Source organism: Lathyrus oleraceus, chromosome 1 (assembly GCF_024323335.1).
Source record: "Lathyrus oleraceus cultivar Zhongwan6 chromosome 1, CAAS_Psat_ZW6_1.0, whole genome shotgun sequence".
In the NCBI taxonomy this organism is placed as follows: domain Eukaryota; kingdom Viridiplantae; phylum Streptophyta; class Magnoliopsida; order Fabales; family Fabaceae; genus Lathyrus; species Lathyrus oleraceus.
Window position 1 is genome coordinate 288,576,041 of NC_066579.1, and position 72,089 is coordinate 288,648,129.

Below are 72,089 nucleotides of genomic sequence, written 5' to 3' on the forward strand. Positions count from 1 at the left end.
AAAGTAGATAATATATAATGTACATGTTATAAACATGAAAAAATAAAAAGTAGATAAATATATAATGTACATGTTATAAACATGAATATATAAAAGATTCTGTAATAACTTTTGAATGAATTTTATCTTTTCTTGGAGTTTAAACACAAATGCTTGTTTGGAATTAATGAATCATTTCATTACATTTAGCAAAATGTAGATACTAAGGGTCTGTTTGGATCTCTTCTCAATTTTAGTTTTTAAAATCTATTTTACAAATCTATTTTGTAAATTTGTTTTTGAGAAAATAAAATAAAAAGAATTCATTTGGTTATTCAATTTTTGAAAACTGATTTAAAAATTAAAAAGTGAAAAAATATGTTTGATAGTATAATTTGTAAAAACTGTTTTTTTAAAATAGGACAATATAGCTTGTTTGATAATCTATATTTTAAAAATCTATTTTACTAAATAAAAATAATTGTGATATATTTTTTGAAAATATTAAAATTCAGCTAATATACATTTAAGTTTATTAAAATATTTTTAATAATTAATGATAAAATATACAATTCACTTAATGTATAAAAATTATATTTTAGTGTTGGTTTGAATATATATACATAATTCATTTAATGTATAAAAATATACTATTCATGAGGATTAATTAAAGAGAGAATAATTGAGACTGAGAATTTTAATTTTCATTAATAATATATGAGGATTAACAATAGATTGAGAGTGAAATATTACAATTAAAAAATCTTGCAAGTAATTACTATAATCCGATTAATGAAACCGTATTTTTTTTTCCAGCTTACCTCAATTGAAAATTAAAAAGTAAAAGTGAAAATTGAAAATCAAAACATATTTTGATAGTTTCAGTTTTTTAGATTTTAAAACATTTGATTCAATTTCAACTTTTTGTTTTTAAAAACTGTTTTATAAATTAGTTTTAAGAATTGTTTTTAGGATGAAAACAAAATAAAATTTATTTGAAAGCTTTGTTTTGTAAAACTATTTTTGAGTTAATAAAAGAAAAAACTTGTTTGGTTGATTTGTTTTTAAAAACTAATTTAAATATTGTTTGATTTTTACTTTTAGAAATAGTGTGATTATAAGTAAATGATAAAATATTATATATATTAAAGAGTTATTAAAAAAGTATAAAATTATTTCAGTAATTAATTAAACTAATTTATTTTTTTAATTTAAAATTTTAAACAATTATTTTACAATTGAGAAAATGGATGATATTGATAGTGTAAATTAATTTTACACTTTCGATCAATAACGATTATATCCCACTAAATCATATTAATTTTTTTAAAAATTATTTATATGATATAGCAAAATGATATATTTTTATTGAATGATCGTGTAAATTGTTTTTACTAGGTTAGTACATCTCCAAAAATCTCTTTATAATTTATTTTAATTTATTGTAAAATACTATTTGCAAATTAATTTTATTCCAATCATATCATTTTCTTAAAAGAGATAAAATTTACAAATTATTATCTTACAATTTTACAAATTTTCATTTGTTTTCTATAAGTTAAATATTTTTTAATATAATTTTACGGAATGTTCATGTAAAAATATAAACAATCACATAATGAATACATAAAAGAATGATAACTGATCTCACCTGATCAGGAGGGCCTTCCAAGGTCTTGGTGAATGGGCCGGAGAATGAAGTGAAAAGGGGGGTGTACCTGCAAAGTGCTCCAATGTTTAAGTCAGAAAAGGTACAGAATGAGGTTATCAGAGTGTGAGTTAGAATACCTGCCCCTTTGCCATGAAAGGGGTATTTATAGTGAGCCCCCAGCGCTGGGCCAAGGCTCCTAATGGGCTGGATTAGCTAGGCCCAAGGAGGAGCTGCCAGGGGACGCGTAAGAAGCGTTAAGACCTAGACCAAAGTCTGCCCCCTGGTCCAACTGCCCCTATCCCTAAGGCGACAATATAGGGGAGTTGGGTGACGTGGTGAGTGGGATGCCGTTAAGGCCCTGCCCGACACAACTGAGGTGCCCGCAACGTGGGTTGACGGTGAGTGGATGGAGATCGTACGAGGAGGACCCGCTCACTGTCCGACACGTGTTTAAGGGCCCGGGGAGACGTTCGTCGGGCGGACTGTCGTCCACCTGACGCGTCCTCGTGGTCGTGTGGACATGGCCGTTTGGACGTGGGCTTGGCGAGTATTGGGCCGTGCCGTGCCTAGGGTCATGGCCCAGTCCGGAACAGGAGCCCCCCAAGTCGAGTCTCTGAGCCAGAGGGATGACTTATGTTTCGACTAAGGGTTCCCCGCGACGATGGGGAAGCTTGACCGTTAGACAGGCGAGGTCGTGCCAGACCTATTCATGACCGACCCTTTCTTCGGGAATGTCGGGGATGGAGGTGGTCGGTTGATCTGCGCCTTCCTTGTAGTAAACGTGGGTATGACGCGGGAGGTGGCGTCTTGGTGAGTCGAGGAGATGGATAGGTGCTCGGGTCGCTTCAGCTCCTCATCTTTGACAGACGTGTCTCAGAATTAGTGGGGTCGCTTCGTTTCGCGCGCAAAGACGGCGTAGGCAGGCTAGGTAATGATGACCTAGCGTGTTGGTCTACGTGCCAAGCCCTATAAAAAGGGTTGAGTAACTTCATTTCCACTTTTTCTTTTTGCTCACGCGTTCACCGGAGTTCTCCACATTCTCTCTCGTTTGCTCTCTCAACCGTCTGGACCGCCGTCTCCGCCCGTCCTCCTATCTGAACCACCGTTTTCTGCTCGGACACCACCGTACCTTTTCAACTTAACTATGTCAGGTACGGTTTTCCACTGTGACCCATTCTTTTTCCTTGTTGTTTTCTGTCAAACGCATGCTATTTTCGTAGAAATGTGGTTAGGTTTAACTTAGGGACAGTGTAGTGGACTGTAGGTGTATATTAGATGGTAGAAAATAGGGTTGGGATCCTACTGTACCGGGCATAAACTTCATATGCCGGGCAACACTTGCATAGGTTGTATGAAGTTTATGCCCGGTCTCCATAGAATGCGCGGGCCACCGAGTTGAGCACGGTTAGTGTCCGTCGCCGCTACGCCCTTTCACTTGACCTGCGGTGGAAGGGTGGATTTGATACGACGTCGAATTCACTCTTTCTGTCTGCGTTTCAGGTGTTACCGGGCGCTTACGACCGAGGAAGGAAGATTCTGGGTCCTCCACCGACGACGCGACAATCGCTCGTCTTCCTGTCGGGGATGGGAGTGTCCGAGATGGTACCGAACACGCCTCCTCTTCCGGGCAGGTCGACTTCTCCTGGGTTGCGGACGAGCCCTTGGAGGAGGAATCAGACTTCTGTGACGAAGCCATCACTGCTCACGCTATGGTCGAGGCCATAAACCGGGAGGATCCGCCGAACTGGTATTGCTGCGCCCCCAAGGAAGAAGACCGCATTTGTCATCATTTCCCGGGGAAGCAGTTCACCATGTATGAATTTGCTTTTCGTGAGGCGGGGATGAGACTGCCCTTCAGCTCCTTCCAGATGTCGGTCTTCAAGTGGCTCCGGCTGGCGCCGTCCCAACTACATCCTAATGCCCTCGCATTTATGCGGGCATTCGAGTTAGTTTGCCAGTTCCTCGGCATTGGTTGCACCCGGGCTCTCTTCTTCCACGTGTTCCATCTCCAGAGGTCCGGTTCCCGTGGCCGCCACAGTTGGGTTTCTTTCAAGCAGCCCGTGCGTCTGTTCAAGACGTACGAGGATTCTGTTCGCCATTTCAAAAGCCGGTGGTACGTGGTGATGCCGATTACCCGGGCTGCCCTTCACTCTCTCTACTACTATCAACGGGAACCCAACGGGGAGGAGACGCTGATGTCGAAGATACCGCTGAGGTGGCAGCGTGATCATTTCGATCTCTCCACAGCGCATTACCGGGTCAAGTACGCGATGCTCGGCGAGGAGGATAGGCTCGCGTACAAGAAGCTGGTCGATTACGTGCAGAGCTTCAGCTTGGCGTTCTGGGCGAATCGACAGGGCGTGCCCTACCTGGATGAGGCCGGGGAGCTAATCACCGAGACGCGTTATATCAATACGAAGGCTCTGCTCGAGTGTGATACCGAGGAGGAAGCTCTGGCGTTATTGAGTAGGCAGACTTTGTTTAGCTTTTTATTTCTGTTTATGACTTCGGTCGCTAACGTTTGTGTGTAATTTATTTGCAGGTGCCATGCCCAATGCTCGTGATCGGGTGCTGAAGCTGGCGAATCAGGTCGGCGCTCCTGACCGGGTGCCCAAGAAGAAGAAGAAAACTGCGGCCCGTGTCTCGGAGATTGCTGGCGATGCCGGGGTCGGTCCCTCGCAGGCGGCGAGCGTGATTCCTTCCTCTCCTCCTCGGCTTAACCCGATCACCATTCCTGACAGCAGTCCGTCGCCAGCGGCTTCTCCCCTCCATAAACGGAAGCGTCCGGCTGGGGCCCTTACCAGGTCGTCTCCAGGAGGTTCGCATGGACCGGGCAGCTATCTTCTGCCTCCCTGCTATGTGGAACGGTCGTTCTTCAAGGCCGAGGAGTCGATTGCTGTGCCTGCGCCTGAGGCCAAGGCTATTCTGGACCAGGATGTTGCTGCCCGGAGGAAAGATCTGGCCAGGGATATTGCTGCCGTCATCCGGGTGATGGAGACGGCCATGGTTCTGACCGACACTGCGGTCTCCACCGCCTCGCTGGAGGAAGCCCTTTTGCAGGTTCGGACAGAGAAGGAAAGACTATCTCAAGATCTGTCGGACTACAAAGAAGAGCATCAGCTGCAGGAAGGGCTGCGCCAGAAGCTGGAGGAGGTGGAAAGGGAGAGGGACCAGTTGAAGGCTGCTAAGGCGAGCCTGGAAGAGCAGGTGGTCGACCATCAGAAGCTGACCGAGGACAACGCCTACCTACGGGCTCAGGTTGAGTCTCTCGAGGGAAAGGTCCGTCCTCTGGCAGATGAGACCGAGGAGGAACGCGCCTTTGGCTCGCGCGGTGAGCTGCTAGGGCATATCCTGACTCTCAACCAAGATCTTGTGGCCTGCTTCAAAGAGGGTTTCGACAATGCTGTCGAGCAGCTCGGGCTTCTGAACCCTGAGTTGGTGACGGAAGGGTCGGCCTATAACTGCTGCGTCCGGGATGGTGAGATCATCTGCCCGTTTGAAGTGGAGGAGGAGCTGGGGGGAGAAGAAGAAGAAGAGGATGAAGAGGAGCTCCGAGCGGAGTCTTAGTTTATATGTTTTTCTTATCATGGCCTGCGTGCCTCATGTATTTTGGCCTTCGGGCGTTGTAATATGGCCTTCGGGCGTACTTGGCTTCGGCCGCCTTTGTCGTTTCTAATGTATGAATATTTTTGTTACCGTTATTGTGCTCGTTTGTGTTTGATATTTGTTTGCATGAATTCGTACTCTGCTCGACTTTGTTAATCTCCTCGGTTTAGGGAACCGACGAAGTGTCGGGCTTTGTGCCCGTGGGTATCGAAGCCCGGGTCCGTTGTTCGAACCCTGGTCCCGAGGCTTGGGTCCTCCCATCGCGAGCTGGGTGCCCTGCCAGTCTTGGTACTTCGACGTTGGGTCTTGGTCAAGATCCCAACCGTCGGGGAGGGTTGTGTTTGTTGTGTGACCCCGGATCGTTCCCGGGTCTCGTGGTTCCTCCCTGGGGTTTTGGGGACGAAGAGCGTGGCCGTACCTGCCACGTCTCCCCGTGGCGTACTTAGCTGTAATATTGTCTAAGTTTTTCTGCGTTCCATGGTCGAGCGAGTTGTTCTCCTTGTAGGTTTTCTAGGTAATAGGCCCCGTTGCTCGTTTTGTCGCGGACGCGGTAAGGGCCTTCCCAGTTGGCCGCCAGTTTGCCCTCTCTCGGGTTTTTCTGGTTTCTTCTGAGGACCAGGGTGCCGACCTGGAACTCTCTTTTTATGACTTTCGCGTCATGACGTAGTGCTATCTTTTGTTTGAGGGTTGTTTCCCGGAGAGCTGCTTCGGAACGTATCTCCTCGACTAGGTCGAGCTCGGCTCTAAGGGTTTCATCGTTCATTTCCTCGTCTAGGGGCTCCTCTGTCCTCCTCGTTGGCGTCCGTATCTCCACCGGGATGACTGCCTCGGTGCCGTAAGTTAGTCGGAACGGGGTTTCCCCGGTGGTAGAATGCGGTGTCGTGCGGTAGGCCCATAGGACGCTATGTAGCTCCTCGACCCATGCCCTCTTTGCCTCGCCGAGTCTGCGTTTGAGGCCACGTAAGATTACCCTGTTGGCCGCCTCTGCTTGCCCGTTCGTCTGCGGATGCTCGACAGACGTGAAATGCTGTGTGGTGCCCAGGCTGGCGATGAAGTCCTGGAATCCTCCGTCCGTGAATTGTGTCCCGTTGTCTGTGACAAGTGTCTGGGGTATACCGAACCGAGCGAGGATGTTGCGTTTGAAGAACCGGAGAATGTTCTGCGCGGTTATTTTAGCCAGTGCCTCCGCCTCGATCCATTTGGTGAAGTAATCCACCCCGACGATGAGGTATTTATTCTGATATGATCCGGTGACGAAGGGTCCGAGGATGTCCATGCCCCACCACGCGAAGGGCCATGGGGAAGACAACGATCTGAGGTCGTTCGGGGGTGCGAGGTGCATGTCGGCATGTCGTTGGCATTTGTCACATCTTTTGACGTGCTCTTTCGAATCGTTTTGCATGGTCGGCCAGTAGTAGCCTGCTCGAAGGGCTTTTCGTGCGAGCGATCGTCCGCCGAGGTGTTGAGCGTTAATTCCCCGATGTATCTCTCCAAGTATGTCGGGGACTTTCTCTTCCTCGACGCATTTGAGTAGTGGGATGGAGAATCCTCTCCGGTAGAGTTTGCCTTCGAGGAGTACGTACGAGCATGCGCGTCGTTTGACAATGGCCGCCTCTTTCGGGTCAGCCGGGAGTTCGTCTCGTGTGAGGTAATTGTAGATGGGTGTCATCCAACAGTGGGCATCTCCAATAGCGTTGACCTCGAGTGGAGGCGGTAGTTTGTCGATGCTGGGCCGCGGGAGAATTTCTTGGATTACTGATTTATTCCCACCCTTTTTCCTCGTGCTGGCTAGTTTCGAGAGAACGTCTGCCCGTGTGTTGTGCTCGCGGGGTATGTGTTGAACTTCCCATTTTTCAAATCTATCAAGTTTTTCTTTGACGAGGGACAAGTACCCGAGGAGGTTGTCGTTCTTGGTTTGGTATTCTCCTCGCACTTGTGAGGCCACGAGCTGGGAGTCGGTGGATATTTTTACCTCTTTTGCTCCCAGGTCGTCGGCTAACCTCAGGCCTGCGAGGAAGGCTTCGTATTCGGCTTGGTTGTTTGATGTTGGGAATGCTAGCGCTAACGATACCTCTATCAGGATCCCTTCTTCATTTTCGAGGATGATCCCGGCCCCGCTGCCTGATGTGCTAGAGGCGCCATCGACGAAGATCGTCCATTTGTGGGCGCTTTCTGCTGGAGTCGGGCAGTGGGTCATCTCCGCGACGAAGTCGGCCAGCGCCTGAGCTTTCAAGGCTTTCCTACTTTCGTATTGTATGTCGAATTCGGAGAGTTCTAATGACCACTTGAGCATCCTCCCGGCCATATCCGGGCGCCCGAGCAGCTGTTTGATTGGCTGGTCGGTCCTCACCTTTATCGTGTGTGCGAGGAAGTAATATCGTAGTCTCCTCGCTGTGTTGATGAGGGCCAGGGCGACCTTTTCGATTTGCTGATATCGGAGCTCGGGACCTTGGAGTGCTTTACTCGTAAAATAGATGGGCTTTTGTCCTTCGTCGGTTTCTCTTATTAGAACGGCGCTGACGGCCTCGGTTGCCACGGATAGGTATAAGTATAGGGTTTCCTTTTCTGATGGCCGTGATAAGACCGGGGGTTGGGACAGAACCTTCTTTAGATGGAGTAGCGCTTGTTCGCATTCATCGGTCCAGTCAAAGGTAGCCTCTTTGCGAAGGAGTCTGAAGAATGGCAATGCGTGCTGGGCGGACTTGGCGATGAAACGGGAGAGTGAGGCGAGCACTCCATTGAGTGACTGGATCGATTTTTTGGTTTTTGGGGTCGGAAACTCCGAGAATGCCCGGCATTTGTCGGGGTTGGCCTCGATCCCTCTTTCGGTGAGATAGAAACCGAGGAACTTGCCTGCCCGGACTCCGAACGTGCATTTCTCGGGGTTGAACCTCATTTTACACTGTCTCGCCTGCTCGAATACCTTCGTAAGGTGTCGAGCATGGGTTACCTCCTCGTGTGATTTGACGATCATGTCGTCCATGTACACTTCGAGCATGTCCCCTATTTCGTCCTTGAAGACTTTGTTCATCATGCGTTGGTATGTAGCGCCAGCGTTCTTGAGCCCGAACGGCATCACGTTGTAGTAGTAATTGCCCGTTGGGGTCATGAACGCTGTGTGTTTCTTGTCTGCGGGCGACATAGGGATCTGGTTGTATCCACTATATGCGTCCATGAAGGACAAGAGTTTAAAACCTGCAGAGTTGTCAACGAGCGAGTCTATATTAGGGAGGGGGAAAGCATCTTTCGGGCAAGCCCTATTAAGATCAGTATAATCAACACACATACGCCATTTTCCATTATTTTTCTTAACGAGGACTACATTAGAGAGCCAGGTTGTGTACTGGGCTTCAGAAATAAAATTTGCCTCTAAGAGGTCTTTTACAGCTCGCTCGGCAGCCTCTGCCTTTTCGGGCGATTGCTTGCGTCTACGCTGTGCTATGGGCTTGGCTGCCCGGTCTACAGCTAGCTTATGACACGCGATCTCGGGGTCCAGCCCGGGCATTTCTGCGGCATTCCACGCGAAGAGGTCGGAGTTCTCTTTGAGGCATGCTACTAGCTCTTCTCTTGTTTCCTCGGGTAGTCCCTTACCTATTTTCACCGTCCTTTCCGGATCGTCCCCAAGAGGAATGAGTTCGAACTCCCCGTCGGGGATTGGTCGGACCGGGTGTTCGAGAGAGCGTTCCTTGGGGAACCTCCCCTCTCCGGTCTCGTCCAGCCCGATGCGACAGTCGAGGTCGATGGCGTTGACTCCTCGGGCAGGATCCTCGGTCTTGAGTTTTTTGTTGTTGCAGTTGCTCTTCGTGCTGACTACGGCCTGTCCTTTTACTGCGGCGTCGTAGCATCGCCGGGCTGCTTCGATGTCACCATGAATGGTGACCACACGTCCCAATTTGGTGTAGTATTTCATCTTCAGGTGGACGGTGGATGGGACCGCAGTGAGTTCGGCCAGCGTCGGGCGTCCAAAGATGCAATTGTAGAGAGACGGACAGTCTACGACCAGGAATTGGATTTTGACTTCCCTGGCCGTTTCTTGTTCGCCGAAAGTGACGAGGAGCTCAACATATCCCCACGGTCTGGTTGTTGCTCCGTTGAATCCTTGGAGATCTGATCCGACGTAGGGGGCTAAGTTGGTCTTGTCTAGCTTCAGAGTCTTGAAGAGGTGGACGTACATGATATCCACTGAGCTGCCTTCGTCGACCAGGATGCGTCGTACGTCGAATCTGGCCATCTTTGCTCTAATCAATAGTGGGATGGCCGAGTTCGGGGATCCGCCCGGGAGTTCCTCCAGGAAGAAGGATATTGGGTTGGATTTTCCCCGGTATTTTGTCAATGTCGCTTTCTGCTCGGGGGCAGCCAGTAGGAGTTCGTCGAACTTGCGTTTGACGGAGAGGGCCGCGGATTCCCCGTTAGTTCCTCCTCCTGATATCACCAGTGTGGTAGGGAAGTCTTCCCAGGGGCTGAGTGCAGTGATCTTGCCCTCGGGCAATGGTTCGGGGGGGAAGAAATCTTCCGGTCGTGACACGCAGAGGGCCACTTGATAGGGAGAGTTGTCGGGGGGTGTGTTTTCCCGGGGTCTCTTCTTCTCTGGCTCGTCGTGTCTGGGAGCTTCGTTCTTCCTCGTGTACTGCTTCAGGTGCCCTTCTTGGATTAAAATTTCAATCGCATCTTTCAGGTGGACGCAGTCTTCGGTCACGTGTCCGTGACTTCTGTGGAACCGGCAGTACTTTGATTTGTCGGTGTGGGGCTTTGGTGCAGACGGTTTTGGGAACCTGACCCTGCCCTGCTTAAATTCAGAGTTGATACATTCTGCGAGGATACGCTCTCGAGGAGCCGTCAGTAAGGTGTACTCGCTATATCTGCCCGCGGGGCCTCTTCCTTCCCGGAGCTCGCGAGGTCTTTCTTCTCTTCGTCTGTCTCCGTTGCGACGGGAAATGCTCGTGTCCTCGCGTTTTGAGTGCTCGGTCTCCCCAGCGTTACGTCCGCTGCGGGCATTGTGTGCCACCTGCTTTTCCTCGTATCTGATGTAGGCCTGGGCTTTATGCAGGAGCTCGTTTAAGGTGCGGGGAGGCTCGATCCCTACGGCTCTGCTAAGTTCACTGCCGGGTAAGAGACCTCTCTCGAGGAGATACTTCTTCATGTGCTCGGTGGTATCTACCTCGACAGCTTCCTGGTTGAATCGCTCGATGTATGAGCGCAGCGTTTCATTCTTCTTCTGCACTATGGCTTCAAGGGTCGCCTCAGTCTTGGGGTGACGACGGGAAGCTGTAAAGTGCCGGGTGAACATGGACCTCATGACTCTCCATGACGTAATGGACTCAGGGGCCAAGCTTTTGTACCAGGCCATGGCCCCTTTCCTGAGGGTCGTTGAGAACAGTCGGCATTTGAGGTGCCCGGTTATATCATTGCGGTAGTCGAGCATCGCGTTGACGTTGTCGACGTGATCGTCGGGATCTGTAGTCCCGTCGTACACAGCTAGGTTTGGCGGTTTCTCCATGCCTTTGGGGAGCGGGGCTTCCATTATTGCCCGAGATAGGGGGCAATGCAAATCTTCCTCGTCGCTCCTTAAGGGAGACAGTTCGTTGTTGTCGGGGCTGTGCCCGCGCCTTGGTGATGTTCTCGCTCGACCACCGTCACGATGGGCGCGTGCCCTGCTGGCGTGGGGTTCGGGAGAGCGACGTCCTCGCTTCTTCGTTGGCTCCGGACGTTGTTGTATCCTACTCACCGGCTGGGGCCGGGCCTCTTGTCGTTCGGCTTCGAGGGCCATGATTCGTTCGTGCTGCTGGTGGAGCATAGAACCGGCCTGATTGAGGGCATTCACCATGGCAATCATTACGGCGTCTCCTTCAACGGGAACGGGAATGGGATGAAATGTCTCTGCCCCTAAATTGTGGGCGTGAGGGACATCTCCGTTGTTTTGGGGCTCTGGAGACGGGGTGGATGGATGACCGTCCCGAACGTCCGCCTCATGGGATGGCGGGCCGTCGTCCATGTTGTAGTTGACGAGGGGACGGCTGTGATCGCTATGTTGTTCTCCGGCCATGTTGGAAGGACAGAAATGAATGAGCTTTTGATCCTCGTTTGATGAAGATGGGGATAGCTAGTTCCCACAGACGGCGCCACTGATCTCACCTGATCAGGAGGGCCTTCCAAGGTCTTGGTGAATGGGCCGGAGAATGAAGTGAAAAGGGGGGTGTACCTGCAAAGTGCTCCAATGTTTAAGTCAGAAAAGGTACAGAATGAGGTTATCAGAGTGTGAGTTAGAATACCTGCCCCTTTGCCATGAAAGGGGTATTTATAGTGAGCCCCCAGCGCTGGGCCAAGGCTCCTAATGGGCTGGATTAGCTAGGCCCAAGGAGGAGCTGCCAGGGGACGCGTAAGAAGCGTTAAGACCTAGACCAAAGTCTGCCCCCTGGTCCAACTGCCCCTATCCCTAAGGCGACAATATAGGGGAGTTGGGTGACGTGGTGAGTGGGATGCCGTTAAGGCCCTGCCCGACACAACTGAGGTGCCCGCAACGTGGGTTGACGGTGAGTGGATGGAGATCGTACGAGGAGGACCCGCTCACTGTCCGACACGTGTTTAAGGGCCCGGGGAGACGTTCGTCGGGCGGACTGTCGTCCACCTGACGCGTCCTCGTGGTCGTGTGGACATGGCCGTTTGGACGTGGGCTTGGCGAGTATTGGGCCGTGCCGTGCCTAGGGTCATGGCCCAGTCCGGAACAATAACTAAATTTTATTAAAAAATAAAAAGTAGATAAATATATAATGTACATGTTATAAACATGAAAATATCCGACCAATTAAAATGTATTCTCTTGTGCAAACGTAATATTTTTTTATTTGTTGAGTTTTTCCGATGCAAATAATTATCTTATAACAAAAACATATTTTCTATTGCAAATTCATATTTAAGAAATCAACGTAATTACTATTAATAATAAAAATTTATAAATTTTTCATGTGTTTTCAATTTTTGTGTTTTAAAAATTCAAAAGTAAAACAACTTTTAGTAGTTTTGGTTTTTTAGTTTTTAAAACTAAAAAATAAAAACAGTTTTCAAAACCACTTTTTTAAAAATTATTTATCAAATGAGTTTTTAATTTTTAAATTTTTAAAAACTAAAAAACTGTTTTTAAAAAGGGAATCAAACAGGCCCTTAATGTACTTCCAAATATGCATATTCGAAAATAACTAAAGGTAAAATTATGTTTTGGGATGGAAACGAAATTTCCCAAATTTAATTGGAAAGGGGCGGAACAATTTCTCCAAAACAAACATTTAAGTGATGGCCCAAGCCCAACCCACTTCCCCGAGCCCCATAATCACTACCGCCTTGCCCTTGTTGTATCAGAACAACTTGCTGAAGCACCCAACTCAACTTTCTGCAAAAACCAAAACCTCGCCGGAAACGCCGCCGAAATTAGACGGCGCCCACCAGAAACTGTGTGAAGAAATTTCATCTTTTCCTCTTTCCATTTTATTTTAAATGATCTTAGTTCTTTGCAATCTTCATTGTAGCGAGCGCGAAACCGCGATTTCAGCGAGTCGCGCCGTGTTGTTCTCGTGAAATGCACGAGGCAGCCGCAAGCGCCGCATCTGTCATCTCTGCAGCGGCAGCGCCGCCGCCACGATTAACTACGAACTACGTCTACTGTTTAAAAAACTCTGATATTGCTACTCTCTTTTAATTAAATTACGATATAGATGCTTTTTCAGTGTTTCAATAATGGGTAATTAGGTTTACAATTTCACTTTTCACTCTTTTAATTTGGAATCAACCATTGGTTTCTTTCACGTTTGAAAATTTGTGATGTAATAATGTGTTGGTTGCTTCTGCAGTGTGATGATCCTTGTTGCGTGAAACTTCGAATTCATTCACAACAAACCGCTTTGAAAGAGGGTTTTTTTGCTTGTAAGCATAAACATGTCTGCTTCTTTGTCCCAAAGAGAAGAACAAATAGAGAATGTTTCGAATAGAACCATTCCCAAAGTGCTAATCCAATGTGAAGAATGCAAATCTAACCCCTCAAAGTACAAGTGTCCAGGTTGCTCGATACAATCGTGCAGTCTTCCTTGTGTAAAAGCTCACAAAGTTCGGACTGGGTGTAATGGCAAGAGGAACCAGACTCAGTTTGTTCCTATTACACAGTTTGATGACAATATCTTGTTATCTGGTACTTACTCTTTAAACTGTGTTATGTTATGCCTTTGATCTTGAGAACATTTATGTAACACAGACACTTCGGATTGAAGGAATGTCAAATGTTTGACACAAAATTGACACATGTTTTTACCTTTAATAACTCATTTTTTAAAAATTGTTACTGCTGTCTACATATTAGTGTCGGTGTGGTAACGTATAAGTGTCGGTGTGGTATCCGGTATCCTTGTAGTATGTATCAGTGCTTTATAGGCTTTTTTTTAGTTGGAGTGAATGAACTTATTCTTCTTGTTTGTGTTATCCTTGGAGATAAGGTAAAGGACCATTCATTTTGGGTTCCTTTGGATATTTTTACATTAGTACTTCTTATCTTAAATTCAATGTTCTTTTTTGGATTATTTTATTTAGCACATTTGAATTTTACTTTTTTTAATTTTCCATGCTTCTTGTTATTGTCCTTTCCTCCATGTAGATTATAATTTGCTGGAGGAAGTGAAGAGAGTGGCTGAAGTTGCTTCGAGAACAAGAACAAAGTTAGGCATGTCTACATATCTTAAGTTGCCTCATCCCCTCAAAAGCCTGCAATATGCTGCTAGAAGCCGGAGCACAAAACTATTGTTTCTGCCTAATGGAATGTCAAAAAGAGAGAATAATCAATCTCGATTTGACGATAGGTATTATCATCTTTCATGACAAACATTTGTTGTTTTAGGAGGGTGGTACATACATTAGAGAAATTTGAACATACCGCTATTTTTTGCGATCTGCTCCATATTTAGATTATTGAGGTGAAAGCTTTTGTTTCAAATAAAGTACAAATATGTTTATGCTTTACTTTCAGGAAGAAGTCTATACATTGGACAATAGAATGGCGTTTTCACCTGACAAATATTGTCTTACACGACCACGGGTAAGCCATTTATATGATGTGCCTTATCTTGTTACATGCTTAAGAATTTAGAGAATACAATTTTGAAAGAATGCTACACTCATTTCTTCCAGAGTTCATGAAGATACAAGCTTTTGCACCATTCTAGAGAAGCACCTCAAACCAGGTCCTTGGAATCATCAACTAAAGGAATTTTGTGATGACCAGGATCATCTCAAGCTCTTCATTCGTAAATATCCAAAGGTGTTTTTCTATACTTTTTATGTGGTAGAAATGCAGTATAAAAGCTAGTAGAATTTTAGGGTATGTTTGGATAGAGGATTTTTCAGGGGAAAGGATACTTATATGATCATCTCAACCATGTTATTCGTTCAATATAGATTTAGTCCTCCAAACTTTCCATCCAAACATATACCCTTAGTAATTGATTGACTACATCAAAGTTGACTTTATTTTACTTATAAATTTCATCTTGTTTATGTTAATATAGGGTCCCAAGTCACCCTTCAAAGAATTGGATATAAAAGCACCAATCAGACAACAATTGAAAAATGTAGTCATTTTGGAGTATCCCGTTGTTTTTGTTTTCTTGCCGTCTCACACTATCAATTTCGAAGTTATTAAGAATGTCATTCCTAGTATGCCTAAATCACCGCAGAAAGATAGTGAAGTTAACCTAATACCAGAAGGTGTATCGTTCAGGGAAGAGGAGATTGAAGATGACAACAGCTTTGATGATCCTAAGGTTTTTGATCTTATAAAGCATTCAGAATCAAGTCCATCACATCAAGTGCTTACTGAAAATATTCTTTCCGAAAAAGCACCAAATGATTCATTAGATATACCAGTGTTTGAAGGAGACGTTGAGAGAAATCTTTCGCCCTCATCTTTCATAGACACGGATTTACAACAATTGTCTGAATCTGGGATGTTTGACTTTGAACAAGATCTTATGTATGATGATAATTCCTATGATCTTATGTATCAATTCAATCCCACAGTCTTCCCAGATTTTGGTTGTGAATTTGCAAAGAAAGATGAAAACGAAATAGATGTGTTTGACGCCATTAACAAGCTCCCTTTGGTAAGCCAGCCTGAGCAATTGGAGGAAGGGGAAATTCCCGATTGATTGCTAGCTAAAGCCACTTCTGCTGAAGAATTGGGAAGTAAACGAGACCAGATTATCGTATCTTTTGTTGTAAAGATGAAGTTGCCGCTTTTTGTACAAGGTTTCGGGCAGAGTACAAAAGCTGATGGCACTGGCCGCCTTCTCATCACTTCAGATCAAATTTTGGTATTGAATTATTTTATTCTTGTTTGGTAACATCCTTTTCGAGAGAAATTGTTTAAAACATATTATTAATTTAGTTCAGCTTCAGTTACATCTTTCAATCATTAATTGAATTTACATTTCTGCATCTTAATTTGATTGAGTTTTAAACATGTCACTGTGAAGATTGTGCACTTCACAATGACAATTCTACTATAGGTTGTTTGTCCGTAATATACGTGAATGCTATTTTAAAAATTTATGTATGCGCGATCTGAAAATTTTGCAGTCCTGCCTGTTTTTTTTTGGGTTCGGATCCGCGTCCATGTAACAAATGTCCTCTTCTGCCCTTGGTACATTATGGTATAGTTTAGATTAGCTGCTAGCTTTTAAGGGCTTCTTAAAGTAAGCTCATAGGTGTGTTTTCAGAAAAGCTAACTAGAGATCTTTTATGAAAATTGAGAAGTTTATCTGAATTGGCTCACTTGGTCTAAAGTGAGACGTGCCACTATAAATTCAATAAAAACTACAATTTCAAGCTTCAATAATCAGGGCAACAGTGATTTTGTCAAATCATGGTTAATTTAAATATCCATTAAGTGTTGCTTAGTAAAGTTTGAGAAAGTCAAAGTCCAATGTGAGATGATTTTATTCTGAGATGGTTGTATAAATTTGTCATGTTTCTTCTTAACGATTGTCACCCTTTGCAGCTCTTTATCAATGAAGCACGTACATGATAGAGTGTAGATTTTTTTTTTAAAATAACCATATTTTTCAAAAAAAATACGAAAATAACCAATTTTTTTCACAATAACCATGTTTGGGGGAGGAGGCGCCAATGCAGCTGGCGCTGCATGGCCCTCAAGGGGGGGCGCCTGTATGGCGTGGTGTTTTTCTTTTGAAATAAAATTTATTTTTGCAACCAACAAGAATCAAACACACAACCTTTACATCAATAGTGAAAGACGTTACCATTACACCACATACTCTTCATGTTAATTTGTTTCATCATATATTTAATGAGCCATTGTTCAATTGTATTTTTTAAATTGTATTAAAATAATGTTTATCATACTATCTACTATTTATACTATTTATGTTATTCTACTATTTATACTATTTATTATAATGTTTTATTTTTAAAGAATATATTGTTCTTTTTTTATTTTATTAAATTTTATCTCTATTTTTTAATTTTTAAAAATATTATATATTAATATATTCAAATTAATATTCAATTATTTTATATTTTATTTTATAATGCATTTATATTTTATTAATTTTTTTATATATAAATATTTAAGTATTATTTTATATAACTTAGACATGTATTAATATATTATATTATTTATAAAAAGTAATATAATATTTAAAAATATATTATATTTAAAATAATATAATTTTTCAATTGTATTTTTCAATTATATTTAAAAATATTATGAAGTTTTTATATTAATTTTTACACAAAAATTTAAATAAACTTCATAATATTTATTATAAATACAATTGAAATATTAATACATGTTAATATATAATATAAAACACAAAATATATGATGAAACAATTGAACAATGGCTCATTAAATATAAAATAATATATTAATATATAATATTTTTAAAAATTAAAGAATAGAGATAAAATTTAATAAAATGAAAAAAGAACAATATATTTTTTATATTAATACAAAATAATTGTTGGCTGCAGGCGCCAAAATATGTTACTCTTATTTTATAATGTATTCAAAATACATTATTAATAATTAATGTATTTTGTGTTTTATTAATAAAATTATTTTGTGTTTTATTTTAATACAATTTAAAAAATACAATTGAACAATGGCTCATTAAATATATGATGAAACAAATTAACATGAAGGTTTGTGGTGCAATAGTAATGTCTTCCACTATGGATCCAAAGGTTGTGTGTTTGATTTTTGTTGGTTGCAAAAATAAATTTTATTTTCAAAAGAAACACACACGCCATGCAAGCGGGCACCATCTGTATTGGCACCTCCTCCCTCAAACATGATTATTTTGGATTTTTTTTTTGAAAAATTGATTATTTTCGTATTTTTTTTAAAAAAGATGATTATTTTTAAAAAAAAATCATAGAGTGTATCACAGATTGTATCAGATATGGCGATAGGTCATTAATTGAAAATATGCATATAAAAATTTATAATTAAATATTTAACTAAATCATAGCTGAAAAGTATATTAAATGTAAGATATTGGAATAATATCCTTCTTAGCCATCTTAGGTTAAATTTGTTTCATCTAGAAGAAGAAAGGAATTTTGCCAAAAAAAAGAGAGTCTCAAGCAAAGTATCATCATTCTAACTCAAACTTTCCATTACAAATAATCTTAATAATATGTAAAATGAGATAATAATTAATATGAATTAAATTTTAGATATTAGTATTGATAAGAAATTATGGAAAATAAAACTAATTTTAAAAAATAGTAACAATGCGCAATTAATTAATTAGGATATTAAACAGAATGACTAGAAGGGTCATTAAAAGGGGAATGAAGGGTTAATAAAAAGAAGAATCTAATAAAAAGAAAGTAAAGAGTCATGGTTGGAAACGTGTTGCCACCCTATCAGAATTTTTTATCCACGTTGTATCAAAAATATATCGGAAACAGTTCAGCATATTGATTGTTACTAGATTATTAAAATTGTAACTTCGACGTGTTTATTAATTTTAGTATAATAGATATAATTTTATTGATTTGTACCTTTTTCTATAAACAAAATATTTGATATAAAAGAGTATAAGGGGCTATTCAACCCATATACAAAGGATGGAAAAACAGAAGAAATTATAAAAAAAATTGCAAGAATACAAGCAATAAGATCCACTAGAAAATTCTGCCAAGTACATCTCCATTTCCAAGATAGCTTTTTTTTTCCCGCAAAAATCAAAGATAGTTATCTATGAAACCCCTTTGAGACCATTCTTGAAAAGAATATCATTTCTAACAATCTAAAGAGACAAACCAACCGCATGCCAAAAAAGGAGATAAAAGAACTACCAACTTTTGGTCTAAGCAACGAAAGATACTCAGTCAAATTATCCCCCAATAAAACATCATAAGAAAAAGGATAAAGACCAATCCACCAAAATAACAGAAGCCAAACCTTTGAAGTTATTGGACACAAGAAAAATAAGTGGAGGAGATTTTCCTCCGAGTCTAAATACATTGGGCAAACATGATTATAATGGCCACTCAAGATCCCCATCTTTCCTAATTGATCACGCGTTTGCAATCAGTTAAGCAAAAGTTTCCAAGAAAAACTTTGCTATTGCTTGGAACAAGGGACTTCCACAACAACATGCAAAAAAGCTCGATGTGAGTTAACGATCGGGAAACAGTAGAAGACAACGAAGAAATCCTCACCGAAGCTAACCTGACATGATATTTACTGGCATTTCGCCACCAAATACACGAGTCAACCACATTCGCCATGAGATTGATATGAAACAAGCAATTTTACAACTCAAGCAATTCTGTCACAGCAGCAGTAGGCAATAAAGCTTTATCCAAGTTAAGATTCCAAAGCCACACACCATTTGACCAAGCACCTGTATCGCTAACTGTACAACGATTGGCCTGCACACAACCAAAAAGAATAGGAAATTGCATATACAATGGAGCAGGGCCAAGCCACATACGACGTCAAAAATCCATAAACGATTTGTCACCCAACTTACACATAATAGAATTTCTGAACCGACTGCTGTCATCTTCACAAGAACCAAGAGCGAGGCGTAAGTCTCTCCACCATAAAGAAGATTTCGAGTCATTCGCCTTTCAAGAAGAGTCCAAGATCACCATCTTAGGATCTCAGTATTTGAATATATTTAAAGATCTCCATTCTGAATATTCCTCTGATAAAATACGCCAACCCCATCTACTCAAGAGGGCTCTATTGAATGACTTAACTTCCATAACTCATAACCCACCTTTAGATTTCGGCTTACAAACCGTGTCCCACGCAACCTAATTGATTTTCCTCCAATTTTCTTCACCAATCCACAAAAGGATCTCTGAATATTAGTGATTGCATGTGACACAATCTTAGATGACATGTAAAAAAAAGATAAATAGAGGCGCATATAGGATAACACACAATTAATTAAAGTGACATGTGTAGTTGCATGTCCCTAGTACATTCAGGGGGAGTATCTCCAATACAGTGATTCTGTTGCTTATCTTATCGCTTTCATTCTCATTTACTTTTGATTATTGAGTCTCCTTCATAATTTCACATCCTCTGTGAATCAAGTTTTGAAACGATTTGTTTTTAGCATGCATTACATTTGAGTTTTGAACATGATTATTTAAGTCAATTGCCTAAGTTAGTGAAAGAAGAATCATATGTGATATCAATTCAAGTCACGTGGGAAGTGAAATCTCAAACTATTTTAAAAATTTTAAAAATTGAGATTTCGTGTGTGTGTGTGTGATTCAAATCACTCGCAATTCATGATTTGAATTAATCAAAATAGAGGCAAAACAATAAATTTTGGATGTCTGTTATTCGAATCATAGGTTACACCTGCTTCGAATCACAATTTGTTCATGACTCGAATCATAAACTTCCTATTTTCCACTGCCATGTCTGATTCGAATCAGGCTTAACACATGATTCAAATCATGAACCTGTGTGACTCGAATCACAATTAAATCACAAGATTTCTTTATGAGACATTATTTCACACTACTTGCTCACTTGACTAAAATCATAAAATGCACTTGACTCGAATCTAACTAACTTTTTCCATCTATTTTTGTGCTTAATCTCAAGCACATATAAATTTATTTTTTCATCATTTTTCATGTGTGAATCTCATAACCAACATTGTGATTTTTGGTGAAACCAACTCCCTCTCACTTTTGTAAGTTTAAAAACTCATGCAATCGATTTTCTTTTAACTTCAACTTCTTTTTTATTTCAAATCTTTATCATGAGAGATTTGTAATTTGATTGAAGGAGACGTTGTCTTGAAACTAATTGTTCTTGAAGATTGGGTAGATATTTTTAGGTAGCTTGCAAGACCGAGGTTGTTGTCATTGGTGCTGACAAATTCTAGTGAAAAGAAGGAGGTTCTTCTCTCTAGATTGCCTTGGTAGTGACTGTATGGAAGGTTATAGACAAGGCAAACTTCTCCTCAAATCTTTAGACAATTCATCGCTCAAGGAATCGATATGATCAAGGGGTTGATTGCTACACACGAAGGCTTGAAGCAGAATTATGACATTGGAAGATTAAAGAAGCGTTAATCGAGTAAAGATTATGCAGAAGAGTTTGGTATTACACTATATGCAAGTCAAGATCCAGATATGAGATTATTTTTCTCAACATTATTGTGGATTGATGATTGTTTGAACTCTTGTAGATATTTGTCAAATGAAAAGGAAAAATACAGATTTCGATGGAAAATCATTGAAGAATGCACATAGGCAAAGCGAAGACGAACGCCGAAACACTATAATCTCGGTGTCATCTATCTCCCTTACTCTTGAATTTAACTTTTGTAGGATTTTCATGCTTAGGTATTTCAATTCTAGCATAGTTTATCGTTTATTCAATTGGCAGCTATTTATTACGTAAGTTTAGGTTTTGTTTGAATTGGTGTCTAATCGAGCTGAATTGGTGATTAAAATTCAGAGAAGCAATTGATGTTAGAATTCATTGATATTGAATCGTTGTATAAACACATCTCATGGAATATACAATTGAATAATTAAATATCTTTGGGTATCATCATAATACCGTAAATTGGTTTTTGTAGATTGATTAAGCGTTAACGTGATCAAGTTTCAACAAGTATAATTTTCATATTTTTGATACAAACCTTCTACGCACACTTTTGAAAAATATATGATAATCAGTTTTTGAAAAAATGGTTGAATTTTTTACAAAGGTCTAGTCACTCCACTCTAGACCTTTTTTTACTTTCATATTTACAACCAACAACACGACCAACAATTGAGATACACTTTCCTTTCCACACTACAAACCTGCTTTGGAACTTAACCAAGATTGCATCCCAAGACGAAGCTCTACAAGGATTAATCCCATAATTGATCCCAAGGAAAATGAACGAAAGAGAGCTAACCCGACAAGATAGGAAATTAGAAGCAACTTCCAAAAAAGAATGATCAACATTGCAACCTAAAATCTTACCTTTGTGAAAATTTACAATAATGAAAGTTTGAATTCAAGTTTTGAAAAACTCGGTAAAAAAAGTTTGAATTCACCTTCTGCCATACGAAGATTCTTCTATTTTATCGATTCAAAAAATTTAATTATAAAAAATAATGACATGACAGAAGATTTTTTCAAAAATCTCCAATTTTATCGAAAAAAATAAGTATAAATTCTTAAAAACTACATGACATTCAACATGTTATTGATGAGTAAATTGTTTGAGGGGATAAAACAGGATAATCTTCATGTAATATAGCAAATTTAATTTTTTTTTAATGAGATTTTCAAAACTCATCTAAATATCATAGGACAAAATACCTATTAACCCTTTATTCTATAATAGATAGTTTCATTGCATAAGTCAAATTAGTGTGTAATATAATAGGTACTTTCATTGCATAAGTCAAATTAGTGTGGAAAAAAAAAGCTAAAATAGTATAGACATATGCAAAATTTGTTATATAAGTCATAATGTCAATTTAGGAAAAGATTACCTTCATACCAAACAACAAAGAAAGGTTAAAAAATAAACTCGTATCGTATACTCAATTTGAAACTTGTCTCTTTAGGTAGTGCAAGATAGAACAACTATAATCAATTTTAATATTCTGTATCTGTTTGAGTAGTGCAAGATAAAACAATTATAATTTACTTCACAGAAAATAAATAAATCTTACACTTTAGAAAGAAGTATTAATGGGTCAAATTCAATTTTACATTCATATCAGCCCTTCAGAATTTAATTTTAAATTAAGTTACATATTCTTAATTTATAAATTATAAGAAACGTTTTAATCATTTGCTCCAAGAATGTAACACAAAGAGCAGTTATCTTCTTGAATTTTTAAAGAAAACAAAAAGAACAAAACAATATATTGCACCAGCCGGGAATCGAACCCGGGTCTGTACCGTGGCAGGGTACTATTCTACCACTAGACCACTGGTGCTCGTTGAGACGTTAACAAGTTTACATTCTTTTGTTAATTTAATGTAACCAACTATTATTCTATGTTGTTTTTTGTTTACATGAACTACTTCTATCTTATTAAAAAAAATCAACGGCTACCTTAATATTTTGTAATCCACACACATTTAATATATATTTTTTTATAATTAGTACTAAATAATATAATTAAAAATTAATTAACGTTCTCTTTTAGATAATAACCTTATAAAAATTAATTGTGAATGGTTTTTCTGGAATGAGATTCGATCAAGAAAGAAAGAGAAGTACATAGTTACATTATAAAGAATGGTATTAGATTGTTTGATGAAGTGCAAAGTAACGGTGTTAGGCCTGATATCTATATTGTCACAAGCATTGTTCATGATTGTGCTTATAGCACCAATTTGGATAACGGAAAGGAGGTATACAGTTACATTATAAAGAATGCAAATGCTCTCATGAACATGTATGAACAAAACTGCAAAACTGAACAATAAGTACTCAACCCAAGTTCATCTCTTTGTGACGTTGTGAGCAGTTCCATGGTAGTTTTATGGCGGAAAATGGCTTGAAGCATCTGCTTAATAGCTTATGTTGTTACCCGGTTGCTCCATATCTATGCTTCATGTAAAGAAATATAAATATATATCTAATTTGTAAACTAAATCATCAAAGATAAAGCAACCTAGTCGTTAACATGCTTGTCCTATCACCAAGGTGTCTTTGGTTCAAATCTTGAATGAAGGCGAGAGAAAAACAATATCGGGATCCTAATGCAGTCCAAAAATGTTGATCTAGAAATGAAAATATTATATCTAACTCTGAATAAGAACGTCTCTGAAAGAACTATATACAAGTTCTATTATTAAATATCACATCTAAAGACTCTGAAGACTGTACATCAGAAGACCTCTATGAAGATCAACCAAGTTAACACCGAAGACTACTCATCAAAACAACTATTTGAAGAATACAAGCTTTGAACTCCGCTCACTCTGATTCACGCCCAACAGATCATCTAACTCATCAACTATGGGCTCCAATATCTATAAAAAGGCCTCACCATCATCATACAAACACACGAAGAAACTACACAAGAATTCTACAATACACCTTAAACCATATTCTAAATACTTGCCATTGTAAAATTCAGTAATCACAAGGCCTCACCATCATCATACAAATACACGAAGAAACTACACAAGAATTCTACAATACACCTTAAACCATATTCCAAATACACGCAAGAGTTGTTGCTCATAGTGTGATCATTGATTTGTGAAGCACCAAACACACCCTTGTAATTCTCAATAGTTGTTGTGATTCCTCAAGTGACTTGTGAAGTCTGTAGACTTGAGAGGGCTAAGAGATTATTGAACTCTTAGACGATTGTTGTAATCTTTCAAGATTATTGGATTAAGTTCTTATGAAGGCGAAATCACCTTGGTCGGGTGGACTGGAGTAGCTTTGGCTTTCAAGCGAACCAGGATAAACTTCTATGTTATTTGCTTTTACCTTTGTGTGTGTGCTGTTGCAAAAGTTTACAGTGAAAACAATTCAAACCCCTCTTTCTTGTCTTTCTCTACCTTAAGTTTACAATCCTCCTAATTTTTTTTGGACTTATAATAGAAGAGTCGAAAGATTTGTCAGCATTGACAAAAGAGGAGCTTCAAGGGACACTTGAATCTCATGAAGAAAGAATAGATGAAAGAGCTGCAAGTAAGTCGAAGAATGGTGTGGATTTGCAGGCGCAATCAACAAGAGAAAAGAAAGGTAAAGGGAAGTGGTTTGAGAACAAAGGTAGAAGAGGCTACAACAATTTGACTGGTCAAAATCAGCAGGAATGAGGTTGGTCGAATCAGAGAAAGTCCACATACCAATGCAACCAAAGAGGTAGTGCTACATGTAAAGGAAGAGGTGGTGGTCGAAAACCTGACAAAAGTCACATTCAGTGTTTCAATTGTCAGAAGTATGGTCACTACTCTAGTGATTGTCCTAAAAAATAAACGAATCAATAAAATGATGCAAAGTTTGTCAAGCATGAAGAAGAAGAGATATTGTTGATGGTCACAACAAGAGATGAGGAAAGATTCCAGGACCAATGGTACTTGGACTCAGGATGCTCATCCCACATGACTGGTAGGAAGGATTGATTTGTCAACATGAAACCCTCAATGAAGAACATGGTAAAATTTCCAAATGATAATACTCTAGCAGCTGAAGGTATTGGTGATGTTCTGATTATGAGGAAAGATGGCAAGAGGTCAGTAAATTCTAATGTACTATACATACCATGCATGAAAAGAAATTTGCTCAGCAAGGAAGTTGGTCAAAAGAACTACAAAGAGTCAATCGAAGACAAGATGGTGACAGTTCTCGACTCAGGTGGAAGGTTAATCTTGAAGGCTCTAATGTCTCAGAATAGAACCTTCTGGATTGAACTTAATATGATGGAGCACAAGTGCCTTGTAAATGATGATACCAGGGATGAATGGATATGACACTATATACTTGGTCATCTCAATTTCAAAGACATCAGAGATATAAAAAGAATAAATATGGTTTCAGGGTTACAAAAAATCAATATATTCCAAATAAAGTGTGTGAGGAATGTGTGCAGACGAAGCAACGCAAGAATAACTTTTGCAAGGATGGAGGAAGCAACTCGAAGGCAATTTTTGAAATCATATACTCGAATGTATGTGGTCCTATCTAGGTGGATTAGATTGGAGGTAACAGATACTTTATCACATTCATAGATGATTTCAGTAGAAAAATTGAACTTACCTGATCAAGAAGAAAAGTGCAGTGATTGAGGTATTTGCCAAGTTTAAATCTATGGTCGAAAGACAAAGTGGTAGAAAGCTCAAGATTCTGAGGACTGATGGTGGTGGAGAATATGTGTCGAAAGACTTCGACATGTTATGTGAGAAATAAGGGATTGTGCATGAGGTGGTGTCATCCTACACTCCACAACAGAATGGAATTGCAGAAGGAATAATAGAACCATTATGAATATGGTGAGAAGTATGTTAAAAGGCAAGCATCTACCCAAATAATTATGGCGAAAAATTGTGTCGACAACAACATATATTTTGAACATATGTCCGACGAAGAAGTTATATGGAATCACGCCAAAAGAATGTTGGTCTGGTGTCAAGCCTAGCTTTAGTCATCTGAAAGTATTTGGATTTATATCACATAGACATGTGTCTGATCAGTTGAGAACAAAACTTGATGACAAGTCGAATCAGATGATCCTAATAGAATATCATTCAACTGGAGGTTTTAAGTTGTTTGATCTAGTGGACAAGCAAGTAGTGATCAGTAGGGGCGCAATCATAGATGAGCTTAAGGAATGGGATTAGACTGAAAATGTCAAGAAAGTGAAGTCGAAAGATAAGTTCGACAAGAAGAAGTCAAAGGTCAAGCAAGCACAGACGTACCTCAAAGGACAAAATGCATGCCTGCAAGGTTGTAAGAATGTGTGATTACATCAAATGATGTGGTCGATGATAAAGGTGAGCTGGTACACTATGCTTTCTATGCAAATGTCGAACCAGTCAATGCAGCTGAAACATTAAAGAATTCAAAATGGGTGGAAGAAATGAATGAGGAACTGGAGTCCATCGAAGTCAACAACATTTGGTCACTTGTCGAATTGCCTCAAGGCAAGAGGGAAATTGATGTGAAGTGGGTATACAAGGTGAATTTGAATCCCAAAGGATAAGTAACTCGACATAAGGCAAGACTTGTGGCAAAAGGATTTTGTTAGGTTGTGTGTTTTGTGATTGGCATCATTTTTTAAAAACAAGTGAAATAGAAAGATGTTGGGCAAGATGTCTTGACATGCTTGTACGAAATTATGGCGTCTTGTGGTTTTACATTCTTAGAAGATCTATTTTTTAGCGTGAGATTAGTGAAGATTCATTGTTGATTTGGTTCATGCATTATGCAGTTCAAAGTGCATTTTCAGAAGCTCAAAGATTGGTTCCAACTGTGCAATGTTTCCTAAGAATGGTTGTCAAAACATTTAAGGAGACATTAGATTTGATCAGATATGATTTGATTATTTTAGCCGAAAGACGATGTTGTTCTGGGGCTATTTAAAGAACGATTATAAACCTAAGAATGCATTGAAGTTGCGCATGAGACAATCTTTGTTAGGGTTTAGTGTGTTCATTATTTTCGTGAGCCTTTCTTGTATCACTTAGATACTTGAATTTGACTGAGTTTTTGAGTTGTAATTGTGAATTACTCATAAGATTTTAAGCAAGAGTGGATTATGTTTCATTGGAAATGTGTCTTCTGTTTATTGTTAGAAATTGATATCACTGTTGTGTGATTGAAGGGAAGTGAGAAGGGTCTCATATCTAGAAGATTCTTAGATAGAAATTCCAAGGGTCATGATTGAAGGAGAAGAGTGATCCAAAACGCAGCGGAATTTAAAATTTCTCCTTTAGTGATCCTTACGAATGGGCATGATCAGTGATAGAATCGTTACCTCTTGTGGCGATTATAACCTTTGATGCAGATCTACGGAGCGATCACGAACGTTGAACGATGACAACGTCTCTACTCAGTCCACACGAACGGATTCCTTCAATCTCAGTGCTAGCTGCTACGAATGAAGGCTTTGAATGAGAGAGAGGGAGAAACGAAATTGCAACTGCACAAATGCTTCTACATAAGGGTTCTATTTATAGAACCACTTGTGTGGGCTGCAAGCTAAAAAGCCCACTCAAGTGTATATGGCCCATATCTTATAATATGCCAAAATCACTTAAGCGCGTGGTACCTTACCATATTTCGTATTCTACTTAAGTACACCGTACCTTATGATGTTATACAATTCACTTAAGTGCACCGTACATTACGATATTCCTTAGTTACTCTATCTCTCATCAATCCGTCCTTTTGTGTGTGACCCTGTAGGTTTTCACAGCATTGACAATTATATTAAATCATGTATTTAACATAATAAATAGTGAGCGGTATCTAGCAACACATCACTGCTACCCAAGACACGAAAATGTCATGTGATCTGACAAATCCTTTTATGATAATACTTATGTATAAAATTACCCTTTTGCCCTTATGTCTATGTTGAACACAAGACATAGACTATGTCATCCTTGTCCAGTTCAATATTGGGCCCATTGATCGCTCGACTGGGTGAGTCGAGAATGGGATACAAACTGCAAGTGCACAGTTCTATCGCGTAGTTTTAAAAGATATCGATCCCACAGGGACTTATGAATCGATATACCGTTATCTAAAGTTACTACGTAAATCTAAGGTGAAGATGTTTGATTGTTTGGGGAAAAACTAAGAGCTAAACTAATGTCTAGATTAAATATTAATAAAACGGATATCGGTATGTAATTCGTCAAAACTAGGGAATCAAGTCTTTGTCGGTTTCTTGGTTTTAAAATGAATCGTTTCGGTTAACTTTATTGGTTAAAGGTTCTATCTCAAACTCTCGCTCTGTTGAATAAACCATGATTTTATATTAATGCTGCTGTCACTTATAATTAAGTCAAAAACCATATTTTGAAAACAATAAAGTTGCAGAAACTCTTTTTAAGAAAATACTGACCGTTTTAAACACCCTTATCTCAAACTCTCGCTCTGTTGACTTAGGTTATATAATTAAATCCAAATGCTTAACTCTCGTCCTCACATTCAATCTTTAAAAATACTTTTTGGAAAAGGTCAGAATTTAATTAACTCTAAAACTTGCTCTCGCCCTGATCTAGAATTAATGCCTAACTTACACTGTCCAGTTAAAATCTCAAACTCTCGCTCTATTGATTTTAACTTCTTTATGTCTTTTACTTTTGTAAAAAATCTTGTTATTAAACCTGTAAGTTGAGACCATAAAAGATTGATTTTGATTTTAAGTTTAGATAGACCGACTCAGTCTCGATCCCTTATTCTGCTTACTTTACATACCGATACCTAGGCAAATTAGCCAGACATGCTAAATAAACAAGAATTTATATCATGCATAAACAGACTCATTCCAGGCAGGCAATATGAATAAACAATAGAATAAAACATTAAAAAATTAAATAACAATTAAAGAACCTGAATGCGTAATACAATGGTCTTGAACACTCCACCACAAGCCGGTAGGATTTGTTCTTCGATTCTTCAATTAAGCAGTAAAATAAATCAAGGAAATAAAACTCGAATATAACGTAAGGTTAAATCCGGTATAAAGTTGCACAGTAGTTTCCGGTGTAGAAACTATTACGCGAAAAAATATCTAAAAGCTAAAAACGGGAAAGATAAATTGCAAGGGAAAAGAGAAAGTAAAGCTTGCAAAAGAAATAAATAAAATGAACAATGCTGGAAAGGAAGAGAAATAAGCAAAGGCGTGAAAGGAAAATTTGGCAGAGCTTCCGCAAAACTGAGCGTGCAAAAACTCCCCTTTCGGCAAAGAGAGGAGATGGCTATTTATAATAGCCTTGGTAACTGCATTCCGTTCCCTACGAGTCTTCAGCATGGCTAAATACACGGCTTGGGAATAGGACACGAAGTCCTCAACGTTACTTCCATTCTTCTGAGAGCGTAACTTGCGCCAAAAAGCTAGTGGACTGGTGTGACGCTCGTCACACCATGTGTGACGTCCGTCACAAGGCTACTTCGCGTGACGCTCGTCACAACCCTTGTGACGCCCGTCACAGGGGCAACGTGCGCTTTCTTTTGGGCTGGGCTTGGTCTTGGTTATTTTTTCCTTTTTATTGCTTTTTACACCTCCTTTTCTTCCCTTTTTCACTTTTGCTTCAAAATGGGTACCTGATGTAAATAGAAAAGAAATACTGCATAATATCTGATAAAATGGGATAAATTAAAGTAAATGATAATATAATCTAATTAAATTAAGTCTTAAAATGTGATATAATTTCATGTTATCAAACTCCCCCATACTTAAATCTTTGCTTGTCCTCAAGCAAAATTCAGTATAGAACTTGTTAAAAGTTTTAGCCAGATGAAATTTCAAAGCACACATCAATTCGTACTAGGTTGCGAATTGATTTTTGTTTAGGAGGACTTGAGTTTAATCTTGACATCAACAACCACCGTTACAACTTAGATAACCCTACCTTATGCAAATCAGTTCAAGTACCCTATGATAGCTATCCTGGTTCCTTTAGTCTTATTTTACCCGTTTTCATTCTAGCGAAATCACATTAAGCCCTTTATCTTTTCGCGCACATAGTGGAGTAACCGGTTAGTGATTATGATCCGCTTTTAGCTAGAAGTTCTGGTACATAAGTCGGATAACTTCATTGTTCAGTCCATTGCAAATTGCGGGGGATCGAACCGTAGTCCGCCCTACCAAGTTCAGTACCAGATTCCTACTGAACCAACTCATAATGGATCTTTCATATTGTGTTTTTGCATGATCTGCAACCTTTAGATTAAATGATCTGGTAAGGATCACCTAATTTAATTAGTGCATTTCTTGATATATTTATATATTTTAGGTTACTTTGGGGATCATTCACTTATATTCATCGGCTCTCCACGTAGTTTGCTATTAAGATGGTGCTGACTTCTGTATAAACTACTTGGGGTTGCCATAGAACTAAAAGTTCAAGGAATTGGTATAATAGGTACTTATCCTGATCTAACATGTTGAGGTTCTCAGAGCGTTGTTACGGTAATGGTTTTGTTTTGATCTCACTCAAGTTTTATAAAGTAAGCAACCTTTATACTTATTGGGTGTGTTAAAATTTTTGTTATGGCTCAGGAAATTGAGGGGAATAGATAATAGAAAATTTTCACACTTAGGAACTTAACTTAAAATAATTTTTTTTTTTTTTTTATTGGGGAAAGAAAAGGGAAATAACGATGAAAGGGAAAAGGGAAATAACGATGAAAGGGAGAGTACATACTTGAAAAATGAGAATGGAAAGAATATTGTTTCCCCCCATACTTAAACTAAACATTGTCCTCAATGTTTTAAGGAAATGAAATACAAGATGGAAAGGAAAAAGAAAAATAACAACTAAGGCTGCCTTCCGCCTCTGGTTCTTGGACCTGGTGATCTTTGACGTATGTCTAAGTTGTCGAACCTGCTAAACAACTCAGTAAATCGCTGGTCGGTTATGGCATTCCGAGCATCCTGTTGCTGTTGCATTTGACGCATCATCTGCATCATCTCTGTATTCTGTGCCTGCATTCCATCGATAGCATCCATAATGTCATCGTTGGTCGCAGGCCTTCGTCGTCGACGACGTTGGGAGGATGGGCCGGCTGCATTACTGGAAGGGTTTAGCGGGACTGATTGTTGTGTTGGCGGATGATCACCTTGTTCCATTTCTTCAAACTCATCTGTTTGCTGGTTTGTTTGTGAAGGCTCGGTGGTTGCAGGAGCGCTAAGATCGTAGAGGTGGCGGTCGGGGTTTGTGACATCAGTTAGGGTGGTATTGGGTAGCACAACACTCGGGACTGCTTGGTTGTTCACCATAAGATAATAGCCTCCGCCTACTCTGTTTTTAATCAGGCGGCTGGAGCGGCAATAGCTGATATCCATAGACAGGGGAGGTAGGGATTCTAAAGTTTGGAGTTTATCCCCTAGGTTCAGGCCAAGTGCTATGGAGGTTATTAATCCACCAATTATAAAGGGTTGCCGGCCTCTAGCACATAAGGTGCGGATATGATGAAAGAGAAAAGAGGCGGCGTTTACCTGAGCATCCGATTCGAAAACGCACTGGAGGAAAAATAACTCCTTTGAGTTGACCTTACTGTTGTTTGGTCTTCCAAAAAGTGTGTTTTGCAGGATACGGAGAAAATAACGGATGGTGGGGTTATGGATGTGGGAGAGAAGGAGTTCTTCCCAGTTGTAGGTATTTATACCGGAAATTTTCTTAAAAAGATCGAAAACTAGAACTGTGTTCCAGTTTGAGGTTGGAGGGATTCTGGCATGCAGCAGACCTTCTGTGGGAATTGTAGCATGGCACTCAATTGGCGTTGGGTTAGAGAGTACTCGGTGTTAAACATACGGAAGGTTGCGGTACCGGTCAGAAATTCACCTTCACCGGCGGGAGTGGTGTAGTCGTAAGAACTTAGGAATTCTAAGGTTAGGGAAGGGTAGGTGGGTTGGTTATGGGTGCAAAGGAAGGTTAAATCGGCTTTACGGAGCATCCACTCGATACCTTGGAGTAAGCCCAATTGTTGTAAACAAGTTAAATCGGGGTACCTGGTGGAAGCGACGCCTCGCTGTTGGAAGCGCTCGAATTGCTCTTGCTGATAGTTGTCATCTCCGGATCGGAAGATGATATTTCCGAAATTTTGATTTCCCGCCATTGTGATGAATTTTTTGAAGGGATGATTTGGAAAGGAAAAGAAGTGTATTTGATATGAGAGAATTGTTTTGTGGTGAATGAAGGAAGTTTTGGTAGGTATTTATAGGAGAAGGATTGGAAGGTAGAAAGAAAAAGTGGTTGAAAAGTAATTAAGTGTGGTAAATGAAAAATGAATGGGGAATGTAAAAATTAAAGTGTAACGTTCGTCTCCAACGGCTCCTTAACGTTCACTTGTCTGAAGGGTGTTACGCTCGTCACAGGGGTGTGACGTTCGTAACAGGCGTTTTGCGTGCCGTTCGTCATGGAGTGTGTGACGCTCGTCACACCTCCTTTTTGGCAAGGCTTCAGTGGCGCTTCACAGAATTACTTTGTAGCGTATTTTAATGTTTCATTTTGCTTATGATCATTTTTAGTATGCAATTTTAATGCATTGTGCACGCTTACTTGCTTTGTATAATAATAATAATAGGTAACAACAGTAGAGCATAATAGTCATTGCATAATAAAATTAATTAAACAGCTTCAATAAAAATGATCATAATGTATTACAGGGAAGGAAAATAATGAAATGAAATAGAAATAAACATGAATTCAAACAACATTAATGAAAAAATCTAGCCTAAAACTAAATAACTTAAGAAAGAAATATAACTAAATTCCATCTATCTTCGGATCTCTGGCCGGAGGAGCAAAAGAGTTAACATGATGCCGTAACATACGTAACTGACTTGCCGTGCTGCTCATGTATTCTAGGATTTCAAGTCTCAAGTTATGGAAATCTTCCCTGAGGGCGTCTTGCTCTGACATCAAGGCTTCAATGACTGTTTTAATATCTGTTCCTGGCATATGATGTCGGAGATCAGGCATGACTGATTCTTCGGTCAGGACAGGCTGAGGAGGAGGATCAATATCATAGTAGCCGGAAGGTGTCTGAGGGTCAGATTCAGCAAGAGAGATATGGTCAACATAGTGCTCATAGTCGTCACAAATCTCATAATCCTGGATGGATTCAGTGGATCCAGCCGGAGTTGGGGTTTCATTCAGGTTATAGAGCCAGTTCCTTTGATTATGAACACTAGTTCTAGGATCGGGCATGGTGAATAGGCAGAGAACCTGGTTATCAATAATAAGCTCGAACTCATCAGACCCTATGTTTGCTATAAACATAGTGTTGAAGAGGAAGGGTATACTCATAGTAGTAATGCCACAAAAAGGGTTAAGGTCAAGCATAGGCTGACGTAGTCCAATAGCATTACCTATCATAGTGATCAAACCGCCTATTCTAATGGGTGCTCGCTCATCCTGGATAAGGTGGTCCAAATTAGCTAACATAAAAGTAGCACCGTTTACTGGACGGTTCTGGGAAGCACAAAATATGATGAAGAGTTCATCACGTGAAACTGAAGTACTATTTGGCTTCTTCCCAAATAAAGTGTGGGTCAGGATCTTATGGAAATAGCGAAAAGCCGGGTTATGTATGTTTCCAGAGAGAAACTCATGTTCTTCAGGCTCATCATTTCCAGTCAGCTTACCCCAAAAGTGTTCAAGCTCTCTATATTCAAAAAGTTCTTCCTGGCTTACAGTGAATGTATCAAAGGAGGTAGGAAAACCCAAAAGGTTGGTGAAGTCTCTAATATTAAATTGGTATTCCATATTGAACATTCTGAACTGGATAAAACCTCTGCTAATTCCTTTTCCATGGCTAGGTAGATAGATTAATGAACTAAGGAATTCTAATGTGAGTCTCCGGTAGGTGGTGAAATGTCTCAGGATAGGGGAGGTCTCCCATCCTATCTGATTCAGCAAAAACAGGACACTCTGTCTCAGTCCAAGGGCAGTCATAGCCCAATCATCAGCATATAAACTAGGTAGCATCTCTCTAGCGGCTAGTTCTTCAAACTTTTGTTTCTGAGCCATTCCTCTGAACTTGATACCCATATGATCAAAATGTCCCATCTGGTTAGTGTTAACTAGAGAAAAGAAACATGAGTTTAAGTCAGGATTTGGCCAAATGCCGAAAGAAGAAAAGAATTATTATTATTATATATATATTTTTTTTTTCTTTTTGAATAAATCAATAATGAATACTAAATAGAAATTAAAAGAATAATTAAGAGAAAAATAGGGAAATGATAATAATAATAAAATAATAAAATAACAAATTAGTTTTGTGGGTTGTCTCCCACTAAGCGCTTTGTTTAAATGTCGCAAGCTCGACAAAGAAACTGTTAAATATAGTCTATGAGTCCTGGGGCGTTTCGTCTAAGTGTAGAATTTGCGAATCCTCGTTGGTTTCCGCATAGTGATAATGTTTCAGACGTTGCCCGTTTACGGTGAACGGTTCTGTAGATTGTCCTTTTATTTCTACCGCTCCACTGGGAAAGATTTTAGTGATATGAAAAGGTCCTGACCATCTGGATCGTAGTTTTCCCGGAATAACTTTAGTCTAGAGTTAAATAAAAGTACTGCGTCGCCTTGCTTGAAGACTTTCCTTGATATACGCTTGTCATGCCATTGTTTTGTTCTTTCTTTATAGATTTTGGCATTTTCATAGGCGTCTCTTCTGAGTTCCTCTAATTCGTTTATGTCAAGGATTCTCTTTTCACCGGCGGCTTTATAATTCAAATTTAAATTTCTAATAGCCCAATAGGCTTTATGTTCTAATTCTACCGGGAGGTGACAGGATTTTCCATAAATGAGCTTAAATGGGGTCGTCCCTATGGGAGTTTTATAAGCAGTTCGGTATGCCCATAAAGCTTCCGGTAATTTCAATGACCAATCTTTCCTTGAAGTGGCGACCGTTTTTTCTAGTATTTGCTTGATTTCTCTGTTAGATACTTCCACTTGTCCACTGGTTTGAGGGTGGTAAGGTGTTGCTATCCTATGTCTCACTCCATATTTAAGTAGTAGTTTTTCGAGTACCTTGGATATAAAGTGTGATCCACCATCACTGACTACTATTCTTGGGATGCCAAATCTCGGAAATATTATATTTTTAAAGAGTCTAGTTACTACTCGGGTGTCATTTGTTGGAGAAGCTATAGCTTCGATCCATTTTGATACGTAGTCAACTGCCACGAGTATGTATTTGTTACCGAAAGAGGATGGAAAGGGTCCCATGAAGTCTATCCCCCACACGTCAAAAATCTCTACTTCCAAAATACCTTTTTGTGGCATCTCGTCACGTCTAGATATGTTTCCCGTGCGTTGACATCTGTCACACTCCTTAATAGCCGCATGTACGTCCTTCCATATAGTTGGCCAATAAAAGCCAGCTTGTAGGATTTTAGAGCAGGTCTTGGATGTACTTGTGTGACCACCATAAGGCGCAGAGTGACAGTGTTGGATTATATTTTCTACCTCTTCTTCGGGTATACATCGACGGAAAATACCATCGGGGCCTCTTTTGAAAAGTAAGGGATCATCCCAGTAATAGTGTTTTATGTCGTGGAAGAATCGTTTCTTCTGCTGGTAAGATAAAGTAGGTGGAACTATTCCGGCAGCTAAATAATTGACTAGATCAGCGTACCATGGTATGACAGATATAGCTAAGGTGGTTTCTACTTGCATGTCGGAGTTGTTCTCTTCCAAAGTAGCTATGAGTTTATCATACGAGAAATCATCATTAATGGATGTTCTTTCTGGTTCAAGGTTCTCAAGTCTAGAGAGGTGGTCTGCTACTACGTTTTCAGTTCCTTTCTTGTCCTTGATTTCTAAGTCGAATTCTTGTAGTAACAGGATCCATCTTAGGAGTCTAGGTTTAGCATCCTTTTTTGTTAAAAGGTACCTGATAGCAGCGTGATCAGTGTAAACTATTATTTTGGCTCCTACCAAGTAAGAACGAAATTTATCTAGCGCAAATACCACTGCTAGGAGTTCTTTCTCGGTTGTGGCATAATTCATCTGCGCTTCATCCAGGGTTCTGCTAGCGTAATATATAACGTGAAGCTTTTTATCCTTTCTTTGTCCTAAAACAGCACCTACAGCATAATCACTGGCATCGCACATTATTTCGAATGGTTCATTCCAGTCTGGTGTCTGCATAATGGGTGCGGAGATCAATGCTTGTTTAAGAGTTTGAAATGCTTTTAAACAGTTATCGTCGAATATGAATTCAGCATCTTTCATCAACAGTCCGGTTAAGGGTTTAGTTATCTTAGAGAAGTCTTTGATGAATCGTCGGTAAAAACCGGCGTGTCCTAAAAAGCTTCGTACTTCTCTCACGGTTCTTGGGGGTTGAAGATTTTCGATTACCTCTATTTTGGCTTTGTCTACTTCAATTCCTCTGTTCGAGATGATGTGTCCTAAAACAATTCCTTCTTGTACCATAAAGTGGCACTTTTCCCAATTAAGTACTAAGTTTACTTTTACACATCGCTCCAGAACTCTTTCCAGGTTTTCAAGGCATTCTTCGAAACTTTGTCCGTATACAGAAAAGTCATCCATGAATACTTCCATGATGTTTTCGAGAAAGTCGGCGAATATTGCCATCATGCATCTTTGAAAAGTTGCAGGGGCATTACACAGACCAAAACGACATTCGTCTATACGCGAAGGTACCAAAAGGGCATGTGAATGTTGTCTTTTCTTGGTCATCAGGGTGAATTGGTATTTGAAAGAAGCCTGAATAACCGTCTAAATAACAGAAATGTGAATGTTTAGCTAATCGTTCTAACATTTGGTCAATGAATGGTAAAGGGAAATGATCTTTTCGGGTTGCTTTGTTTAGTTTCCTATAATCAATGCACATTCTCCATCCCGATTCGATTCGTTTAGTTATAGTTTCTCCTTTTTCGTTTTCAATAACGGTTATGCCTCCTTTCTTGGGTACAACGTGTACAGGACTAACCCATTTGCTATCAGATATAGGATATATAATACCTGCTTCTAATAACTTGGTTATTTCTTTCTTTACTACCTCACTTAGGATCGGATTTAGTCTTCTCTGGTGTTCCCTAGAGGTTTTACAGTCTTCTTCTAACATGATGCGGTGCATACAAATAGAAGGGCTTATTCCTTTAAGATCGGTGATGTGGTATCCTAGTGCAGTTGGATATTTTCTTAAGATATGTAGGAGTTTTTCTGTTTCGAGTCTTCCTAGTTCTGCATTAACTATCACAGGTCGTTCAAGTTCTAAGTCTAGGAATTCATATCTCAGATTTTTGGGAAGTGTTTTCAAATCAGGGGTTGGTTTGTTAAGACACTGCGTAGGGTCCGGTGTTATTGCTAGGCATTGTTTAGATTTGTCCTCTAAAAGATAGTCTGATGGTTTGTCTTCTCCTGACTCTGCTTCTTTTATGCATTCATCGATGATATCCATGAAGTAACATGTATCTTCTATTGCAGGTGCTTTCAAGAATTGGGAAAGAATGAATTCAATTTTTTCTTCACCTACTTCGAAGGTGAGTCGTCCTCGTTTTATGTCTATGATTGCACCGGCAGTTGCTAAGAATGGTCTTCCTAGTATAATAGGTGTCGTATCATCTTCTCTAATGTCCATAATTGTGAAGTCAGTGGGAATGTAAAACTGACCTATGCGTACGGGAACGTTTTCAAGGATTCCTACAGGATATTTGATGGAACGATCTGCTAATTGCACAGACATTTTGGTCGGTCTTAATTCTCCCATCTCCAGTTTCTTACATATGGATAAGGGCATAACGCTAATTCCGGCTCCTAAATCGCATAGGGCTTTGTCGATGACAAATTTTCCTATGTGACAGGGTATAGAGAAGCTACCCGGATCCTTGAGTTTAGGGGGCATGTTTTGGATTATAGCGCTACATTCGGCAGGGAGTGTAACGGTTTCGCTATCCTCAAGTTTCCTCTTATTAGAAAGAATTTCTTTTAAGAATTTAGCATATGAGGGCATCTGCGTAATAGCTTCGGTAAACGGAATTGTAACGTTTAATTGTTCAAGGAGATCAACAAATTTTCTAAATTGGCCTACATCTTTGGTTTTAACAAGCCTTTGAGGGTAAGGTATAGGTGGTTTGTAAGGTGGTGGAGGTACATAAGGTTCCTTCTTTTCTAGGGTTTCCTTATTACTCTCTTCCTTTTCCTTAGGTTCACTTTCCTCAGTGGATTTCTCAGGGTTTTGGTTTTCTATCCTTGGGTCAGACGGTCCTTCCACTTCCGTTCCACTTCTCAATATAATTGCATGAGCTTGGCTTCTCGGATTGGGTTGGGGCTGTCCAGGGAATGTACCAGTTGGTGCAGCGGTAGGTGCTTGTTGTTGAGCTACTTGAGATATTTGCGTTTCCAGCATTTTGTTATGGGTAGCCAAGGCATCTACTTTGCTTGCTAGTTGTTTAAGTTGTTCGCCAGTGTGTATGTTCTGGTTTAAGAAATCTTTATTGGTTTGTTGTTGGGAAGCTATAAAGTTTTCCATCATGATTTCCAAGTTGGATTTTCTAGGGGTATTATTGTTAGGATTCGGTTTCTGATATCCTGGAGGTATAGATGGGGCTTGATTTGGAGACTGTCCAGGTGCGTATAAAGCATTATTACTCTTATATGAGAAGTTTGGATGGTTCTTCCAATTTGGATTATAGGTATTCGAATAGGGGCTTCCTTGAGCATAGTTTACTTGCTCTGTTTGGATTCCAGTCAAGAGTTGACATTCCGCAGGAGTGTGGCCTTGGATTCCACAGACCTCGCAATTCTGAGTTATAGCAACCACGGCTGCTGGAGGTGATACGTTTAAACTTTCAATCTTCTGGACCAAAGCATCCACTTTTGCATTGACGTGATCAAGGTTACTTATCTCGTACATGCCAGTTTTCGGTTGAGGTTTTTCCACTGTTGTTCGTTCGGTTCCCCACTGATAGTGGTTTTGGGCCATGCTCTCGATAAGCTGGTAAGCATCAGCGTAAGGTTTGTTCATTAGTGCACCACCTGCAGCGGCGTCTATTGTTAACCTTGTGTTGTATAAGAGACCATTATAAAATGTGTGAATTACTAACCAGTCTTCCAAACCATGGTGTGGGCAAAGTCTCATCATGTCTTTGTATCTTTCCCATGCTTCGAAAAGAGACTCGTTGTCTTTCTGTTTAAATCCGTTTATCTGGGCTCTTAACATAGCTGTTTTGCTTGGTGGAAAATATCGGGCAAGAAAAACTTTCTTCAACTCGTTCCATGTGGTGACTGAGTTGGAAGGAAGAGATTGAAGCCATCTTCTAGCGCTATCTCTTAATGAGAAAGGAAAAAGACGAAGTCGAATTGCCTCTGAAGTGACACCATTAGCTTTAACAGTATCAGCGTATTGGACAAATACGGACAAATGAAGGTTTGGATCTTCGGTAAGATTTCCAGAGAATTGGTTCTGTTGCACAGCCTGCAACAACGAAGGTTTATGTTCAAAGTTGTTTGCTTCGATTGCGGGCGGAGCAATACTTGAATGCGGTTCATCTTGCGATGGAGCGGCGTAATCTCTAAGAGCACGAGTTGGTTCTGCCATCTCGGTTAAAGAAGGAAAATCTTTGAGATCAGGAAGGTCTATAGGAGGGAGATTGTTTTCAGCACGATATTCCCGAATTCGTCGTAAGACTCGGAGATATAGTTCGATGTCGTTGATTCGTAAATAGAGCGGTTCGCCTTGAGAGCGAGTGTGTGGCATACAAATCAACGAAAGAAAGAAAATAGAAGAAAAAGAAACCTTAGTCTCTACAGCGTAATGGAAGAGTTACGATATCGATCGAATGAAAGTCCCCGGCAACGGCGCCAAAAACTTGATCGCTCGACTGGGTGAGTCGAGAATGGGATACAAACTGCAAGTGCAAGCAGTTCTATCGCGTAGTTTAAAAGATATCGATCCCACAGGGACTTATGAATCGATATACCGTTATCTAAAGTTACTACGTAAATCTAAGGTGAAGATGTTTGATTGTTTGGGGAAAAACTAAGAGCTAAACTAATGTCTAGATTAAATATTAATAAAACGGATATCGGTATGTAATTCGTCAAAACTAGGGAATCAAGTCTTTGTCGGTTTCTTGGTTTTAAAATGAATCGTTTCGGTTAACTTTATTGGTTAAAGGTTCTATCTCAAACTCTAGCTCTGTTGAATAAACCATGATTTTATATTAATGTTGCTGTCACTTATAATTAAGTCAAAAACCATATTTTGAAAACAATAAAGTTGCAGAAACTCTTTTTAAGAAAATACTGACCGTTTTAAACACCCTTATCTCAAACTCTCGCTCTGTTGACTTAGGTTATATAATTAAATCCAAATGCTTAACTCTCGTCCTCACATTCAATCTTTAAAAATACTTTTTGGAAAAGGTCAGAATTTAATTAACTCTAAAACTTGCTCTCGCCCTGATCTAGAATTAATGCCTAACTTACACTGTCCAGTTAAAATCTCAAACTCTCGCTCTATTGATTTTAACTTCTTTATGTCTTTTACTTTTGTAAAAAATCTTGTTATTAAACCTGTAAGTTGAGACCATAAAAAGATTGATTTTGATTTTAAGTTTAGATAGACCGACTCAGTCTCGATCCCTTATTCTGCTTACTTTACATACCGATACCTAGGCAAATTAGCCAGACATGCTAAATAAACAAGAATTTATATCATGCATAAACAGACTCATTCCAGGCAGGCAATATGAATAAACAATAGAATAAAACATTAAAAATTAAATAACAATTAAAGAACCTGAATGCGTAATACAATGGTCTTGAACACTCCACCACAAGCCGGTAGGATTTGTTCTTCGATTCTTCAATTAAGCAGTAAAATAAATCAAGGAAATAAAACTCGAATATAACGTAAGGTTAAATCCGGTATAAAGTTGCACAGTAGTTTCCGGTGTAGAAACTATTACGCGAAAAAATATCTAAAAGCTAAAAACGGGAAAGATAAATTGCAAGGGAAAAGAGAAAGTAAAGCTTGCAAAAGAAATAAATAAAATGAACAATGCTGGAAAGGAAGAGAAATAAGCAAAGGCGTGAAAGGAAAATTTGGCAGAGCTTCCGCAAAACTGAGCGTGCAAAAACTCCCCTTTCGGCAAAGAGAGGAGATGGCTATTTATAATAGCCTTGGTAACTGCATTCCGTTCCCTACGAGTCTTCAGCATGGCTAAATACACGGCTTGGGAATAGGACACGAAGTCCTCAACGTTACTTCCATTCTTCTGAGAGCGTAACTTGCGCCAAAAAGCTAGTGGACTGGTGTGACGCTCGTCACACCATGTGTGACGTCCGTCACAAGGCTACTTCGCGTGACGCTCGTCACAACCCTTGTGACGCCCGTCACAGGGGCAACGTGCGCTTTCTTTTGGGCTGGGCTTGGTCTTGGTTATTTGTTTCCTTTTTATTGCTTTTTACACCTCCTTTTCTTCCCTTTTTCACTTTTGCTTCAAAATGGGTACCTGATGTAAATAGAAAAGAAATACTGCATAATATCTGATAAAATGGGATAAATTAAAGTAAATGATAATATAATCTAATTAAATTAAGTCTTAAAATGTGATATAATTTCATGTTATCACCCATAGACATTTATCCTGTTATGCAGGATGGGCAAATTCCATCTAGGTCACTCATGTCCCTTAGCATGCTTTGTGGAGTACCCATCAACTGTCTTTATGGTCATCCAGTTACGGACAATTTTTGATCAACAATAAGGCACTCGACTCTACATCTAGGGTCCATAGTGGTTTCAGGTCGAAGGGTGGTATACACCATTATCACCATGAGAATAACTTATGACACTTTGCATAACATTCTATATAGTATTTTCATAGCGGGTCAATCCAGTATAAATATTACTCTTAATATTCATACCTATGTTTAAGACTTGATAACTCCTTATCCATGATCCATGAGATGTGATCATCAGTCTATATACATAATAGTCTTAATGCTTTAATGTTATCCCACTTCACAATAAAGCTCGACTATGGATACCTTAAGAATAATGTCCTTATGTTTAATGTGATCTCATGATTAAGTCACACTTGATACATTAAACGGACTATCTATTCTAGGGACTTTATTAGACAAACATAATAAAGAAAAAACCTTTTATTATTAATAAATAATTCGATACAAGTACCAAAAGTATTGTCCTCTAGGGCTTACACCAACAGTGATTAGGTGAGAAGTTTGTAAAACCAGAGGCTGTTTAGAACTTCAAACTAATACTATTTTAGTGGATTTCCTTCTTGGCTTGGATGCCCCCAGATGTAGGTGACGTTGGACCAAACTGGGTTAATAATTGACCTGTGTTATTTACTTCCTGCTATGATACCAATATGAATTATGGTACGCAGATACCAGATGTCGTATATAATGTCGACACCAGGATCAGGACATGTCACACCATAAAATATTACAGTGCTAAAGTAAATAGCTGATAAAACTTACCCAAGTAAACCTTGAGAAATCATCAACAACCACATAGGCATACCTCTTTCCACCAAGACTTTCAACCTTCATAGGACCCATTAAGTCCATATTAAGAAGTTCTAACACTTTGAAGGTATTCAAAGATCTTTGTCGGTGCATTCAGAGAGAAAAGGAAAGCGTGATTGTCAGAATCAGAAGTGACCATGGCAAAGAGTTTGAAAATACAAAATTTTCTGAATTTTGTTCTTCTAAAGGTATTGGTCATTAGTTCTCATCTCCCATTCCTCTTCATCAAAACGGAGTTGTTGAACGCAAGAACAAAACATTACAAGAATCATCTAGAGTCATGCTTCATGAAAAAAATCTTTCTTATCATTTTTGGGCTGAAGTAGTGAACACTGCTTTCTATATCCATAATCGTGTTACTCTGAGAGTTGGTACTTCATCTACTCTCTATGAAATATAGAAAGAAAGGAAACCTACTGTTAAATATTTTCATATGTTTGTAAGTAAATGCTACATTCTTGTTGATCATGATCAGAGGAGAAAGATGGACCCCAAAAGTGATGAAGGGATATTTCTAGGTTACTCTACAAGCACTAGAGCTTAAAGGGTATTTAAGTCCAGAACCAAGGTCATGGTGGAATCCATTAATGTTGTGGTTGATGATTCTATTATTGTAAAAAGGACTGATGTCAATGAAGATTTTGGAACTTCTTCTCATTAGACTGATGCTTCCGAAAATATGGAAGACATTGAGTCGAACATTGAGCCAACAAGGACTGAATCAGATAACCCTCAAGCTAACAAAGGTCCCTCTATCAGAATCCAGAAAGATCATCCAAAGGAAATTATTATTGGAAATCTTAATGAATGGATCACCACTAGATCCAGAGATGTGATATCCAATGCTTGCTTTGTCTCAAAGGTTGAACCTAAAAATGTGAAGGAAGCCTTGACTGATGAATTTTGGATCAATGTTATACAAGAAGAACTAGGGCAACTAAAAAAGAATGAAGTATGGGATCTAGTTCCTAGGCCCAGAGGGATGAATGTTATTGGCACAAAATGGATATACAAGAGCAAATATGATGAAAATGGATCTACAAGAACAAAACTGATGAAAATGGAATTGTGACTAGAAACAAGGCTAGGCATGTTGCTCAAGGATACACTCAAATTGAAGGGGTTGATTTTGATGAGACTTTTGCATATGTTGCTCGTCTTGAATCCATAAGATTTCTCTTAGGAGTGGCGTGTAGGCTAAAATTCTAGTTAATCCATATGGATGTGAAAAGTTCCTTCTTGAATGGGCACTTAAATGAAAGAAGTATATGTTGAACATCCCAAGGAATTCATAGATCCTAGCTTTCCAGATCATGTTTTCAAACTGAATAAAGCTCTATATGGTCTAAATCAAGCACCTAGGGCTTGGTATGAAAGGTTAACTAAGTTTCTTGTCAACAATCGCTATAGGAAATAAGGAACATACAAGACCTTGCTTGTTAAATAAGAGCATGGTAAACTCATGATAGCCCAAATATATGTTGATGACATTGTGTTTGGAGGGATGTTGAACCATATGGTTCAACATTTTGTCAAACAAATGCAATTTGAATATGAGACGAGTCTTGTTGGTGAATTAACATACTTTCTTGGTCTTCAAGTAAAATAAATAGATGGCACTATCTTTATTTCTCAAAGCAAGTATACTAAAAATATAGTAAAGAAGTTTGGCATGGAAAATGACAACCATAAAAGAACAACTGTTGCAACACACTTGAAGTTAACCAAGGATGAAAAATGTGTTGATGTGGATCAAAGTTTGTACATCAGTATGATTCGTAGTCTGTTGTATCTTACAATTAGTAGGCCAGACATCACTTTTGTTGTAGGAGTTTGTGCTAGATACCAAGCTGAACCTAAAATAAGCCACATTACTCAAGTAAAAAGGATCCTGAAATACATCAATGGTACTAGTAATTATGGAATGTTGTATACTTATAGTCCAAATTCCATGCTTGTTGGGTATTTTGATTTTGATTGGGCAGGTAATGCTGATGATAAAAAAAACTAAATCTGGGGGATGCTTCTTCTTGGGAAACAATCTCATCTCTTGGTTTAGTAAGAAGCAAAATTGTGTATCTCTGTCTACATCTGAGGCTGAGTATGCTGTTGCAGAAAGCAATTGTTCTCAACTGATTTGGATGAAGCAAATTCTAAAGGAATACAATGTTAAACAGGATGTCATGACATTGTACTGTGTCAATATCAATGCTATCAATATATCCAAGAATCCCATTCAATATAGCAGGACAAAGCACATTGATATTCGTCACCATTTTATTAGGGGTCTTGTTGAGGACAAAATTATTACCCTTGAGCATGTGGCTACTAAGAAACAACTAGCAGGCATTTTCACTAAAGCTTTGGATGCAAATCAATTTGAGAAGCTAAGGGGAGAATTGGGAATTTGTATGTTTGATGAATTATAGAAATTACTGATGTGGAGGCGTACAATCAATATTTTCTCTTCTCTCCATTTAGTGGTGCACGAAACTCCAGGGAAATAATTACAAACTTTCCTTATTTTTCCTTAAACATGCCATCATCTCTCTCATACGTACTCCATCAATTCCATTCTCTCCACTCTTAGTAAATTGTTCATCAGTTTTCTCATTTACCTTCATCTCTCTGCTGTCAATCTCAACTCCAAAACGGTCATGAAGATGTCTAAACCTTTTGGCTCAACACAAAGAAAAAGCACCATAGATCAATCACCCCCTAGGGTTGCATGTGCTAATACGGATTATTCAGATGTTGTAATTGATGTTGTTTCTCTCTCCATGGTTCCAGGACACATTCATACTAAAAGGAGGGCTAGAACACCTACTGGGAAAAAGGCCAAGGCTTCAACTGTAAGTAAATTCTCTAACCCCTCTAGGTCGATTAAAATTCCTTCTAGTGGGATTAGGAATATTGAGCCCTCTATTAATGTCAAGAAACCTATGACTAGCTTATATCTTGATCCAATTAAAACCACAAATGTTGAACCTGGTGTTATTGCATCGACTAAAGGTTTTGTTGTTCCAAAACCAGCGGGTAATGTTTATTTTACTGAAAAACCAGGCTTTGAAAAACCAGGATCTGAATCTAGTACTGTTAGTATAGATAACCCTAAATATGATAAGACCCTAGGCCAATCCAATATGAATGCCATTGATAAAAATATTGTTGATAAAAATATTCGTGTGATAATCTCTCAAATTTTGGGTATTGAATCTAATTTTGATGTAGTGTCGGATGTCACGACATCCTTGGCCCAAATTGATCATTCTATTGAAACCCCTCCAGGAAAATCTGATGGAAAGTCTGATAGTGAGTCTGTTCTAGTTAGGTCCCCTGAAAAACCTGAAGAGAAAGATGATTCGGATAGCATGTTTATTGATATATCTAACAAATAAGAGAATGTTGGTGCGAAGAAGGATCAATCTACAGACATTGTAAATATAGAAGATATGGACTTTGATGATGAGCCCATTGGTAAGAGATTGGCTCCAGGGACAACTAAGAGGTTAAAGAATATAAAAAGGAAGGTTGTTGAGTCTACAAGAAAGTATCCCAAGGCTCCCAAGAAAAGTACAAGTGTTGGTCCTGCAGAAAGGTAGAGCAAGGTTGTAACCCCTGCCACCAAGAAAAGATATCTGAAGAGGAAGGAAGTCCCCTATAGTTCTAGTGATTTTGACTTTGATGTCGAACATGATGTTCAAGACATTGTACCTTCAACAAGTAAGAAAGCTTCTGGGAAGAAGGTTCCAGCCAATATACCTGAAGTTACAATTGACAACATCTATTTTTACTCCGTGGAGAATGTTGAGAAGTGGAAATTTGTTTACCAAATAAGACTGGCTTTGGAAAGGGAACTTGGCAAGGATGCTTTTAAGCGAAAGAAGTAATGGATTTGATTAAAGAAGCTGGGTTGATGAAAAGTGTGGATGGACTTGGAAAGTGTTATGAGGTGTTGGTTAAAGAGTTCATTGTGAATATTTCTAAGGATTGTGACAACAAGAGGAGTAAGGAGTTTAGAAAAGCGTACGTGAGAGGAAAGTGTATGAAATTTTCTCCAGAAATCATTAACAGGTTCTTGAGAAAAAATGAACAGGAACAAGCTGAAGTGAAGGTATATGAGAATGTCATTTGTAGGGAAATCACTGCAAAACATGTAAAGGAATGGCCAAGAAAAGGGAATTTGTCAGTTAGCTGCTTGAGTGTGAAATATGCAGTACTTCATAGAATTGAAGCTGCTAATTGGGTTCCAACAAATCATATTTCCAGCATAGCTACAGGGTTGGATAAGTTCATTTACATTGTAGAGACCAAAATCAAGTTTGACTATGGGTCCTATGTCTTTGACCAAACCATGAAGCATGCTACCTCTTTTGCTGTGAAGATGCCTATAGTGTTTCCCTCCTTAATTTGTGGTGTGATTCTGAGTCAGCACCCTAGTATTTTGATCAGTTCAGATGCTTCCTGCAAGAGAGAATCTCCTCTTTTTTTGCACTATAGGTTGTTTAAAGGGAAACATGTCCCATACATTGTCATGACATTTGGCATGGAAACAACTAACTCAACTTCATAGGATGGAATAATTGCTGAACTGAAAGATACCTACAAGGCTTTGGATGAAACCATCAAAATATGCACTGAAAAGAAAATCAGACTGGAAAGATTGATCAAAGCTTTAACTGAGGAGGGTACTGATGGTAATGTGGCTAGTGATGTGGAAGAAGAAAAAGAGGAGGATGAGACTGGTGAAGAAGATGTTGATGCAGGTGGTGAAGATATTGAAGAGATAGCTAGCAGTAATGATAACTCAAGTGATTTGTTCTCTTTGTAAAAAAAATTGCTTCATGTGTGGGCTATATCCTGGATAATTTCTGCACCATGTGTGCCTTTTGGTCTGTAATTTGATGTGCTAAGTTGAATGTTTTGTCTGCTCATAATGAACGTTTTTCTTATTTTGTCATTTTTTGGCTAAAAAGGGGGAGTAATATGCTAGTATATATAAAATCATGTCTGACTGCCTTAAGTATTACTTGAGGGGGTCATGATGACTTGATGCTCTTGATCTGGTGTTTAGGGGGAGCATGTTGTTGTGATGTCTTGACATCCTGACGTTTTTATGCTTGATGTCATACTTGATGTCTTGACATACTGTCTGGGAGAATTTATTTTTCTATGCAAAAAATTTGTGTTGTGAGAGTTTATTTCTCTCTGACGTGACATACTCTATGAGGCTAAATTTATCATGTTCTGCTGCGCATGTCTCTGATATATCTTGCAGAAGTTCGTAGTTTAGTTATTGTATTTTTTTCTTTCTTTGAAGAAGTTTTCTTGATCTTTTTGTTTTCTTCAAGATATGTTCTACAAAGGTTGTTTTAGCCAAAATTTGCCAAAGGGGAAGACTGTTAGGTTGTGTGTTTTGTGATTGGCAACATTTTGTTAAAACAAGTGAAATAGCAATATGTTGGACAAGATGTCTTGATATGCTTGTACGATATTGTGGCGTGCTGTGATTTTACATTCTCAGAAGATATGTTTTTTAGCGTGAGATTAGTGAAGATTCATTGTTGATTTGATTCACGCATTTTGCTGTTCAAAATGCATTTTCTGAAGCTCAAAGATTGGTTCCAATTATGCAATTTTTCCTAAGAATGGTTATCAAAACATTTAAGGAGACATTAGATTTAATCATATTTGATTTGATTATTTTAGCCTGAGAATGCATCGAAGTTGCGCATGAGATAGTCTTTGTTAGGGTTTAGTGTGTTCATTGTTTTTGTGAGCCATTCTTGTATCACTTAGATACTTGAATTGGACTGGGTTTTTGAGTTGTAATTGTGAATCACTCATAAGCTTTTAATAAAGAGTGGATTATGTTTCATTGGAAGTGTGTCTTCTATTTATTGTTAAAAATTGATATCACTGTTGTGTGATTGAAGGGAAGTGAGAAGGGTCTCATATCTAGGAGAGTCTTAGATAGAAATTCCAAGGGTAGTGATTAGGTGAGATGTTTGTAAAACCAGAGATTGTTTAGAATTTTAAACTAATACTATTATAATGGATTTAATTCCTGACTTGGATGCCCCCAGATACAGGTGACGTTGCACCGAACTGGGTTAACAATTGACCTGGTTATTTACTTCCTACTTTTTACACTATAATTGTTTATGGTGTGACATGTCTTGATCCTGATGTCGTGACATCGTATACGACATTTGGTATTTGCGTACCAGAAATTCATATTTCTTCCGAAAGAAGGAATCGACTTCGACGAAGTTTTTATACCTGTTGCTAGGATCAAAACAATCAGGTTGGTTATTAGTCTAACAAACATGAACAACTGGAACATAGTTAAGATGGATGTAAAATGTGCATTCCTGAATGACCACTTAGATGAAGAAGTTTATGTTGCACAACCAATTGGATTTGTGAAACATGGTGAAGAAAGCAAGGTATACAAGCTAAATAAAACATTGCATGGACTTAAGCAAGCTCCAAGAGCCTGGGATAAGAAAATATACAGTTTCATAAGGGAGAAGGAATTTTTGAAGTGCACAACTGTGTATGGAGTATATGTAAGAAGAAGTAATAGTGAGTTGTTTATACTATGTCTTTATGTCGATGACCTGTTGATAACAGGAAATTGCAAGAAGGAGATCGAAGATTTCAAACATGACCTAAATGAGGAGTTTGAAATGTCAAACTTGAGAAATCTCTCATATTTCTTTGGCATTGAATTCTACAAGATTAGTAGAGGTTTGATGATGCTCCAAAGAAGATATGAAGGCGAAATACTCAAGAGATTTGAGATGCAAGATTGCAATCCAACTCCGACTCTATTTGAGCCCAAATTATAACTATCGAAAGACACATATTAAGATGATGTCAATCCAACTCGGTATAGAAGACTCATTAGATCACTTATATCTTTGTCACACAAGGCATGATCTAGCATACAGTGTAGGTATGGTGAGTATATTCATGCAGAAGCCAAAGGTGACACACCTAGTAGCGACGAAGAGGATACTAAGGTATCTGAAAGGAACTCTCGACTATGGCTTTTTGTTTTCGGCAGTTGATGAAGGAAAAGAATGCAAGTTAGTGGAATACACTGACTCAAGTTGGTGTAGTGATGCTGAGGATATAAATTTCACAATTGGCTATGTGTTTATGGTAGGTGGTGCACCGGTTTCTTGGAGTTCAAGAAAGAAACCAGAAGTAGCACTATCGACGTGTGAAGCAGAATACATAATTGTTTCTCTTTGTGCATGTCATGCAACATGATAGTGAATTTAGTCGAAGAGATTAAAGAGAAGAATCATTGAGTGATTACCATGAAGATCGACATAATGTTTGTTATCAATCTGTCAAAGAATTTGATAGCGCATGGACAAAGCAAGCACATCGAAATGAAGTTCCATTATCTTCGAGAGCAAGTACCTGAAGCGAAGCCGAACTTGGAATACTAAAGAACTGAGAATTAGATTGTAGACATCATGGCGAAAGGATTGCAAGTCGAAGTGTTCAGGAAGTTAAGGTCTATGATGAATATATATATCTTAGACATAATGAATTAGGTGGTGTTGAATTGTAATTCCTTGTATCGAAGTAGGTTGCTCGACAGAAGTAAGGAAGTGTCAAATTGTGTAAATATCAAAACGTCAAAGTAGTATACCTCGACAAGAATTTTGATTTAGGTCTAATTTTGTAGTGTTAGTAGAATTAAGTATTTTGTACTTTACTTAAGGAGCAAGCAAACCCAAATCTATAAATAGGGAGTAACCCCTATCATTATAATAGTGAGAAGTTGCAGTTGTAAAGAATAAAATTCTCAGTTTGAGAGTAGAGAGAAACTCAGCAGAAATTTCTTCTTCTTCTTTCTTTACTCAAAAACCCTAATTTTTTTTCTTTCCCAATTCAATTTTACTTCTTTTTATTATCGATTGTGTAACAAAATCTTGCAATCAAAATGTGATTGATTCATTAGAGTGAATAGTGAAGAACACGAGAAATAATCAACTAAAAAGATTAATTGTTATTCATCAAAATTTAATTTGAAATTCATCAAATTATTATGAAATTTTAAGTGGAAATTTAGTTTGTTTTAATATGCTAATTCAACTATATATGCAATGTACGGTCAAAAAACATTCTCACCTACACAAAAAGACATATTACAAATGTGCAATCATAGCACAGCTGAAATTCGTATAAGGCCGTCGTAAACTTTATGGTTTTGGCACAGAATCTCGTTTCCATAATTACACACACATACTACCATTGTAGAAAACAAACAAAATTCCAATACAGACCAATAATTTATCTTTAAAATGCAACTCAAATGAAAACAACGTATCAACTCATGAGCCCTTTTGGTTCTTTTCTCTTGTGTTGAAATATTGCAATAAAGAATAGAGAAATATTGACAAGTGACAACATACTCTTTAAAACATTATTACATTAATTACAACAAATTTTTAAAACTTTTCGTCAGTATGGGATGAAAAAAATATACAGTAACTGAACTAATGTTATCAAATTTAAATCTAATCATTGAAAATAGTGACGGACGCACATATAATGCAATGAGGCTACTGACCCCACTTACTTGAACTTAAGTTAAATAATAATATTTTTATATGGTTTGATTAAAAATATTTTAATAATTTTTTAATATTTATTTTAGGTATAAATTAGAATATTTCTTCTATTATATATTTTAAACAAACATAAGTAGAAATATTTTGTATCCAATAATATATTTATTTAGTTGATATTTATAAATCCATAATTTTTTAAGAAAATAATGTATTTATTTTAAATTTTAATATTTATTTCTGGTACGAAAATTATGACAAAATAATTTTTTTAATAATAACTTTGTGAAGAATCAAATATCTAATAATATAAAATATTAAATATTAAATATGTTGGTGCAAAGGTAGAATAAATGATGAATGAAAATATTCTATTAAGAGAATGACGACTACAAAATATGATAAAAGTTACAATGATTGTCACCCTATTTATAAGCTAAAACTAGGGTTACTAGAATAGGATAAAATATTAAAATACCCTCTAACAAACTTATGGGCTAAGAAAATAGTACAACTAATAAATATGAATTACTTCTAATACCATCCCTTAATTCATATTCCATCAAAACTTGTAACACCAATTCCATCCCTTAATCTGAGAAATTGATCAGTCTTGATAGCTTTCGTCAGAACATCTGCCAACTGTTTCTGAGTGCTGCAGTGTACAACTTCTAACACTCCCATCTGAACTTGATGTCTCAGAAAATGATACTTGGTCTCAATGTGCTTGCTTCTCCCATGCAACACTGGGTTTCTGGCAAGATTGATTGCAGACTTGCTGTCAATCATCAGCTTCAGAGGTTTGTTTACTTTAATCTTCAGATCCTGCAATAGATTCAGAATCCACACAGCTTGGCATGCAGTAACAACACCTGCAATGTATTCAGCTTCACAAGTTGACAACGCCACAACAGGTTGCTTCTTGGAACACCAAGAAATGGGACCTCCCAGAAATTTGAATAAGTACCCAGACGTACTTCTTCTGTCAACTCTGTCTCCACACCAATCAGAATCTGAATAACTCAGAAGTTCTGACTCATCCTTTCTTCCAGAAGGAAATAATACTCCATACTTCAGAGTTCCCTTGATATACCTCAGAATCCTGACAGCAGCTTGGTAATGGGACCACTTAGGTTTACTCATGAACCTACTAACCATCCCAACTGAATAGCAAATATCAGGTCTGGTATTGCACAAATACCTCAGAGAACCAACCAACTGTTTGAAGGTTGTAGCGTCCACATCCTTTCCATCAGAGTCAGAATCCAGTTTCTGATTTGTATCAGAAGGTGTGACAGCAATCTTACAATTCTTCAGATTAAATCTCTTCAGAAGTTCTAATTCATACTTGAGCTGATGCAAAATAATACCTTTCTCAGAGTATCTGAACTCCATCCCTAGAAAGTATGTCATTTTGCCTAGATCAGTCATTTCGAATTCATTCATCAGAACTTTCTTGAACTTGGCTATCTCCTGTTCAGAACTTCCAATCAGCAGTATATCATCAACATATAAACATACCAGAGTCATATTTCCTTCAGAAGTATGCTGAACATAGACACCGTACTCCATCTCACATTTCTAAAAGCCTTGCTTCTTGAAAAATGAATCAATCTTCTGATTCCAAGCTCTGGGCGCTTGTTTCAATCCATATAGAGCTTTGTATAATCTGTACACCGTCCCTTCCTGATTCTTTTCAACAAATCCGGGAGGTTGTGACACGTAAACTTCTTCTTCTAATGGACCGTTCAGAAATGCAGATTTTACATCTAAATGCATCAGAGGCCAATTCCTGTTAGCAGCTATTGCAATCACCATTCTGATTGTTTCATGTCTTGCTACAGGTGCAAACACTTCAGAGTAATCCAGCCCAGGTTTCTGTAGAAATTCTCTGGCTACCAACCTTGCTTTATGTTTGCCAATTGAACCATCTAGCTTTAACTTCTGCTTGAAAACCCATCTGACGCTGATGGCTTTCTTGTCTTTTGGAAGTTCTGTCAGCTTCCAAGTCTTGTTTCTCTCTATAGCATCAAGTTCTTCTTTCATGGCCTTCAGCCAGAGCTTCTGCTTAAGAGCCTCTTCTGTACTTATGGGTTCAGAGTCTACTAACATGGCACACTGAATAACTTCTCCTTCAGAGTCTACTTCAGTGTCTTGCAGCATGTCAAATTCTGCATATCTTCTGGGGATGTTTCTGATTCTTTGTGGTCTTTGAACTTGTTCAGAGTCTTGAGCTTCAAAGTTTCTAGCTTCAGATGGTTGACTTCCTCCAGAGCTTTGACCATCTGCAGGGGCTGGCATATTTCTAGAGTCTAAATTGTCACCAGAATCTGGATTACCATCAGAGTCTGGGTCATCAGAGTCTGGATCATCAGAGTCACCTTCATCTTCTGAGTCTTCTCCAGAGTCAGAATCACTATCAAAATCAGAATCAATGTCAGAGTTTACTCCAACTTCATAAATTCTTAACTCTGACCTTTCTTCAGAGGTTCTAACATCAGAATCGGATTGAGACTTATCCCAATTCCAAAATTCTGATTCCTTCACAATCACATCTCTGCTGAATTCAATTTTGTTGGTTTCTGGATAATAGAGCTTGTATGCACCTGTACTGTGGTACCCTATCAGAATCATCACTTTGCTTCTATCATCCAGCTTCTGTCTTCTGGCTTCTGGAACATGTTTATAGCAAACAGAACCAAACACCTTCAGATGACTAACACTTTGCTTATCTCCAATCCACTTCTGTATTGGAACTATTTCCTTCAACTTCTTCGTAGGACATCGGTTGAGTACATACGTTGTAGTGGCAACAGCTTCTCCCCAGAGCTTCTGAGGAAGTTTCTTCTCCTTTAGCATGCTTCTCACCATATCAAGCAATGTGCGGTTTCTTCTTTCAGCAAGACCATTGTGTTGAGGGGTATAAGGAGCAGTAACCTCATGCTCAATTCCATTCTCCTCACAGAACTTCTGGAACTCTTTGGAGTTATACTCACCTCCACCGTCAGTTCTAAGAATCTTCAACTTCTGACCACTCTGATTCTCAGCCTTCATTCTGAACTTTTTGAATTCATCAAACACCTCGTGTTTAAACTTAATAAGGGATACCCATGTCATTCTTGTGAATTCATCAACAAATAACACAAAGTATTTATTCCCTCCAATCGATGCTACTGGAAATGGACCACACACATCAGAATGTACAACTCCCAAGGCATGTTTTGCTCTTGGAGCAGTTTCTGACGCAAATGGCAATCGTGGTTGTTTTCCTTCCATGCAAACTTTGCATGACTTTTCAGGCTTCTTAATTGCAGGAATTCCATGTACCAACTTCTTTGAATTCAGATGTTTTAAGCTTCTGAAATTCAAATGACCAAATCTTCTGTGCCACAACTCACTCTCCTTCTCAGCACTTGTTGCACTAAGACATTCTGAGTCTGCAGTTCTGACATTCACCTTGAATGTTCTATTCCTTCCCTGTTCTGACTCCATAATCAACTTCTGATTGCAGTCATACAGCTTCAGAAGATTGTCCTTCATGGTAACTGAAAAACCTTTCTCAATTAATTATCCCACACTCATCAGATTGCTTCTGATGCCAGGTACATACCACACGTTCTGAATCAATGTTGTTTTCACATTGTTCAGAATCACTCTGACATTTCCCATACCTTCTGCATTAAGATATTTGTCATCAGCACATCTGATCTTTGTCCTCTTTTCAGAGTCAAAGTCAACCAGCCATTTCTTGTTTCCAGTAAGATGATTTGAACAACCAGTGTCCATATACCACCAGTCTATCAGATCCATATCATCAGATTCAGAGGGCATCAATAGCACAGATTCGTCATCAGAACTTCTGGCTATATTTGCTTCTTCTGATTTTCTCTCCTTGTTTGACCAACAGTCTCTAGCAAAATGACCAAACTTCTTACAACAGTAACATTGGATCTTCTTCTTGTCATACTTCTCTTTTCCCTTCTGAGCATTCTTTTGTCTATCAGAGGTTGAACTTTCTGACTTCTGACCACCATCAGATCTTCTCCTGGCTTCTGACTGCTTCTGATACCTCCTATCAGAAGTTTCTTTCAGAGCCTGCTGCTCTACTTCCCTTTCAGAAGTTCTTTCAGTCAAACGCAACTCTTGTGCTTCTAGACTGCTCTGTAGCTCTTCAATTCTCATGGTGCTCAGATCTTTGGAATGTTCTATTGCTACCACAATGTAATCAAATTGACAGGTAAGGGATCTCAATACCTTCTCCATGATTGTTTCTTCAGAAAGAGTTTCTCCACACGCTTTCGTTTCATTAGTTATCAGAATCACTCTGGAGATGTATTCAGAAACTTTCTCATTATTCTTCATGTTGAGATTCTCATATTGCTTTCTCAAGAACTGAAGCTTCACCTTCTTCACTGATGCATCACCACCATAACATCTAACCAGTGTGTCCCACGCAGCCTTTGCTGTCGTTGAATCTGCAATCTTCTCAAACACATTTACATCAACACATTGATGAATGAAGAACAATGCTTTTTGATCCTTCTTCCTTACTTCCTTCTGCGCGTTTTTCTGTTCATCCGTCGCATCTGCTGCTACCGGAACATAACCATCAGTGACAAGATCTAGAACATCTTGAGCACCGAACAGTACACGCATTTGGATCATCCAACGATTCCAGTTTTTACCGTCAAATACTGGAAGTTTGGTGTTTATGTTGCCGTTTCCGTTCATCATTTATTCTATCTTTGCACCAACAACACTCAGATTTCTCACAGTGTTTCCCAACCCACAGAATTAAAATTCTTATCAGATTTTGTTCAAGATTCAACACGAATCTAAGAATCAAAATCAAACACACAAGACCTCACGTTCACTCGTGTTTCCCGTGTTTCCCAATGAATCCGAACCGGAGCTCTAGATACCAATTGTTGGTGCAAAGGTAGAATAAATGATGAATGGAAATATTCTATTAAGAGAATGACGGCTACAAAACATGATAAAAGTTACAATGATTGTCACCCTATTTATAAGCTAAAACTAGGGTTACTAGAATAGGATAAAATACTAAAATACCCTCTAACAAACTTAGGGGCTAAGAAAATAGTACAACTAATAAATATGAATTACTTCTAATAAAATAAATATTTGATCACATATATTAAAATATATATTTTTAATAATATTGAAAATAAATTATTTATATAATTATCTATTTTAAATATATTTGTCCTCACATATCAAAATTTATAGTCCCGTCACTGCTTGAAATGTAATAAATTAGAATGATAATGAGTATTTATGAATATAAATAATATTTATTTACTATCCATTTTATTAAATAAAAATAATATTTTTAGGAATGTAATTGGTTCGGTTTGAACTGATTTTTGATAAAAAAAGTATTTGAACCGATGATATCTTCATCTGTTTGATTTGGTTCGGTTTCTAATATTTTTTAAAAATAAAACTGAATCAAACTAATTAGTTTGATTCGGTTTGATTTGATTCGATTGATCGGTTTAAAATATATTTTTTCAAATATTCATTCGTGTACTTTTCATTATTGTATTTTCGACGTATTTTATGCTATTATTTTTTAAAACATTACATGTAATTTATTTCATGCTGTCATACTCCAAAATTTGCCCATTAATATTTCAAGACATTTTTCAAGGCAGTCCGAATCATTTTTATGACACTGATCTCAAAGGAACGAAGGCCCAGCTCACGAATGGCCCAATCCAGAAAATGGCCCAAACTGGCCTGTTCGCTACACAACATGAAATTATATTATATTTTAGGACTTAATTCAATTAAATTTCATCATTATTTATTTCAGTTCGCTTTATGTTGTTAAAGATTACGCGGTATTTTCTTCCTATTTATAAGCACAAGTAAAAATGGAGGAAAAGGGGTGCAAAAAGGAGAGAAAACGAACCAAATAGCAAAGCCCAGCCCAAAGCGCAAGACACAAATGCTGTGCCTGTGACGGACGTCACAGAGGGTGTGACGAGCGTCACGCAAAACAGCTTTGTGACGAACGTCACGCATGGTGTGACGAACGTCACACCATCCCCCTACTTTTTGGGCGCACGTAACGTCTCAGAGACTTGAAGAGACGTTGGGCCCTATATCCACGCCATGAAATTAGCCACGTTGAAGACCTCTTGGCAGCGAGTAGTTACTTAATGGTACCAATATAAATAGCCACAAGAAAACCTAAAGGAGGAGGCTTCTCCACATTTTTTCCTTTGCCGTTTTCACTTTTGCATATTTTCTTTTCCAGCAGCTTAGGCATTGTTTTTCCTACGAGTCCTACACTATTTCCCTTGCAATTTCCTATTTCCTTTTTAGCATTTAGTTAATTCTTTTCGCACAAATAGTTTATTTCCTTCGTTGAAGAATCCAAGGACAAATCCTACCGGCTTGTGGTGGAGTGTTCAGGACTACTGTTTAACTTATTCCGAGTAACCCTAAAGGAAACCCTGAAGGAAAAGCCGGCGGCACCGCTCAATTCGATCCGATCGGCCAATTCAAGGTTGCAATTCAATTGCAAACAGGTTTGCGTTACTACCGCCGCTTTATGTTCCGAATTCACATGTGATACCATAATTGAATGCATAAATATATTTGAGGTTTTGCATGTGGACTTAAGTATGCCTGGATACCTTGAATTGTTGTAATGGATGCCGTTGTTTTTCGCGCTGTTTTGATCTTTGCCCATCTGACCTGTTTTATCATAACCATGCTCTGTTTACCTGATACTATTACTGTTTTGGTGCAACGCTTGATTGCATCCTGATTGGTATTCTAACCCGTTTGCTGAATTTTGTAAAGGCTCACATATCCCAGGAAAAGAGTGTTGTTTAGGCCTTCCACTTTATTTGTGGGATACCCTTGTGAAGAGCTGCCCTAAATTGCTTAATTAATTTTAATTAATCAATTTTAATGTATTAATTTTTATGTATTATTTTTAATGTATTGATTTTAATGTGGGGATTCACCCTAATTACTTAATTAACTTTAAAACATGGACTTTAAATATGTGATCTTGGACCTCTCTTTACCCTACGGTATTACGGTATAACGGTCATGTCCCGCGAATGTAGGGATACACTTAGCAACGGCCCTTCGGTTAAATCATCATAAGATAAATCATGGTCCCTCGGATGTTGCCTTCGAAAATACGATTTTGTCCCTCGATGACCCTTCGGTGTAGCCTACGGTTAAATGATGATAGTCCCTTCGAATGCTAAGGTATCCTTACAACTGTTGCCTTCAATGACCTATCGATGACCCTACGATGACCCTTAAACATCCAAAGGATAAAACTACTTACTTCTCAATAGTAAGGACAGTTTTACCCTCATAAGGATAGGAAATGCCCGGAAAGACCTCGGATAGGTATAACTCTTAATTGCTTATTCACAATTTAAAAATACTTTTCACACCTCACACATTTCCAAACTATTTTTCTAAACTATTTCCAAAACTAAATGAGATAACCACTTTGTATACATTCATACAAGAATCATTACAAAGTTAAGTTTTCCTTTTCAAAACATTTTCTAAACAATTCACAACCACTTTTTCCAGACAAACATAAGTGATCGAGCAATTAAGAGCCCATGGATAACCATGGATACAAAGGGTGTTAACACCTTCCCTTTGTATAATGTACCTCCCGAACCCAAAATCTATTGAGGTCTTTCCTGTTCTTTTCCACCTTTCCTTATTGGATAAAAGAAAAGTCGGTGGCGACTCTTGCTATCCGCGACATTGCGATAAAAAGCAAAACACCCCAAGTCAGTTCACCGTATGACAGAACTGGCGACTCTGCTGGGGACACTTTAAAAAGAGAGGTTACCTTAAAAAAACAAGATCACTTATTTAAAATTGTCGGATTTACTTTTAAGGGATTGCTTGGGTATTCTTGAGTGAAAGATCCTACACCCGGATCTAGTGTACCTTAGGTAAGTAGCAATAGATCATCGCGACTATCCGGCGTATACTGGAATGGTTAAAATGATGGCTACGGTTAATGTGACACTTTGGTTGTCCTGATGGTCCTCATGTTATTTGAGGAAAAATTTGGCTTCCGCGTGGTGTCATCAAAGCATTAACCAGACCTTTAGAACCCTAATTGACTCATCCTGACCATTAGAAAGTAGTGAGCTAACTGACTTCGGTTCCGACTGGGGCTTGGTTGAGACTCGATACTACACTCCTTGAGATTGGACTTTAGGGAAGCTTCGGTCAACCACTTGGTGTTGCACTGAAGTGGACTTAAAGGAAAGTCAATGATTGGAGATCCTTTTAGAACCCGGTTACTATTCTAGGACAGGTTGAACCAACTAAACTTCAGTGGGGAGGGTACTTACCTATGGAACTCATGCAAGCCTTAAAACCTAGGAATGATGGTTGTGTGACTTGCTTATGCTTGTTATTTATTTAACCTCATAACATCATAACATCATAACATCATGACATCATAACATTGAACTAACCATTTCAAGGACTTAGGGATTTAACTTTGCTCTGTTTTGTATGAAAAAAAAAACAAAACAAAAAAAACAAAAAAAAAACAAAAAAAAGTTTCCCTTTTCGGTAGTTTATGCAAAGTTAAATTCCAAAAGGCCTTGAAAACATTTCATGCATTGCATAGCATAACATAGCATAACAGGTACTCTAAAGGGATCAGTGTTCTCACGGTTTTCCTCCACACAGAAAAATGGACCTCGAACACACTGTCAAGGATCTCCATGCTCAGAATGCTCAACTCCAGGAGATGATCTTGAACTTATCCAGGGGGCAGGAGGAACTGAAAGCTCTCTTGCTCGAGAAAAAGAAAGACAAGAAAGCTGTGAGTTACATTAACCCGGGAAGAAGGCTTAAAGGACAGGCTGCGGGAATCAAAATCAGAATTCCGAAGGATCAAGAAGAGGAAACAGAGACAGATTCAGAAGATGAGAATGCTGATCCTTTCAATCCTGAGGATGACGATGAAGATTACGAGAATGAACAGTACTCTCCAAAAGATGGCAAGTACAAGTTGCTGGAAGAACGCATGCTAGCTATGGAAGGTCAGAAGGCGCCCGGTCTAGATTTTGAAAGTTTGGGTCTAGTCTCTGATGTGATCATTCCTCGCAAATTCAAGGTCCCCGCTTTCACTCAGTATGATGGGGCATCTTGTCCTCAGATGCATCTGAGAGCTTACGTGAGAAAGATTCAGCCATATACCACTAATAAGAAGCTCTGGATCCATTTCTTCCAAGAGAGTCTGTCTGGCACACAATTGGAGTGGTATTATCAGCTCGAGAGCTCTGACATCCACACATGGACTGATTTAGCAACTGCTTTCTATAAACAGTACCAGTATAATTCTGAACTAGCGCCTACTCGGCTACAGTTGCAGAATATGACTATGGGATCTAAAGAAAGTTTCAAAGAATATGCTCAAAAGTGGAGAGATTTGGCTGGCAGAGTCAAACCCCCTATGACTGATCGAGAATTAGTGGACATGTTCATGAGCACACTGACTGGCCCATTCTACAGCCATCTATTGAGGAGTTCCTCATTGGGTTTCACTGAACTTATATTAACAGGTGAACATGTTGAAAGTGGCATTCGAAGTGGGAAGATACAGGCGACTATCTTTGATCCTCCGGAGACTCCTAATGGCATCACTGCCCCTCTGCCTAATCATGACGAGACTGTCAATGCTGTGGAAGATACTGATAACGATTATGACTTGGATAGCTGGATTTTCCCAACAATTGGTGACGGACCCAATAATTGGAAGGCTGAAGACACTATCCCGATTTCCTTTAGTCAGGAGTAATTGTTATTGCTATTTTTGTGTCTCAAAGCATTGTGTCTATACCCGGGGCATAATAGCTAATTTTTCAAGGGTTTTGTCATTTCATAAGCATATTCATATTCAATAAATCAATGGACTTTTTGCATTCAAATATTGCGCTCTTTATCTTTCCTGTCATTTTTTTTTCAAAACAAGCTATGTTTTCTTGCACACACGCACGTAACAGTTTTCCGATCCATATCCACTCTGGATCCTGTTGATAATAGTTCTGCTACTGTTCATTATGACTTTGAAAATCCGATCTACCAAGCCGAGGATGGAAGCGAGGAAGATTGTGAAGTACCTGGTGAACTTGTCAGACTGTTACTACAAGAAGAAAAGACCATACAGCCGCATGAGGAATCAACTGAAATTGTAAATCTGGGTACTGAAATAAACAAGAAAGAAGTCAGAGGTTTCTTGGGGCACTCGAATTACATTGCCCGATTCATTCCACACTTGACTGCTACCTGCAAACCCATCTTCAAATTACTGAGAAAAAAATCAAGAGATGGTATGGAATGATGAATGCCAAGAAGCTTTTGACAAAATCAAGAAGTATCTCCAAGAATCTCCCATCCTGATGCAACCAGTGGAAGGAAGACCTCTAGCTATGTATCTGACCGTGTTAGAAAATTCAATAGGGTGTGCTGGGGCAACATGACGAGTCTGGTCGAAAAGAGCATGCCATATACCGCTTTAGCAAAAGGTACCGACTGTGAAACAAGATACTCACAGCTCGAGAAAGCTTGCTGTGCTTTGGCTTGGGCTACTCGCCGACTAAGACAGTATATGTTGAATCATCCCACTTTATTGATTTCTAAGATGGATTCTATCAAATATCTACTTGAGAAACCTGCTGTCTCCTGAGAGAGTTATCACTGATAATGGTACTAAACTGAACTCTACACGCAGTTCAAAATAAAGCACCATAATTCTTCTCCGTACCGGCCAAAGACGAACGGCGCCGTGGAGGCTGCTAACAATATCAAGAATATAACAGTAACATACAAAGACCGGCAGGAGATGTTACCTTTTGCTCTTCATGGTTACCGCACTTCGACAGGAGCAACTCCTTTCTCTTTAGTCTACGGAATGGAAGCCGTTTTACCAGTGGAAGTTCAGATTCCCTCTCTACGAATCATGAAAGAGGCGGGCTTAGATGAAGATGAATGGATTCAGACTCGACTCGACCAGATAAACTTGATCGATGAGAAGAGACTTGCGGCTGTGTGTCATGGACAGATATATCAGAAGCGCATGACCCAGGCATTTAACAAAAAGGTCAAGAGACAGGTATATCAAATTGGCGACTTGGTAATAAAGCGTATCATTCTATCACAAGGGGATCCCAGAGGCAAGTGGACTCCCACATACGAAGGGCCATTTGTGGTTAAGAAGGTATTCTCCGGTGGAGCCATGATACTTGCTACAATGGATGGCGAAGACTTCCCGCATCCTGTGAACGCTGACATAGTTAAAAAATACTACGCATAAAAGAGACCCGCTAGGTCGACGTACCTAGGCAAAAGTAAGGGCATCCCGGCGAACCAAAAGGGTTCGGGCAAAAAATTAGGGATAAACATATAAAGACATACACCCGGCAAGTCGAAAACCTGAAAAGGCGGCTTGAGCAAAAAAAAAGGGTATCCCGGTGGACTGAAAACCTGAAAAGGCGGTCCAGGCAAAAATTAGGGATTAAAGCGTATGACTATGCCCCGTTCTCTGTCTGCTTCAACCAAGTTCAAGGGACTGAACAAGCCAATCACTTTCATCCGACAACAGGAGATGAGAGGCTTGAAGACATAATGACAGTAGTGGAATTAAAATCAACAGGACTTTTTCTGCATAGCTTTGTCTTCGTTTCTTGACGATTTCCTCTTACTAGGATTTCTGTCTCCTTGTACACAAATTGCCTGTTTATAGGCCCTCTTTCTAAATCAATACAATTCTGTTTCAAAAAAAAAATGCTTTTGTTTTACTTTCTCTATTTTGTTTGCATAAACGTCCATTGATTTAACTTGAATTGATATATGCATTTGAATATGATCAATGTTTATCAAAATACATGCATAAAATAACAATGACAATTACTAAAGGACTTCAGGATCGAGGAGAAGGTCTAACCAGGCTTTCCAATGAATCTGTTGCCAATTCTATTCCCCGGCTAAGCCAGTTATGCCCCAGAAGAACTTGGCATCACTAGACAAATGGGTCATCTCTTCCACCCCCAGCCGGGCTTCTGTTGAACATTTCTACCATCATACAGAAATCAAACATCCCCGGCTAAAAAAGGGTCATCGATACCAGTATCTCCCAACCAGAAGACTGAGATTTATTTTCCCAGTAGAGTCCCCTGGAAGAACGTTTCAGACACATAGTGCATTCATTACATCATTTCACATCACATACCTACATACAATTTTCATTCCGCATCATATACATTACATCATTTCATAACATATACATGTATACAATGCTCTCATTTATTCCAGATGCATAATTCACTCATTACATCATTTCACAGCACACACATGCATACAACATCTGCATCTCATGCATCATGACATGGCATGAAGCTAACTTTATTTTTCAGGTTAATCATCCTCCTGACACAGTCAAAACAAAGGTCCATTCAGACGGACATCCTCATCAATTACATTCAAGATTCAACTATATCCCTCAGATACTGCCTAGCGTACGGTACATTCCGAGGTGTAGTCTAGCGTACGACTACTTCAGATACATCTTTCAGATATACTCCATGTCACCATTCATTCTGACATCCTCCTAACGATGGCATCTATAAACCCATCCCAGACATTTATTGCAAATACAACATATACAAATACTATCAGATATAGCCTAGCATACGGTTCATTCTGATTCAGCTCAACACATGACTCTTTCAACTCAGATGCGATCTAGCGTACGATCCATTCTGACCTTCAACAACTCAGATGCGATCTAGCGTACGATCCATTCTGACCTCCAGTCATCAAATACAGTCTAATGTACGACCCAGTTAGACCTTCATCTGCTCAGATGTTACCTAGTGTACGGTACATTTCTGAAGTGTAGTCTAGTGTACGACTACCCCCCTTTTATCATCAGATTCAGCCTAATGGACGGCTCATTCTGCTCAGATACGGTCTAATGTACGACCCAGTTAAACCTTCATCTGCTCAGATGCTACCTAGTGTACGGTACATTTCTGGAATGTAGTCTAGTGTACGACTACCCCCTTTTTATCATCAGATTCAGCCTAATGGACGGCTCATTCTGCTCAGATACGGTCTAATGTACGACCCAATTAGACCTTCGTCTCCTCAGATGCTACCTAGTGTACGGTACATTTCTGAAATGTAGTCTAGTGTACGACTACCCCCCCTTTTATCATCAGATTCAGCCTAATGGACGGCTCATCCTGCAACTCCAATACAGTCTATCATAAGACCCATTTGGATCTTCAACTCAGAGACGATCTAGCGTACGATCCGTTCTGATTTTTCATCCTCGGCAAAGTCATCTGCCTAACGAACAGCTCACTCTGGAATTCAGATGCGGTCCTGCGTATGATCCATTCTGATCCCCTATCCCCAGCAGCGTATAACACACTCTGACTCCCCAGCGAAGTCGATAGCATAAGGGATGACTCACTATCCGGTCTACTGTATACGACATCCATGCCTTCAGATATCGTCTAATGAACGGCGTGCTCTGAAGTTCTCATCATCAACTTCCTGGATGGCATCTCTAAGTCCATCCCCATCAAGACTAATGGACAAGCGCAAATTTTTGGGGCATTCTAGTGTTCAATAATCTTTCACCTCCAGACCACGAACGACACATACCATTCTACTCTCTCGGTTCAAGAATATTGAACAGGGGCAGCTGTCATACCCCAAAATTTGCCCATTAATATTTCAAGACATTTTTCAAGGCAGTCCGAATCATTTTTATGACACTGATCTCAAAGGAACGAAGGCCCAGCTCACGAATGGCCCAATCCAGAAAATGGCCCAAACTGGCCTGTTCGCTACACAACATGAAATTATATTATATTTTAGGACTTAATTCGATTAAATTTCATCATTATTTATTTCAGTTCGCTTTATGTTGTTAAAGATTACGCGGTATTTTCTTCCTATTTATAAGCACAAGTAAAAATGGAGGAAAAGGGGTGCAAAAAGGAGAGAAAACGAACCAAATAGCAAAGCCCAGCCCAAAGCGCAAGACACAAATGCTGTTCCTGTGACGGACGTCACAGAGGGTGTGACGAGCGTCACGCAAAACAGCTTTGTGACGAACGTCACGCATGGTGTGACGAACGTCACGCATGGTGTGACGAACGTCACACCATCCCCCTACTTTTTGGGCGCACGTAACGTCTCAGAGACTTGAAGAGACGTTGGGCCCTATATCCACGCCATGAAATTAGCCACGTTGAAGACCTCTTGGCAGCGAGTAGTTACTTAATGGTACCAATATAAATATCCACAAGAAAACCTAAAGGAGGAGGCTTCTCCACATTTTTTCCTTTGCCGTTTTCACTTTTGCATATTTTCTTTTCCAGCAGCTTAGGCATTGTTTTTCCTACGAGTCCTACACTATTTCCCTTGCAATTTCCTATTTCCTTTTTAGCATTTAGTTAATTCTTTTCGCACAAATAGTTTATTTCCTTCGTTGAAGAATCCAAGGACAAATCCTACCGGCTTGTGGTGGAGTGTTCAGGACTACTGTTTAACTTATTCCGAGTAACCCTAAAGGAAACCCTGAAGGAAAAGCCGGCGGCACCGCTCAATTCGACCCGATCGGCCAATTCAAGGTTGCAATTCAATTGCAAACAGGTTTGCGTTACTATCGCTGCTTTATGTTCCGAATTCACATGTGATACCATAATTGAATGCATAAATATATTTGAGGTTTTGCATGTGGACTTAAGTATGCCTGGATACCTTGAATTGTTGTAATGGATGCCGTTGTTTTTCGCGCTGTTTTGATCTTTGCCCATCTGACCTGTTTTATCATAACCATGCTCTGTTTACCTGATACTATTACTGTTTTGGTGCAACGCTTGATTGCATCCTGATTGGTATTCTAACCCGTTTGCTGAATTTTGTAAAGGCTCACATATCCCAGGAAAAGAGTGTTGTTTAGGCCTTCCACTTTATTTGTGGGATACCCTTGTGAAGAGCTGCCCTAAATTGCTTAATTAATTTTAATTAATCAATTTTAATGTATTAATTTTATGTATTATTTTTAATGTATTGATTTTAATGTGGGGATTCACCCTAATTACTTAATTAACTTTAAAACATGGACTTTAAATATGTGATCTTGGACCTCTCTTTACCCTACGGTATTACGGTATAACGGTCATGTCCCGCGAATGTAGGGATACACTTAGCAACGGCCCTTCGGTTAAATCATCATAAGATAAATCATGGTCCCTCGGATGTTGCCTTCGAAAATACGATTTTGTCCCTCGATGACCCTTCGGTGTAGCCTACGGTTAAATGATGATAGTCCCTTCGAATGCTAAGGTATCCTTACAACTGTTGCCTTCAATGACCTATCGATGACCCTACGATGACCCTTAAACATCCAAAGGATAAAACTACTTACTTCTCAATAGTAAGGACAGTTTTACCCTCATAAGGATAGGAAATGCCCGGAAAGACCTCGGATAGGTATAACTCTTAATTGCTTATTCACAATTTAAAAATACTTTTCACACCTCACACATTTCCAAACTATTTTTCTAAACTATTTCCAAAACTAAATGAGATAACCACTTTGTATACATTCATACAAGAATCATTACAAAGTTAAGTTTTCCTTTTCAAAACATTTTCTAAACAATTCACAACCACTTTTTCCAGACAAACATAAGTGATCGAGCAATTAAGAGCCCATGGATAACCATGGATACAAAGGGTGCTAACACCTTCCCTTTGTATAATGTACCTCCCGAACCCAAAATCTATTGAGGTCTTTCCTGTTCTTTTCCACCTTTCCTTATTGGATAAAAGAAAAGTCGGTGGCGACTCTTGCTATCCGCGACATTGCGATAAAAAGCAAAACACCCCAAGTCAGTTCACCGTATGACACATGCTATATTTTTTGAAACAAATTACAAGTTGCTCTTAATTCATACGAAGGAGTGATATGTTTTTTATTGCATCATAAAATAAGTCACTATCAAATATAAAAGTTGACACTTGGCACTCGAAGGTTGGAAAGAGATTTGAAAGCTTAACAAATAGAACACAATAAAACACACATCAATTAACATTTTTACACCTCAAACATACATCAAAATTATTTTATAACAAAACTATAAGGAATTTTGTTGAAGAAAAAGAAACAAAAAAGGTAAAAAAAAATGAAAATTAGCGAAGAAAACGACCATAACATATTAGAATGAAGGTAGAGAGAGAAACATGTATGGTAGGCAGCGAGAGCAGCAATTCAGTGAAAGTAAGTTTTTGTGACTTATGGTTTCTACTTTATAAGTTTTTGAGTTTGGTTCTAGATGTGTGTTTTATTGAAAGGAAGAAAGTGTAAACAAAAATGGAGAATGGTTAGACCGATATAGAATTTGGGTTTAATAATGGATGAAATAAATTATTTAGAGCGTAAATATATCAATTGGTTCGGTTCATCGGTTTGATTGTTCTTAAAAACTAAAATCAAGAACTGAATCAAACCATATCGATTTTTATTGATTTGATTTGATTTTTAAATCGAACCAAAAAAGTTGATTTTATTTCGATTTAATTTGATTTGTGATTAATTAGTTTTTTTCTAATCCGCTTACATCCTTATATATTTATATTTTTTCACCTTTATGTAAAAATTCATGAGATTTCTATTTTTTCACCTTTATGTAAAAATTCACGAGATAAATATTTAGTTGATTTTAAAATATCTACATGTATCATATTCACCAAATAATGCATTTTTATTAAAAAAGATTATATATAATATATATATATATATAATATATATTATATATATAATATATATATATATATATATATATATATATATATATATATTATATATATATATATAGTGTTATAGTGTTATAGAATTAGTATTGGTGTTGATTGAAGATGTAGGATTATGGAATCAGCGATGTTGCTCTATAGTATGGAGGCGCGGTGTGGACTTGTAAGGTTAACACTGTAACGTTCAAGTCAATTACAGAGTCCAAGATAAGTATAGTGAAAATTGAACATTAGAAAAGTATAATTTGCATCTCACGTGTGCTAACTATATATGTTGGATAATCTTGATTGGGTTGGTGCACGATTGGGCTTTCGTATTGGGCCTTTGGTCGTCCCAAAACACTTGCACCTAAGGCTTGTTGGGTGTATGCTAGTCATTCTTTCAAAATCGCAGCCAACCTTTTTACACTGATGTCCGACCGTAGAGAGGAGTAGGAAAGTCCTGGGACGGTTGCAAAAGTAATGGGGGCCAATCGCATTAAATCTTCTCCCATCATTGAGACGTTTCACTGGTTTTTTCAAGTGTGTGGCTTTAGATTAGTTGGTGAGGGGATGACTCTTTTGCCTAAGAAATTAGAGTCCACTTAAGCGGTTTACATTTTCTAGGAGAAATCTAGTCGTTGATTTGTAACTTCTCGCTTCTATTGATCTTGTCCACCGATTGCCCTTTTCTATATATAAGGCTTCTTGAGCCCTGGGATAACTTTTGTTATCCTTGAGAGTGTATTTTTATTTTCGAGTGTGTTATCTTCTTCTTATTATTATTATTATTATTTTTCTTCTTCTTCTCCAAGAGCATTTCTCATAATATTTACTATTTATTGTATAAAGCCTCTCATTCTGCACTTGACTCTCACCTTTCCCGTTAGGCTCTACTCTTCCTAAATACCCTTCTTAAGCTTTTTCCTATCTTCCGTATTTTCTTTATCATGGTCAATGTAAATGATAGTCCCATAAGTTTTTCTAGTGATTCCGGAATTGATGATTCCTCTCCCTTAGTTAGGACAAAAGTATCATAGAGTTCAAATTTCCCCCCTTGATCACTAACAACCAACCAAATAGGTTATAATTGTATCTAATGACTATGATTCTGAAAATCTCTCAGGTGCTTCTCTAGGTAAAGAAACTTCAGTTGACGAGTCTTTTTTCAACGCTCTCTTCTTTGATGATAATGATGATATGAGAGATGATCAAGCAGTTAGATCTACGCTCACATCATCCGAATTTACGAGAGCTTTAGTTTCCCTTACTTTGACTCTGGAGATGGAAGTTGTCATTCTGAATAGGGAGGATGACAAAAATTTCATCAAAACTTAACAAAAAGCTTATGGTTTGGATCTGAGTGATGTTGATATTAAAGATCATCTGGCGTGTGGAGCTCATCTGAATGGTGTCAATTGGCTTATTCCCTTAGGGATCTTTAAGGTTGGTGAGATACCTCTAAAATGGTTCACGTTAATGGAAGCGGACGATGCAAGCAAATACAACTAGGTGGACTCACAGATGGTGGGGACCCTTTATGTTTTAAGTGATTTAGTGGTCGTTAGTGCGTCTAATATTGTGGTCATCCATCTTACTACAATCGGTCCTTTTTGTATAAACATGCAAGAGGATATGCAACACTTTTGAAAACCTCATATCCTGGACATTTGATCTCAAATTTCTGGCTAGGTACTTCAAGGATTGGTTGAAAATTATCCCAAGAAAAGCTATATCATCCGGCAAGTTCTCTTCTTTATCACTTTGACTTTCTTTAGTATTGGAAACAAAGGCAATACCTTTGTTTTTATTTTCTGACCTTTCATTGATGGATATCTCAAAGGTTTGTATGGAACCAATGAGTTCATCAACCTTAATACTACCTAAGTCCCGAGCTTCTTCAATAGCAGCCACTTTCATATCAAGTTTCTTATGCAATAATATGAGAATTTTTCTAGCCAGCTTTTCTACATACATCTTTTCACAAAATTCAAAGGAAGTATTGGAAAAATCACGCAATCTGATATGGAATTCACATATAGATTCATCTTTATTCTTTCTCAAGTTCTCAAACTTAATTGTAAGGAGTTGTAACCTTGATACACGAACTTTGGTGGTGCCTTCATGTGCAGTTTTGAGAATCCCTCATGCCTTTTTAGCTTCTAAACATGTGTTAATCAATTTGAACATATTCTTGTCCTCACCATTAAAGATAACATTCAAAGCCTTGGAGTTTCCAAGAGCTTCCTTATCTTCATCATCAGTCCATTCAACTTCTAGTTTTAAACTAGTAGTTCCACCTTCAGAAGTAACCATCAGATGTTTCTACCCCTTTATCACATCTTTCCATGCTTTGTTGCCTATAGATTTGAGAAATACCACTATCATAGCCTTCCAATAATCATAATTGGTTCCATCTAAAACAGGTGGTTTATTGACTGATCCTCCATCTTTAATTATCTCCATTTGAGCATAATTTATCTTCCTTGGAGCTCACCCAACAGGCTAAGGTGACTGAAGGAGAATTGAGGTCCAAAACGCAGCGGAAATTAAAATTTTCTCCTTTAGAGATCCTTACGAATGGTCATGATCAGTGATAGAATATTTACCTCTTATGACGATTGAAACCTTTGGTGCAGATCTCTTGTGACGATCAAAACCTTTGATGCAGATCCACGAAGCGATCACGAACGTTGAACGATGACAACGTCTCTACTCAGTCCACACGAACGGATTCCTTCAATCTCAGTGCTAGCTGGTACGAATGAAGGCTTTGAGTGAGAGAGAGAGAAAACGAAAATAATGCAACCGCTATCTATGCTTCTGCACAAGGGTTCTATTTATAGAACCACTTGTGTGGGCTTCAAGCTAAAAAGCCCACATAAGTGTATTTTGGCCCATATCTTATAATATGCCCAAAATCACTTAAGCCCATGGTACCTTACCATATTTCGCATTCTACTCAAATACACCGTACCTTACGATGTTCTATAATTCACTTAAGGGCACCGTACCTTATGGTATTCCTTAGTTACTCTATCTCTCATCAATCCGTCCTTTGTGTGTGACCCTGTAGGTTTTCGTGACGTTGACAATTATATTAAATCACACATTTAACATAATAAACAGTGAGCGGTATCTAGCAACACATCACTGCTACCCAAGACACGAAAATGTCATGTGATCTGACAAAACCTTTCTGTGATAATACTTATGTGTATAATTACCCTTTTGCCCTTATGTCTATATTGAACACAAGGCATAAACCGTGTCATCCTTGTCCAGTTCAATATTGGGCCCGTAGACATTTATCCTGTTACGCAGGATTGGAAAATTCCATCTATGACACTCATGTCCCTCAGCATGCTTCGTGGAGTACCCATCAACTGTCTTTATGGTTATCCAGTTACGGACAATGTTGGATCAGCAATAAAGCACTCGACTCTATATCTAGGATCCATAGTGGTTTCAGGTCGAAGAGTGGTATACACTATTATCACCATGAGAATAACTTATGACACTTTGCATAACTTTCTATATAGTATTCTCATAGCGGGTCAATCCGGTATAAATATTACTCCTAATATTCATACCTATGTTTAAGACTTGATAACTCTTTATCCATGATCCATGAGATGTGATCATCAGTCTACAAACATAATAGTCTTAATGCTTTAATGTTATCCCACTTCTCATTAAAGCTCGACTACAGATACTTTAAGAACAGTGCCCTTATGTTTAATGTGTTCTCATGATTAAGTCACACTTAATACATTAAACGGACTATCTATTCTAGGGACTTTATTAATCAACCATAATAAAGAAAATGCCTTTTATTATTAATAAATAATTCGATACAAGTACCAAAAGTATTGGCCTCTAGGGCTTACACCAACAGTGACTACTCTGATGCCAATTGAAATTTTGTTCCTCATAGGACATATGTCAAACACGATGTTCTAGACAACTAGTTCGACAAGATAAACCTGAATCACCATAATTAACACATATTCAATTGTACAAGATGATGAAGTAGAAAAGCAATAAAGAACACAATAATTGGAAACTCGGTTCGATGCAACAACACCTACGTCTAGAGGGTTGGCTTCCAACCCAAGAAAGTAATTTCATTATTAGTAGATTAGTACAATTAGTCTTACAAGCAACAATAA

At 38.7% G+C, this 72,089-nt stretch overlaps 2 protein-coding genes, 1 non-coding gene and 1 pseudogene across 4 annotated transcripts; 2 read left to right on the plus strand and 2 right to left on the minus strand.

Moving 5' to 3' along the window:
- Window positions 1–5,678: 5,678 nt before the first annotated feature.
- Window positions 5,679–11,279, minus strand: LOC127103632 (uncharacterized). The gene is made up of 2 exons (XM_051040881.1): window positions 6,820–11,279; window positions 5,679–6,180 (listed from the first exon to the last, which is right to left on the minus strand). Exons 1-2 carry the CDS (start codon window positions 11,277–11,279, stop codon window positions 5,679–5,681), a joined length of 4,962 nt encoding a protein of 1,653 aa, XP_050896838.1.
- A 1,251-nt stretch (window positions 11,280–12,530) lies between these two features.
- On the plus strand, window positions 12,531–15,680 carry LOC127130875 (uncharacterized). Of its 2 annotated transcripts, none has more exons than XM_051059836.1 (6): window positions 12,531–12,681; window positions 13,078–13,412; window positions 13,872–14,073; window positions 14,241–14,309; window positions 14,402–14,531; window positions 14,779–15,680. In XM_051059836.1, exons 2-6 carry the CDS (start codon window positions 13,163–13,165, stop codon window positions 15,415–15,417), a joined length of 1,290 nt encoding a protein of 429 aa, XP_050915793.1. In that variant the 5' UTR covers window positions 12,531–12,681; window positions 13,078–13,162; the 3' UTR covers window positions 15,418–15,680. The 2 variants fall into 2 exon arrangements, with proteins under 2 accessions (XP_050915793.1, XP_050915797.1); XM_051059840.1 differs by having other exon boundaries at window positions 12,552–12,968.
- Window positions 15,681–22,657: 6,977 nt separating this feature from the next.
- On the minus strand, window positions 22,658–22,728 carry TRNAG-GCC (transfer RNA glycine (anticodon GCC)). Its single transcript has one exon. It is a non-coding gene; the product is annotated as a tRNA-Gly (tRNA).
- A 16,293-nt stretch (window positions 22,729–39,021) lies between these two features.
- LOC127116454 (uncharacterized) lies at window positions 39,022–39,121 on the plus strand (annotated as a pseudogene).
- Window positions 39,122–72,089: the final 32,968 nt, after the last annotated feature.

Excerpts from the sequence above, each read along its gene's own strand:
- LOC127130875 (XM_051059836.1), top strand. The coding sequence starts at position 13,163 with ATGTCTGCTTCTTTGTCCCAAAGAGAAGAACAAATAGAGAATGTTTCG. Across the intron at positions 13,413-13,871 it reads TGACAATATCTTGTTATCTG|ATTATAATTTGCTGGAGGAA; the intron begins GTACTTACTCTT and ends TCCTCCATGTAG. Across the intron at positions 14,532-14,778 it reads TCATTCGTAAATATCCAAAG|GGTCCCAAGTCACCCTTCAA; the intron begins GTGTTTTTCTAT and ends ATGTTAATATAG.
- LOC127103632 (XM_051040881.1), bottom strand. The coding sequence starts at position 11,279 with ATGGCCGGAGAACAACATAGCGATCACAGCCGTCCCCTCGTCAACTAC. Across the intron at positions 6,181-6,819 it reads GTCAAACGACGCGCATGCTC|ACTCGGCGAGGCAAAGAGGG; the intron begins GTACGTACTCCT and ends CCTCAAACGCAG.